Source organism: Crinia signifera, chromosome 7, assembly GCF_055691185.1.
Source record: "Crinia signifera chromosome 7, ASM5569118v1, whole genome shotgun sequence".
NCBI lineage: Eukaryota > Metazoa > Chordata > Amphibia > Anura > Myobatrachidae > Crinia > Crinia signifera.
The window spans coordinates 43,893,922-43,948,907 of NC_139223.1; the positions used below are offsets into that span (position 1 = coordinate 43,893,922).

The window sequence follows — 54,986 nt, forward strand, 5'->3', positions numbered from 1 at the left end:
CCCTTCTAAGTGGCTGTTAGAGATCTCTATATACCAGTGACTTAAAGCGGCTAGTGTGACCGTGCTGTTCCCCTTAAATGAACACAAGTCACTAACAAACTTATATCATCCACGATTATGATATGATCTTTAGATATAGGGCAGTATTCAATGTGAATACCGGCGACGTGCAGCGAATCCTGTTTAGGATTCGTTGCACATTCGCCACTGCTCGCTGCGCTCAGGAGCCTCGCCGGCTCCAGTATTCAACGAGTCAGGGGCTCGCTGCCCCTGACTGGCGAATTTGAGCTCCTGCGGCAGACGCTGCAGGGAGCCTGAGGACGGTGGCAGGCAGGGAGATGGAAGTCTCCCTGCCTGCCCCAGAACGTTTGTGGGGGGGGGGGGGGGGGGGGCTCCCCGGGTGCCAGGCAGTACAGGCTGCCCCCCGGGGGTGCCAGTAGGGGACCGGGTATATTCACTACACCCGATCATGCATATGTAATGATCGGGTGAAGTGAATATATGAATATCTAATGAGCGGCTCGGCTCCGGCCCCCTGCTGGCTGGTCTGTGTAAAAAAAAAAAAATATTCATATGCTTATAGCAGTGGTTCCCAAACTGTGTGCCGTGGCTCCCTGGGGTGCCTCGGGACACATGCAGGGGTGCCGCGGCTTGGTAGTCTAGGACCAACTCAAATTATTAATGGTTAATTATTTATGAGCAAAACCAGTGCTGGTGGCTGCCAATCATAGAATGTGTACAAACAGAAGCAAATACTGCCCTTTACCACATAACTGCCACTAAGAATCGCATATAAACCCAATCTAATAAAACAATTTGGGACCTAGGGGTGCCGTGAAAAAAAATTCTGATTCTCTAGGGTGCCGTGAATCAAAAAAGATTGGGAACCCCTGGCTTACAGCCCTCCTCAGAATAAAATTCCTGATTTTTTGACACCAATTGTAAAAAACAAAAACACTTTATTTTAAAAGTTCACATTCCACTTCACCATAAAAAGATAGCGATTGCTACTCGGTGAATCATGGCGAAAAAAACCTTGAAATGTATTCGCCATCTGGTCATTGAATAGGGTGATTCACCGTTTTAGTCAGAAATTCGCCTTACAGCACGAAATCGCCATAAAAACCTGGCGAATCAGCCTCATTGAATACATTAATAAAGTATCCATTAAATCTGATCCATTGTTGCATTCAAATATACCAGGCACATGTATAGTTCTGAGTATTCACTATATCAGTGCTTGTCCATTTCAGCTGTTTGTTAATTAGCGGCACTAACGGGACGGGCTGTGTATATCAGACAGCCTGTGGCTTTAGCTTATCACATTAGAAGTTACAAAAACGGACAATGTGATCACAAAATAATAAATGATCAGTATGGAATAGAGTCCTATTATAATCGTGCTGTTCACTTTAAATAGACACAGGTTACGAACAAACTTCTGTCATCCACAATTATTAATGTGGTCTTAGAATATAGTGGAACTATGTGTTTCTTAATATTTTCGCAGCCTTTTAAATAAAACAATAAAGGTTACATTTTATATTTCTTGGTGCACTGACATAGGACATTCTTTCTGTAATCTGTCTAAATTTGTTCTTGTCCAATGGTAGCACACCTCAGGAACTGATAATAATCAATTATTGCATAAGGATCAATAAGGGGGTCCACCACCTCCCATCCCATCTTGTGCAACTGGCAAACCCTCCTTGCAATGTCCGATTTTTTGGCAACCACTCCGTCGCTTACATTGATGAGGCAAAATCCACACTTTATATTGTGCAGGCCGACGGTGAAGCAGGTTATGACAGACCATCTGATGACACATCAACTGTCTTCAAACTACAAAGCGGAACCTGGAAATCCTAGCTGTATACTTCTTCCTCTCAGGCCTGGTAAACACAATCAATAAATAATAGTAACTTTAAAAAAAAATAATAATAATAGGGATGACTATCCAGATACAGATTTACTGTAGACTGGTCATTGCATGTGAAGATAATATTACTCCACCGATGCCTCCGAATAGCTCAGGCAGTAAAGTGGCTTACCTTGAACATTCCTCCAGGGGGTGCTGTGCGGTAGGTTCATACCACACCCAATGCACAGCCACTGCCAGTGTTCATTCCTGATTTCTCAATGTGAGAAGGATTTGGGCGGAGTTACCCTCAGGAATACAGACATCAGTAGAAGGTACCAGCGCACAGGTCCGGCCTCTGTGTATGCTGAAGGATGCAGATGCAAGACTCCAAGGCACAAGTATTGTTCCAGGCATTTTGGTAAATCAATCAACATTAATGCACCAGTAGTTTAAAAGAAAAAGCATCTAAGTATTTGCCCATTACTTATAGATCATCACTTTAATAGTTCAAATGTAGCTATCAATGAATGTTCATCTTCCAAGTTCTCATTGGTCTAGGAGAGACTTCACACTTCAGGTCCTGGGTCCATAGCGCCATCTAGTGTATGATGCCATAGAAGATTCTCTTGTTGGTCACAGCAGAGAAATTTACATTCCTGAAATTTCATCCGCATCAAATGTAGACACCTACACAATAATAGTCTGCACCTCTAACTCTCCATCGTGTGACGTTATAACAAATTCCCCAACCTGTTCCTCCATTTCTACATCCTCTGGTACCATCTCTTCCTCCACTATGGAGGTGCCCTTCGTTATAATGGTTCCATCTCCGATTGCAGAGGCCAGAGTCAGGGCAACCTGCTCAGTGAGGGATTCGGGTGTGGCTATGGTAATGGTGTCTGTAGTAGGGACTTCCTCTATGCAGGGTTCTATACTGTCATCCAGTGTCACATTCTGTACAATGATCTGCTGGCCTGGGCTGGCTGCACTCACAATCTGCCGTACTACCTTCAGAATATGGTTATCTACCTGAGGAGACATAAGCAAGAGTTTACATGTAGCAAAGACAATTTTCTACTTTTCCACTGTACTAAATCTGTGAGCTTGCAATTCCAGTAGAGCAGGAGTGGGCAAACCGGTCCACAAACTCTACTAATACCCCTTTCACACCAAAAATGCAGAGAACCTGGTAAAATGGTCCCTGGATCAACAAGGGACATTCCCGGGTTGGTTTCTTTCACACCACCCTTGTCCTTGCATTTTCTGGTGTTAGGGGGGGCAGCAGCATTCAGGCAGCGGGTGGCAGGGTCCAGACTGCGGGGATTCGGGCAGCGGTGGCTGAGCGCTTGTAGCACTATTTGCCGGGCAGCGGGGTGGGAACCGCTGGATTTGAAAACATATTGAAAAGACTGACCGGACACTGATTGGCTGAGAGCGTCCGGCCAGTCTTTTCAAATTCACCGGTGCTTCCTGCCCAGCTGCCTGGCAAATAGCGCTACAAGCACCCAGCTGTCGCTGCCCGCATCCCCGCAGTCTGGACCCCACCACCTGCACCCAGGTAAGTACCTTTCACACCAGCCAGTAACTTGGGCTGGTCACAGGGGCAGCACTGCTGGCTAGCAGGGTTGAAATCCTGGCAAATTTTACTGGGAATTTGGCCAAGGAACCTTGCACACCAGCGCTAGTCGCCAACCAAGGAATTTTGGCTGGTGTGAAAGGGGTATAACAGTTCATGTTTTCCAGATCTCCTCTGGAACTGTAAAATGGGTCGGTTAGGAATGAATGCAGCGCTTGAGTTTATAATGACTACCCCTGCGCAGCCACGTGAACGGTTGGTGGCTCTCGAGAACCGCTTTGGCCACCCCTGCAGTAGAGTATATTTCATATGAGAAATCAGCTCACCTCATGCGTCCTGGTACTGTGTAACAGCTCAGCAGCCTCATTGGTCTCTAGCTCTTCAGAAGCATCCTGTGTTCATTAGGTGATAAAAAGATATTTAGGAAAGTCCAAAAATTGTGCTTAAAGGATCATTAATTGTTACAATGTCAATGTATAGAACCTTGTAGGATCAGTGTTCCACTCCTACCAACATGACACATTCCAGTAGGGACAAAATGCTCTTCTCCTGCACATCCCTCTTAAGGTATGATTGCCGTCACCTGGAACACCTTTCTCATGCATTAACTAGACCAACACAGGTGACCGTAATCACACACTAAGAAGAAGGTCCAGGAACAAAGCAATCTATACCTCCCGGAATTGGTCATGTTGGGAAGGATGTTTTGGGTTCCACTTCAGCTCTTTGATAAAGGTATGGGTCATTGGTTCCACCAAATTTATGTTGACATGCATTGGGGTTGACACATGAAATAGGCTGACGTGGCTGAGATTGACAGGGTTGGAAGGTCAACACAAGCATTAGGTCGACAATGAGAAGATAAACGATTTTCATGTTTTTTTTACCTGAAGGTCGACACAGGTGACGTTTTCTGCGCTTGCCATGCTTCGGGCACACATCTTATTATCCCACCACGCCATAGTGGATGGTAGGGCATGAAATACCACCTGTCAGCACAAAAAAAAAAAACCAGAGAAAAACTCACGTCGATCTACCCATTGTCGACATATGCTTGTGTTGACCTTCTAGAGTCTAGACCTTCATTTATTGCCATGCATTTATTGCACTCTAAGTTTCCAGTTTCCCTCTTCACGCCTGCTGACATTTGCCTCACTTCTGACCTTCTCTGTTCCTTTCATCCTTTCACCCTCTCGCTTGTTAATTGGATTACTAAATCAACCTGTCTAATCCATTTACCCACTTGTCTCCTCTCTGACAGCTGTTCCTTGCCTGTTAGCTTGGGATTCTTTTCTCCTATTTCATATCCCAAGCTATCTCACTCTGTTATCCACCATATCCTCGCTATCTACTACAGACGCTGTCTATCTTCCCAAATCCCTGCTCTGTCTGCTTTCACTAATCTACCCTCTCACCTCTGGTCCTCATGGCTGTTAATATCTCAACTTCACTTTCTCCTACCGCTCCACCCCCCTCCCATCCCATACCTATCCTGACCCCTCGCCACCGCTCCCCCACCCTCCCAAGGACCCCCCCTCGCTTCTGAAATCCCAAAAACCTTATCCACATAAATACACAACCCACCCCCCCTCTTTCCTGTGCCCTATGGAATGCCAGATCCATCTGCAACAAACTCCCTGCCATCCATGACCTATTCATCTCTAGCGCATTCAACCTCCTTGCTATCACTGAGACCTGGCTCTCCACCTCTGATTCTGTCTCTCCAGCTGCTCTCTCCCATGGTGGCCTCTCTTTCTCTCACACCCCCAGACCTAATGGTCGCCAAGGTGGTGGTGTGGGCTTTCTCCTCTCAGCCTCCTACAGTGTCATTCACTCTGAACCCTCTCTCCTCTTCTCCTCGAGTCTCACTCCATCCGTGTCGCTGCAATCTACCGTCCCCCTGGCCCTATCTCCCAATTTCTTGACAAGTTCGCCGCCTGGCTTCCACACTTCCTCTCCTCTGACCTACCTTCTGTCATTCTTGGTGACTTTAATATCCCCTTGGATAACATTACTGATCCTGGCACCTCCAAACTCCTCTCTTCTCCCGCTCTTGTTCCCTTACCGACTACACTATCTCGGCTTTTCCTCTTTTTGACCATCACCTCATCTCCTTCTCCCTCACTGCTTCCCCCCCCCCCCCCCCTCCAAGCGCATTGTCTCACAGCATAACGTCAACACACTTGATATTGCTGCCTTCTCGGACACGCTCTGTCCTCTTCTAGCCCCAATCACCGCCATGTCCTGCCCGAACCTCGCCGCCTCCCTCTATAATGACACCCTATCTTCGGCATTGGACTCTGCATGCCCTCTCTTCTCTATCCCCCTTCAATGCTCCAAACCCAACCGTGGCACTCGCCTATCACCCGATTCCTTAAAAAGTGCTCTCGCACAGCTGAGCGCTTCTGGAAGAAATCACGCTCCCTCGCGGATTATCTCTATATTAAATTCATTCCTTCCTCCTTCAGCTCTGCCCTTGCTCTGGCAAAGGAATACTACTTTAAGTCCCTCATCCTTTCCCAATCATCCAACCCCCGCAGGCTCTTCGCCACCTTCAACTCCTTGCTCTCCCCCCCTCTCCCAGCTCTTCCGTCCTCCATCATAGCCGCTGATTTTGCTACCTACTTTTCTACCAAAATTTCCTCTCCGGTCTGCCATCACTGCTGCTATGACCTCACCCTCTCCGTCCTCCCCTCCAACATCTCCACTCCCCTCCTTCCAACCCCGTCCTCATTTTACCCCACCACTGCCGCCCATTCCATCCTTCAATCCGCTTCTCCCTCCACCTGCCCACTCGATCCTATCCCTCCAATATTATCCGTCGTCTCAGTCCGTCGGTCTGCTTTCACCTGGCTCACCTCTTTAATCTGTCCCTATCCTCTGGGATCTTCCCCTCCTCCTTCAAACACGCTCTTGTCTCCCCAATTCTCCAAAAAACAGATCTGGACCCCAACTCTCCATCCAACTACAGGCCCATCTCCCTCCTCCCTTTTGCCTCCAAGCTTCTAGAACGTCTGGCCTATAATCGTCTCCTAAGCCACCTTACTGCTAACTCCATTCTAGACCCCCTCCAATCCGGGTTCCGCCCTTTACATTCCACTGAAACTGCCCTGACCAAGGTCACTAACTATCTACTATCGGCTAAATCCAAAGGACTCTTCTCTATCCTTATCCAGCTTGATCTGTCGGCTGACTTTGACACTGTTGACCACCCTCTCCTGCTCAACACCCTCCACTCCTTTGGCATCACTGGCACTGTCTTCTCTTGGTTCACCTCATACCTCTCCAATCGCTCCTTCTCGGTCTCCACTCCGAGCCCCTCCTCTCCTACTACCCCTCAGCCAGTCAGTGTTCCCCAAGGGTCAGTCCTTGCCCCTCTCCTATTCTCCCTCTACACCACCTCTCTGGGCACCCTCATCAGCTCCTACGGCTTCCATTACCAGCTTTATGCTGATGATACCCTAATCCAGGGGTTCCCAAACTTTTTTGAATCATGGCGCCCTAGAGCATCAAAATATTTTTAAGGCACCCCTAGGCCAAATGCTTCTTCGAGAAATTCAGAAAAAAAAATATTGTGTTTATAGTGCATTGTGTTTATATGTCACAGTTATCTGGTGAGGGACAGGATTTGCTTCTGTTTGTCCACATATATTATGATTGGCAGCCACAAGCACTGGTTTTTCCTGTTACATTGACCATAAATAATATGAATTGATCCTGGTCCACCAATCCAAGGCACCCCTGCAAGTGTCCTGAGGCACCCCAGGGTGCCTAGGCACACAGTTTGGGAACCACTGCCCTAATCTATCTCTCCTCCCCCGAACTATCCCCATCACTCCTGTCCAAGGTCTCCCAATGCATCACGGCCATCTCAGCCTGGATGACCCAACGCTTCCTGAAACTAAACATGGCTAAAACTGAACTTCTAATCTTCCATCCCCCAAACATCCCCTCTTCTCCCAATATCTCCATCAGCATTGGTGAAACCGAGAAACCTCCTCGGACCAAAGGAGCTGCCCCGGTGTCATCATTGACTCCTCCCTCTCTTTCACCCCCCACATTAGTGCTCTCTCACAGTCTTGCCGCTTCCACCTACGCAACATCTCACGCATCAGACCATTCCTCTCCACTGACGCGACCAAAATTCTGATTCACTCTCTTGTCATCTACCGCCTTGAATCCTGCAACATCCTTCTCTCCGGGCTACCTCTCGCCTGCCTCAACCCTTTCCAATCCATTCTTAACTCCGCTGCTAGGCTCATCTTCCTCTCTCGCCGCTCTACCACCGCCTCCACCTCTGTCTATCTCTTCACTGGCTCCCCATTTCTTTCAGAGTTCTCTTTAAACTCCTCACCACCAATTACAAGGCTCTCTCCTCCTCCACCACTCCTTACCTCTCTTCACTGATCTCCATCCACACTCCCTCCCATCCTCTTGGCTCTGCCGCCGCCTGACCTCTCACCTAATCACCTCCTCCCACTCCCGTGTCCAAGACTTCTCTAGCGCTGTCCCCCTGCACTGGAACCACCTCCCGCCACCCATCAGGCTTTCTGATTGCCTTACCTCCTTCAACCGCTCCCTCAAAACTCACTTCTTCCGACTAGCCTATCCCTCCTCCTCCTATCCTGCCTACCCTACCCCTCCATCCGTTCCTACTTATCCTATTGTTATTCATTCGTCCACCCACCTCCTTTTCTTCTGTTAACTCTTATGAGTAGGGCCCTCCTTCCTCACCCTACCTCTTTACTTCACCAGCGCTCCTCCCCCGTTCTTTCCTTCCTCTACTTCATCTTCAGTCTCCTCCACAATTTCGACACCTACTTCAGAATTGATGCTGATTTTAGTTCTACCAGCTATACCCCTATTTATGCTGTATTTTATCAACACACCCTGTACGTTACCTTGTAATTTGTTTTTATTTTTGCTATGTACGGCGCTGTGGACACTTTGTGGCGCCTTATTTATAAACAAACTACTACTAGTATTACCTCCCTACTGCACTACAGAGGGCCCAAGCTCTTCCCATGCCTTCAGCACAGTGACTTGACATTTAGCGGTTCATTAAGTAACCACATAAGTTAGGCCAATCCTCTGTATATGCACAAACACAGTGCTGATATTTTCAGACCCTCTTAGCCCCAAATCACATTATCAATGGCAGATATGCCCATAGGCCAGTGATGGCTAACCTTGACACTCCAGATGTTGTTGAACTACACATCCCAACATTCCCTGCTACAGATTTGCTATTTGGCCATGGTAAAATTGATGCAGGGCATGCTGGGATGTGTAGTTCAGCAACAGCAAGGTTAGCCATCACTGCCATAGGCACTAGACTACTCCCCACAGCTACTGTACTACCAGGGGAGCATTAGAGAATATTATATGGATGCGATACAAAGATTATGGGACAGAGACAAATCATTGGTGCATCGATTCCAAACCAAAACCTTGAACCAACAACAAATGCTATTATCATATAAATATTGCTGTAGAGAAAGGTAGCATCTGTCACAATGATTAGTAACGTTCTTCTACATGAGTTTTTGTCCTGTATATCCTATATATTGGTTTGAATCCACTTAGCTGCATGGATCTAGTGGTGTGAGACATCACGGCAGCTTCCCCATAGGGCACCGAGAAATTTTGTGCTAATTCAGGCAGAAATTAGCTAGAGGATGAGATCTGGTGCGTTGAAATGCAGAGACAATGGAACTTAATTGGATTGACCTGTTTTATACATTACACAAATAATAAAAGGAACATAAAGCAAGGCTAGTCTCCCCTTTAACAGGAGACAATCTTCACAATAACTGATTATGTACAAACGTTTCTGGAATGTGTTTCCTTCTCATCATAACATCGTTACCTCTATAATGTACTCCTGAGTGTCGGCAACCACTGATGAGAACTCAACCAGCACCGTATGTGGTTCCTCAGTGACCAGAGTTGTAGTCATGGCTTCTGAGCTGTTGCTGTTTTCAGACATGATCTGCCCTATGGTTTGCTGAGGTCCCACACAACCACCTGGAGATTGTTAAAGAGACAGAATGTAACTGTATGTGGGGTAATAGATACAAAAGAAGCAGATCTCTAATTAAGTTGTGACTGATGCCTTAAGATGAGCCCACGCAGGCGTGCACCACCGTTAATGAAACTGGGCTCTCAACAAGTGCTAGGTCCAAGAGCAGAAGTCACTGAGCACACCAACATGTTCAGTGCAGGTAAGGATAAGTATTACTATTCTCACTATCACTCTGTAATGTTACAAGTGGAACAGAACAGCTACAATTACTGTATCTTTACCAAAACAACACTGCAGGTAAATACTGGCTCTACCTTTTGTTTTTAGGTGTCGGTTTAAAGTTCCATGTTCTGCAAATCCTCGTCCACATTTCTGGCAAACAAACGGTTTCTCGCCCGTGTGGTGCCTAATGTGCCGCACCAGTGAGCCCTTCTCCCTGAAGCTGTGAGGACAGAACTGACAGGCAAACGGCTTCTCTTCCAAGTGGGTGCGGAAATGGACCTGCTGGGCGTTCTGCAGAGAAACGTGAAGGAATAGTTAGGGATAGCAACACCTCCAGGAGGATTGTTCTATCAGGTAAAGTTAGAGATCCAGCAAATGCGATGCATACACACAGTGTACACAGCTGCAGTGTGCGGCTCTGCAGACCAGCGTTTCCATCCAGCTTTTACATCTACTTCAATGTCATGTGCAGATCTAGAATGGCGCAGACCTAGAATAGGGCTAAGTGCCTCTGCCATGTGTGATCACATAAAGCTTACTTGTGGTAGGCAAGAGAGCTTGGTTTGGTAACACAGGTCTACAGGCCTGTCACATCTGCCTTGGCTTATGGCATATAGTCAATTGAAAATAAAAATAACCACAAATATTTGGTGAGGTTATAATTTATATGAAACAAAACTTCAATTTACTAGTATGGACCCACTTGGCAAATACTGACTATTTATTTATAGGCAAAACCCAGCGATCTAGCAGGAAACCAGTACAAGCACTGTCTTTCCCTGCGTGTGATAGCAACAAGCATTGCTATTGGGTGTACACACGGAGTGATGGGTCTGAAATAGTGTTGGCAGGCAGCGAATATTGATTTTGGCTGGGAGGGAGGGCTCCGGGGCCATGCTCCAGTGAGCCGCATGGTACTCCTTACAATCTAGTAGAAATAGGCTCTGCTACACAATCTTTTTCTACTTGCGATGCGGACGCCTCTGTCCTCAGGACCCCACACAGTGCACGTTTTTCTGGTCACCCGGCAGGTGCACTCATTACTGACTGACACATTTTAAAAGATCCACAGGTGGAGCTAATTATTTCACTTGTGATTCTGTGAGGAGACCTGGAAAACATGCACTGTGTGCGGTCCTGAGGACTGAGTTTGAGAACCTGTACTGTAAGCAAACCCCCAATCTAACTGTAACTCCTAATAACCGCACCGTGTAAGGGCAGACTAGATGGGCCAAATGGTGTCATCAGCCATCAAATTTTCTGTTTCTATGTAACCCAAACCACTAAACCAGGCATGTCCAAACGATGGTCCTCCAGCTGTTGTGAAACTACACATCCCAGCATGCCTTGCCAGTTTTGCTATTAGGGAGTGTTCAAACTATGGCAAGGCATGCTGGGATGTGTAGTTTCACAACAGCTGGAGGCCCACAGTTTGGACATCCCTGCACTAAACCAACCATAATAACCATTTGATTAATACCCTAATGGGCAGACTGTATGAGCCGTGTTGTTCTTATCTGCAGTCAGAGTCTATGGTTTATATGTATGCAAGACCAGACCATGAAATCCTGCCCCTGGCAGTAGTAGGTTTCACGCCCCCTCCTGCAGCCAATAGATAACAGAATCCTAATTCTATACCAGAGACTCTGAATGTGTCAGAGCACCAGGAAAGCTAAGCACCTGTTGCACGGCTGGCAATCATAAAGATAAGCATGCCGGATTTATTTTTCCTGCATTGTTAAGTCCATCACGATGGTTTGCCAATGAGCAATACCCCAAGGGTGGCACAAGCAGCCCAATGGGGTTGCAGTGATCCGATGCTTGGCATCCTAGGATGCAGCTGGGAGCACTAGCCTACTTGTAATAGATGCCTCCTGCTGCAGTTACATACAGAGCTATTGCTGCTGCTACTCCAACCACATCTGAATTAGCCCCAGTGCATTACGGCTTCTGCAATACACTCATCAGCACAACGGCCCTCTCACCTTGGTTTTGTATCTTTTCCCACACTTCGAACAGGGATATGGCCTGTCCTCGGAGTGTACTCTCATGTGGCCCTTCACGTGGGCTACGGTTTTGTACAACTTCCCGCACTCGCCACACTTATATTTTCGGATATTGCCGTGGGATTCCTGGTGCTTCCGCAGCAAGTGAGCTTTCAGGAACTCCCGGCCACACTGATCGCAGCAGTACAGCTTGCAGCCTGCTGGGAGAACGGGCGTTACAGCAGCATCTCACCAATAGATCACAGTTTTGTCAGCATTGGTAGTCATTTTAAATCCAGATACATATGAGAACGATGTGCACCTGGCCGAGATGCTGTCAGAGGTCTTCCTCAATAAATCCCAGTCATGGTAAGTTGAGCATTGCACCGGCCCAATCTGCTATGGACCTCCGCTCATGGTGTTCAGTCCTACAATTTAAACGCTCCTGGACACCATAATACAGATTGGTGCCCCCAGCAATTGAACCATCAGACCTATGGCAGGAGCCGTTCCTCTGTCTTCTGCATGCAACTTGTTTGGGAATTCTGCCGCCTGTATGAAAACGCCTGCAACACTCCCCAGCACCGCCCATCATTTTTCCCCACCTTGCTGATGCACTCTGAATTGTTTGCTTATACTACTCGTCCACTAGGTGATAGATAGAATTTCTGTATGCATATGAGGTTCAGAGGCATTGATTGTAGCTGTGAGAATCATTACATTTATACATCTGATGAGAATGTACACCCATTAGTAATATGAATGGTGCATGGATGTTTATGAAGAGTAGATTTTACCTTCATGCCCTTTCAGGTGTACTTTCAAGGAGTTGCTACTCTTGCAAATGTCACCGCATTGAGGACACTTCAAATTCTCTGTGCCATGGTCCAGTATACCATCTGTCTATTAAGAAGAGAAGAGAACGTCAGGGAATATTACTGCAGAAGTTCAGCCTATTGCTCTAGTCTGGTGTTAGTCACTGTGCTTCTCCTCTCCTGTCTAGATTGCTTTCTGTTCTTCCTGCAGGTTGGATCTTGGACACAGCTCAGTAGCAGCAGCCCCAGGACAGAGGCACAACTGGCAGCTTTAAAATCTCCAGTCATCCCCGGTTACAAAGCAAAAGTTTGCACCTGGACATGGACTTCATGTAGTAGATTGCCCTGGTCATCGGTTACTATCCGGATCACCGGGGTACCATCGAAGTCATCCAACTGTGACGAGGTATCTGTAGAAACGAGATCTGGGGGAGAGAAAGCCAGGGAGAGAGTGAGCTACATCACAGCCCTTAACATACACTGAAAATCTACTATGCCTTAGATTGGGGTGCAGTTCTAATCCCGGCAGTTGTGATGATGGCTGCCGGAGTTCCGGCTGCCATCAAAACACCGGCGCCGCAGCTTCTCAAAGCATCCGGCACCCATAACAGAATCAGACAGCCAACAGCCTAAATGCTGGTATTGCTGGAGCTGGGGAGTGTTAGGCTACAGAAAGAAGGGATTAGATTTAGGCCCTTACAAGACAGGGAGGATAGGTTGTGAGTCAGCAGCTAGTGGGGAGGGTCAGGGTCATGCTGTGGGGTGTCAGGGGTAAGTTACATACAGGATGCCGGGGTCGGTCTTGACAGCTGGCGTCCCCACCACCAGGATTTGGTACGATATCGTATGTATACCCTGTATTACATACCCACAGATACAACATACAAATATAGGAATCTTCATCTCTAGTGTTCTCCTCATGCCATATTTATGTGGCACCCAGCCAGGTAAAATTCCCCTGCCACTGGAGGCAAGGACTGCAGCCTCACAGCCTGCCCTTCTCCTACCTGGCGCCCACTGAACAATAAGTGAGATGCCTGATGGGAGTGAGGTCTGCTTACCTGCTGTGACAGTGTAAGGTCTGTGCCCCCCCCCCCCACCCTGGCACGTGGTGCCTCCTAATGCCATCTGCCGAAAGGTGAAAACTCTGGGGAGAACACTGATCTACTACATGTATACATCCATCTATACAGACCTGATGAGTTCTCATCCCGATTGATCACTATGCCTTTCCCCATGTTGAGGCTGATCTTTTCTGTGCAGGGAGTAAGGGACCGCATATGCCTGGACAACGCCCCAGACTCACGGAAACTCTTCCCACACTTGGAGCAGACATACGGACGCTCGTCTATCAAGGATTAAAAAAATGAGAGGGAAAAATAAAATAATCACACAGAATAATTAGGAGGTGTATATAGCAATAACCCTCTCAAAACAGGAGTGTCACTATCGATTCATAAATGATCCTCAGACCCTCTATAGCTGCCAAGACATTACTATAATAACCAAGGGAGGAGACCGGCAGCACATAGCACCTTGGGGGTGATTCAGGTTGGTTTGCTAAAAGCAAACTCCTTCTATAACGGACAAATTCATGTGCACTGCAGGTGGGGTAGATGTAACATGTGCACAGAGAGTTAGATTTGGGTGGGGAGTGTTCAAACTGAAATCAGAATTGCAGTGTAAAAATAAAGCAGACAATATTTACTCTGCACAGAAACAAAATAACTCACCCAAATGTAACTCTCAGCACATGTTACATCTGCCCCACCTGCAGTGCAGCATGGTTTTGTCCAATAAAGAAGGAGTTTGCTTTCAAAAAAACATCCTGAATCAGGCCCCTTGTACAGTGTCAGCAGAGCTTGGTGTACCATTACATTCCCCATAGGGTTAAATTACTATATGACAATAAGGCATTACACATAGAACTCCTTTGTGAACGTTCTAACAAGGGGAGTTGTTTACACACACACACACACACACACACACACACACACACACACAAATCAATACTGTCCTTCAGCACAATAAAGTCAACCCATGTCGACTTACTTTAAGACTGTGGAAAAAAACAAACACAAAAAATTCAGGTCGACCTTCCCATTGTCAAGCTTGTGTTGACCTTCCGACCTTAGCCATGTCAAACTTTAGTGGTGACTTCATAGTGTCTACCCTATGACCCATACCCGTGACTTAATGACACCTGGCTGTTCTTGTAACCAGACGGCAGGAATAAAGCGACGTGCATGACTTCATAGGCAGGTCCCTTACCAGTATGCCTCCTGTTGTGCCGGATTAAGGAGCCCTTAGTCCTGAATGCGTTTCCGCACAGATTGCACTCAAAGTCTTTCTTGTTGCTGTGGGTGAGCATGTGAGCTTTCAGGATGTTGGACTAGGAGAAAGAGAGGAGGTCAATCTACTTGAAGACCCCCCAATCAGCATGGCGGCCATATAAGCGGAAGCACGTAATACATACAGTCTTAAAGGTCTTGTCACACAGCTGACAGATGTAGCGGACTTTATCGTCTACGACCACTTTCACTAACGCAGCCTCCTCGTTCGGTGTTAGCGTCGCAGGGCTCTCCTGCCATTCCACTTCTAATTCCTGTAACTCACTTCTTTGGTCGCCCACCATACTGTCCTCGCTGGCCAGCATGTCCTTCAGCTCCTCAGACACTGCTGGGGGGAAAACAAGGTGCTACAATGTTAGATGGGCTACAGATTCCGTAACTGCAGAATGTGAACACATTCACAGCAACGCCATATAGAAACATAGAATTTGACGGCAGATGAGAACCATTTGGCCCATCTAGTCTGCCCCTTTAACATAATAAACCCCTTTTTGATCCTTATTTCTTTGTAAGGATATTCATACAGTATGCCTATCCCAAGCATGTAACATAAAAGAAGAAGACTACTTGCTGAATAAAGTAGATAGCTTGACACTCCAGCTGTTGTTGAACTACACATCCCAGCATGCTCTGCTACAGTTTTGCTATTTGGCCATGCTAAAAATGATGTAGGGCATGCTGGGATGTGTAGTTCAACAACAGCTGGAGTGTCAAGGTTAGCCATCACTGTTCTAGACTAATCTTAGTGTCATAGCTACAGGTCCTCCCTGCTATGAACATAAGAGTTTTTATTTGTGAAAAATGTAATTGGCGTAGATTAAATATCGCATAGCATCGCATGCCAGTAAATGGGATACGATGCGATTTTTAATTGTACAAGCACCCATGCTATGCGATGGGTGCTTACAATGAGATGTAACCCCCAGTATCCACACCATCCCAAAGCGTGGCGAGGGGCAGTGGTACGCGTTCTCCGACCTTTTCATACCCCCACTATCCACGTCGGCGTGGAGTTGATTTTAGATAGTGTGGCGAGCGCAGCGAGCGAACACGGAATACGAGCCCGAAGCGCGGCGAGCCCCGTGAGGGGACACAGATAACTTTACATGTATTCCACTGCGCTCGCCACGCTTCGGGATGGCGTGGATACTGGGGGTTACATCTTATTGTAAGCACCCATCACATCTCATGGCATGGGTCCTTGTACAATTAAAAACCGAATTGCATGCTTCAATATTCCAGGAGGATGCGATGCAATGAGATTTTTAGGAGCGCATACGATGGATATAGTGGGCGCCGTTCTAGGAAACAAGTACCTTTTTTTAAATTCAGTTTCAGAATGAACTAATACATGGATTATACTGTATGTACAGTGAGGATCAAAAGTTTGGGCACCCCATGCAAAATTTCATTTAAATGTGCAAAAAGAAGCCAAGGAAAGATGGAAAAATCTCCAAAAGGCATCAAATTACAGATTAGACATTCTTATAACATGTCAAAAAAAAGTTTGACTTTTTTCCCATAATTTACACTTTCAAAATTACAGAAAACAAAAAATGGCGTCTGCAAAAGTTTGGGCACCCTGCAGAGTTTATAGCATGCATCACCCCCTTTGGACAGCTGAGACCCGGCAGTGTCATCTATTGTTCTCAATCATCGTTTGGAAAGACCCGGTGCTGTCAATCTCAAAGGTTTTAAAAGCCCAGACTCATCTGACCTTGCCCCAACAATCAGCACCATGGGTTCCTCTAAGCCAGGCATGTCCAAACTATGGCCCTCCAGCTGTTGCGAAACAAGTCCCATCATGCCGTGCCACAGTTTTGCTATTAGGGAATGCTAATACTATGGCAAGGCATGCTGGGATGCGTAGTTTCACAACAGCTGGAGGGCCACAGTTTGGACATGCCTGCTCTAAGCAGTTGTGTAGAACACTGAAACTGAGAATAGTGGACGCTCACAAAGCAGGAGAAGGCTATAAGAAGATAGCAAAGCGTTATCAAATGCCCATATCCTCTGTTTGGAATGTAATTAAGAAATGACAGTCATCAGGAACAGTAGAAGTTAAAACAAGATCTGGAAGACCAAGAAAAATATCAGACAGAACAGCTCGCAGGATTGTGAGAAAAGCAAGTCAAAATCCACGTTTGACTGCACAATCCCTCCAGGAAGATCTGGCAGACACTGGAGTTGTGCTACACTATTCCACTATAAAGAAATACTGGTACTTATGTAATATCTGGGCTCCTGTTTTTCTTATGAGACCGCGTGCGCTCGCCGCGCTTCGGGCACGGTGGCTCGCTGCGCTCGCCACACTATATAAAATCAACTCCATGCGTAGTTGGATAGTAGGGGTATGAAAAAATCGGCTGCATTTAACATGGGAGCCCAGATAATACATAAGTACCGAAATACTTGTACAAATATGGTCTTCATGGAACAGTCATCAGAAGAAAACCTCTTCTACGTCCTCACCACAAAAATCAGCGTTTGAAGTTTGCAAATGAACATATAGACAAGCCTGATGCATTTTGGAATCAAGTTCTGTGGACCGATGAGGTTAAAATATAACTTTTTGGCCAGAATGAGCAAAGGTACGTTTGGAGAAGGAAGGGCACAAAATTTTATGAAAAGAACCTCTGTCCAACTGTTAAGCATTGGGGTGGATCAATCATGCTTTGGGGTTGTATTGCAGCCAGTGGCTCAGGTAAATTTCACAAGAAATATGGATTCAATAAGATTCCAGTAAATTTTGGACGCTAACTTGATGCCATCTGTGAAAATGCTGAAGTTAAAGAGAGGCTGGCTTCTACAAATGGATAATGATCCTAAACACACCGAAAAAAACCACGGTGGATTACATCAAGAGGCGTAAACTGAAGGTTTTGCCATGGCCTTCACAATCTCCTGACCTCAACATAATTGAAAATCTATGGATAGACCTTAAAAGAGCAGTGCGTCAGACAGCCCAGGAATCTCAAAGAACTGGAAGACATTTGTTAGGAAAAATGGGCGAAGATACCTCAAACAAGAATTGAAAGACTCTTGGCTGGCTACAAAAAGCATTTACAAGCTGTGATACTTGCCAAAGGGGGCAGTACAAGGTATTAACTCTGCAGGGTGCCCAAACTTTTGCAGATGCCATTTTTTGTTTTCTGTTATTTTGAAAGTGTAAATGGGGGAGGGGGGGGGGGGGGGGGAGGGAATCAAACTTTATTGACATGTTATAACAATGTCTAATCCGTAATTTGATGCCTTTTGGAGGTTTTTCCAGCTTTCCTTGGCTTCTTTTTGCACATTAAAATGTATTTTTGCCTGGGGTGCCCAAACTTTCGATCCCCACTGTATATTAAGGCAGCCTTGTGTTCCGAAAAATTATGATTACTAAACCTTTTCCTGAATTTTGGCTAAAGCCCTGCCCTAATATCAGATGTTTTATATGCCTAGCGTGAAAAGGAAGACGGCCCCACACACTGTACTGTAAGCTCTGAGCAGATACATGAAGATGTATTAAATCATTTCCAGATAATTCAGTGATACACAACACAAGCTATGGGCCCCCATGCATCACCGTGACTTGGGCCGATTTCACCAGTTCCCGACTGAACGGGATGAGAAATCAGCCCAAATCGATTGTCCCCTCAGGTCCGATGTGCGGTCCCTTGCGCATCAGACCCTCCTCCTGGCGGCAGGGAACAGCGGTTGCATGTGATCCATCCCATGTGAAAGGACCGCATGCGACCCTGCTGCCCGGGAACACCACTTGCAGTGGACTAGAGACACCTGGATGAAACTTTAACCACTGCAATTGGTTTTAAAACACGCACAAAGTTGCAGATGAAGCAGTACAGAAGTTTGCGTAGGAAAAAAAATCTGCGGCCACTGCATCGCAGCACTTCTTATACAGATTGGGGCTCATTCATAGACATATGTACACACGTTGCACATTAAATTGATGAGTGTAGTCTAGCAAAGTAGTTTTACCATTGTTTTCTTTATGCAAATAAGAGGCATTGTGAGCGAGAAAGGAACTCTGTGTGTGGCTGAGTTGCCCGGGACGGTTCGGGTAGCCTAAGGTAACAATGTATGAGGACACATTGGTAGAAGTTCCAGCAGAGTCCTGTACCTAGGTCTTGGGTATTGCTGGTGTCCTCTGGTACGGAGGAAGTCTCCACGATGACATGGGAAATGTTCACAGGATCTTCTATACACGGGACCACCTGCTGTTACACACACGCACATATATGAGAAAAATACACTTTATAAACTGTATCACTTACAGTACCAAAATAATGCTTTGCTTTCTCAACATAAAAGATACAGGGCCAAATGTATTAAGCCGTAACAAGAGATACAGTGGAGATAACGGGTGATGAAGGATAAGCCAATCAGCCTAATTGTCATGCTAGGCCAGGGCTGGGCAACACCGACCCTCCAGATGTTAATGAACTACACATCCCAGGATGCTTTGCATTAGTTTTGCTATGTGGCCATGCTGAAACTGATGCAAGGCATGCTGGGTTGTGTAGTTCATCAACATCTGGAGGGCCGGTGTTGCCCAGCCCTGTGCTAGGCTATTATTGTAAAATGGCAGTTAGAAGCTGATTGGCTGGTCCTTTATCACTCTTTCACGCTCCACTTAATCTCATGTTAAGGCCTAATACACTTGGGCCTGCAGTTACAGTACTTTAGTTTTCTCCCTCAGAATGGGACCCATTGATACAAATTTCAAATAGGTTCATGTTCAGAGCCCTGAATGCAAAGGTTCCGGATTAAAAGGTCTACAGCGTCTGCCGCCCTTCCAATTAGAATGTAAGCGCTCTCAAACTTGGCCTTCCATAACACTGTCATGTCTGCATTTATTTGTCATCCTTGTATGCCCTGCCCCTCCACCGCAGCCAGGCCCTCTGGCCTGCCCCTCCCCCGCAGCCGGCCCTCCGGCCTGCCCCTCCCCCGCAGCCGGACCCTCCGGCCTGCCCCTGCCCGCAGCCAGGCCCTGTTGAGCTTCATAATTTTTCTCACTAACCTTGAAACGGCTTTTAATAAAGGAAGCGGCTCACATAGCACAGAGAACCTGACACAGTCCCCAAACCATAAACATTTACAGAAAATGTATGTTACCTCTTGGCTGCTCAGGACCGATATGGAAGACTCAGTGGTATGCTCCAGGGCTCTCTGGCAAGATTTTTGTATCTTGTGCTGGACAAACTCTTCCAAGCTTGTGAATTCAGCCTGACAGCGACCACATTTGTGCACATCGTCGTCATCTGAAACAAGCAAGGAAAACTTACTTTACCATACTTCTTTTGGAATAGGGAAATCCCTATTCATGGGAGAGAGGATTAAAGTCCAAATGATCATTATGTGTCTGTGGGGGATGCAGTTTAAATCCCGGCGGTCGGGATCCCGGCGTTCAAAATCCCGACGCCGGAATCCCGACACTTTCTCCCCCCGTGGGTGTCCACGACACCCTCGGAGGGAGAATAAATTAGTGGGCGTGGCGAGTGCAGCGGGCCCGCTGCGTGGCGAGTGCAGCGAGCCCACAAGGGGGGGCGATCCACGTCCCCCCCTTGTCGGGATTCCGGCGTCGGGATTTTGAACGCCGGGATCCCGACCGCCGGCTTTTCATGCCGAATCCGTCTGTGGAGTTTGCACCTGTATTGCTAAAGGAACCAATTTGTTTTTCAGGATTTCCTTTATAGAAACAGGGACAGGTATTTGACAATTACTAGCCCAGTACAATTACATTGACCTGTTTATGACTAAATAAATTATCAAAACTCAGAATTTTATTAACACCTACAGTGACAAAAATTTAACCTAATTACTCAAGGTCCAACCAGCCAGACAGCACCTGCTCTGTACTGAAACAACTTCCTTTCTGGTGCATTCCAGCCAGACAGCACCAGCTCCGCACTGGAGTAACTTCCTTTCTGGTGCGTTCCAGCCAGACAGCACCTGCTCCGCACTGGAGTAACTTCCTTTCTGGTGCTTTCCAGCCAGACAGCACCTGTTCTGCACTGGAGCAACTTCCATTCTGGGGCGTTCCAGCCAGACAGCACCTGCTCTGCACTGGAGCAACTTCCATTCTGGGGCGTTCCAGCCAGACAGCACCTGCTCTGCACTGGAGTAACTTCCTTTCTGGGGCGTTCCAGCCAGACAGCACCTGCTCTGCACGGGAGCAACTTCCTTTCTGGGGTGTTCCAGCCAGGCAGCATCTGCTCTGTACTGAAACAACTTCCTTTCTGGTGCGTTCCAGCCAGACAGCACCTGCTCCGCACTGGAGTAACTTCCTTTCTGGTGCTTTCCAGCCAGACAGCACCTGTTCTGCACTGGAGCAACTTCCATTCTGGGGCGTTCCAGCCAGACAGCACCTGTTCTGTACTGAAACAACTTCCATTCTGGGGTATTCCAGCCAGACAGCACCTGCTCTGCACTGGAGTAACTTCCTTTCTGGGGCGTTCCAGCCAGGCAGCACCTGTTCCGCACTGGAGTAACTTCCATTCTGGGGCGTTCCAGCCAGACAGCACCTGCTCCGCACTGGAGCAACTTCCATTCTGGGGCGTTCCAGCCAGACAGCACCTGCTCCGCACTGGAGCAACTTCCATTCTGGGGCGTTCCAGCCAGACAGCACCTGCTCCGCACTGGAGTAACTTCCTTTCTGGTGCGTTCCAGCCAGACAGCACCTGCTCCGCACTGGAGTAACTTCCTTTCTGGTGCGTTCCAGCCAGACAGCACCTGCTCCGCACTGGAGTAACTTCCTTTCTGGTGCGTTCCAGCCAGACAGCACCTGCTCCGCACTGGAGTAACTTCCTTTCTGGTGCGTTCCAGCCAGACAGCACCTGCTCCGCACTGGAGTAACTTCCTTTCTGGTGCTTTCCAGCCAGACAGCACCTGTTCTGCACTGGAGCAACTTCCATTCTGGGGCGTTCAAGCCAGACAGCACCTGCTCTGCACTGGAGCAACTTCCATTCTGGGGCGTTCCAGCCAGACAGCACCTGCTCTGCACTGGAGTAACTTCCTTTCTGGGGCGTTCCAGCCAGACAGCACCTGCTCTGCACGGGAGCAACTTCCTTTCTGGGGTGTTCCAGCCAGGCAGCATCTGCTCTGTACTGAAACAACTTCCTTTCTGGTGCGTTCCAGCCAGACAGCACCTGCTCCGCACTGGAGTAACTTCCTTTCTGGTGCTTTCCAGCCAGACAGCACCTGTTCTGCACTGGAGCAACTTCCATTCTGGGGCGTTCCAGCCAGACAGCACCTGTTCTGTACTGAAACAACTTCCTTTCTGGTGCGTTCCAGCCAGACAGCACCAGCTCCGCACTGGAGTAACTTCCTTTCTGGGGCGTTCCAGCCAGACAGCACCTGCTCCGCACTGGAGTAACTTCCTTTCTGGTGCTTTCCAGCCAGACAGCACCTGTTCTGCACTGGAGCAACTTCCATTCTGGGGCGTTCCAGCCAGATAGCACCTGCTCTGCACTGGAGCAACTTCCATTCTGGGGCATTCCAGCCAGACAGCACCTGCTCTGCACTGGAGTAACTTCCTTTCTGGGGCGTTCCAGCCAGGCAGCACCTGTTCTGCACTGGAGTAACTTCCATTCTGGGGCGTTCCAGCCAGACAGCACCTGCTCCGCACTGGAGCAACTTCCATTCTGGGGCGTTCCAGCCAGACAGCACCTGCTCTGCACTGGAGCAACTTCCATTCTGGGGCGTTCCAGCCAGACAGCACCTGCTCTGCACTGGAGTAACTTCCTTTCTGGTGTGTTCCAGCCAGACAGCACCTGCTCCGCACTGGAGTAACTTCCTTTCTGGGGCGTTCCAGCCAGACAGCACCTGCTCTGCACGGGAGCAACTTCCTTTCTGGGGCGTTCCAGCCAGACAGCACCTGCTCTGCACGGGAGCAACTTCCTTTCTGGGGCGTTCCAGCCAGACAGCACCTGCTCTGCACGGGAGCAACTTCCTTTCTGGGGTGTTCCAGCCAGGCAGCATCTGCTCTGTACTGAAACAACTTCCTTTCTGGTGCGTTCCAGCCAGACAGCACCAGCTCTGCACTGGAGTAACTTCTTTTCTGGGGCATTCCAGACAGACAGCACCTGCTCCGCACTGGAGTAAATTCCTTTCTGGGGGGTTCCAGCCAGACAGCACCTGCTCCGCACTAGAGCAACTTCCTTTCTGGTGCGTTCCAGCCAGACAGCCAGAGGTAGATGCTGCTGTGTTGAGGGGTGAGGGGGGTAGATGCTGCTATCTGGGTCCAGGAAAGAGGGGAATGGGGTCTTTATCATATTTAACTTGATCCCAGTTGCTGCTGCCTGTGATTGAGTTTTGTGCAATAAAATATATATATATATATATATATATATATATATATATATATATATATATATCGCATCATCCAAGTGCTGATGTGGTGTCTCTCACCTCCGGCCAGCTTCAGGTGGCATGCATGAGATCGCACTCACAGCTTTAGGCTGACTGCTATAGTGAATATGAAACGACACCAGTAGTAGTCAAAAGTTATATCTACAGGAGTCGGAATGATCAGTGCGACTGACTGTTCTTACATTACTCCCCTGCCTTGGCATGCTACGTTGAGTGTACAAGCACCGATAATGACAGGGACAGCTGCTACCTTGAGTGTACAAGCACCGATAATGACATGGACAGTGCACACCGCCACCGCAGTAACCTTTGATACCATGTCTCCTGACATTTCTTACATCTACCCCTTAAGTTAAGCACACATTATGCGGACAATATAATAAATGTTATCACCTGGTCCCCATCCACCCTGCTGAACATGCAGTCATTGACAATTTAGGCAGATTTGACTACATGTTCAGGCACAGGGGGCTCGTTAACAACGTTAATCAACGATATAGTGCGTACACACTAGACGAGGTGCATGTTAATATGATTATTGATATAACTATTCTGCATATCTTTAAAAATAAACACATATACCCAGTTTTAGTTCCTTCGAAGGGGCGGAGTATACATGACAGTGGGAGGAGTTTCACGCTAAAAGGGGCGTTGCTTGTTTTGTCCTGATTTTTAAATGACTGATGTCTGGGAGCTGAATTTAAGAACATTCCTTTATTAAAGTACAGGCGTGCTGATCCCGGGAGTGAGGGGCAGAAACACAGACCACAATATGACCCGACTTTTCATGCCACACATACATGACACCCGCACGTGTTGCGGTGCTGACACGCAAAGTACACGGGACGACCAGTGACAGGCGCTATGCCTCGGGTCAGGCCTCACCTTCCTCCCTGTAGTGTGTGATAAGCGGTGTCACAGGCAAACCCAGGCTGATCAGAGCGCTGGGAGCAGCAGCCACCTCCTCCTCTCCCTCCACCCCCGGCTCCGGCTCCGAGCTCATCCCAGAACCAGGTCTTCTCCTCCTCTGTCGTAACGACCGAGCAGCGCACGGCGGCTGTAACACAAGGCAAAATGGCGGCTTTACGACCGTGTCGTCATAACAACCGAGCGCGGACTTGTGGGAATGCGAAAGGACGACGCACGGCACGCAAGAGACGGTCGCAAGGGAGTGGATGCGCAGCCGCCATGTCTTCTGAGGGCAGCATTGCCAGATACACAGGGACCTCTCTAATGTGTTATGTATGTACAGGAAAGCGACCTACACCCTCCTGGGTGGCTATGTGAACTCAAGATGTTGGACGGAGTTAGAAAAAATAGTCAATGTACTGTTAAATAATAAACCCCAGCATTTTATTTACTTTATGTCAGCATTTCATTTGCAACAATTATTATGTTTCAACTGCCCCGTCCCAACCCTTGTGTTCCGTTATACTTATCCTGCCTATGCCATTGCCTAAGATGGGAGAGCACCAGATGGGGGTCTCTGCATCGATTCGATTATATAAAACTTCGATGGTCTCTCGTGACATGTCGGTGGCCATCGATGGACGCCCACCGTTCTATTGACGATCACAACCATCGATGGCGACCCCGCCGATGATAACCATCGATAGTAAGCTTCCTGGTGGGCTGGTGGCCATCCCTACTTGTGCCTGCCTGACAAGCAAGCCGTGGGAATTGAGATTTGAGATGAGAACCGCCCCCAGACCCTGCTACTCAGCAGAAAGAACACGAAGTCTTACCAATCAGGAGCTGTCTTTTTCTAACCAATGGGAATGAAAGGTGATGTCACAGCCCGTGTCTCTATATATTTGCACGCTGCTGCATGAAGGAAGCGCATTGACGTGTAAGTATAAGTAAGGGGCTTTAAAAAGCCTTCTCTTGTTGCCCCAGCAGCACCATGTTCCATGTCAGGTCGGCTTCTAATTCCCTAATCATCTCATGTACACAGCGCAGCTATACAGTGACCCACTGCTTTCTGTGTACTCCAGCAGGGTCTGGGGGTCAGGTGTTGTTGGCACTGTACAGTCAGCAATGATAGGCAGTAGTGTGCAGAAGAGGATTCAGTGTGTGAAACATTGTTCTTTTTATTTACTTGGTATTTGTAAGAGAAAAGCCTGTGGCTGTCATAACATAGAGGCAAATTTATTTAACGCACTCCCAGACCTGGTAGCACGCATTATCGATCATTTTGCTTCTACATATCGCATGATGGGACTCCTGTGTTTGATGGTTTAAAAAAAAACAAAAATCTCATGGCAAACCTTATTGCCCATACACTTGTCTGATTTGGGAAGAGGCTGAACGAAGTTAGCTTCTTATTCAATTTCCAGCTTATTATTCAGAATATTCAGTTTTACAAGGGTTAACGAGTCTTAGGCAAAAAAGTTGGCACCTGAATTAGACAGAGGGGGTCTCTATAAAGTAGCTGTCAACCACTAATTTTTCAAACGCATCCTGTAACATGGAAGTTACGAGCTGATTGGTACTTCTCCACTTCATCTCCATTTTAGACTTTTATGCCCCGTTCTCACTGCTAGGTAAATTCCCAGGTCAAGCATGTCCACCCGGTTATACCGTGTTCTCACTGCGAGTGAGAACTACACAGCTTTTACCCGGCATTAAAATGCCGTGGACTGCAGCGACGAGCCCCCGTTTTCACTGCTAGGCAAATTCCCGGGTGAAGAAGTTCTACCCAGTAATTTGCTTTTTAACACAGGGTTTTTTTTCAGTGTGAACGGGTCAACCTGTGTCGAAATTCCTGGGTTTCCAACCCTGCTTTTTATCAGGGTTTGAGACCCGGGTATGCAGACATGGGTTGACCTGTTCACACTGCAAAAAAAAACGTGTTAAAATGAAAGGGACTTATGTATTTGCATGGCGCCCACTAAGCAAATAGTTAAGTGGGCGATTATGCATAAGAAAATCGCATCGCATGCGATTTTATAGGGTGCGATGCCATTTAATTTAGTATACACTTGTATGACATTCAGTGGGATTTAGGCACCCCCCACTATCCACGCCACCCCGAGGCGTGGCGAGCGGTATCGGAACGGGTCCTCGACCTTTTCATACCCCCACTATCCACGTCAGCGTGAAGTTGATTTTAAATAGTGTGGCGAGCCACCGAGCCCGAAGCGTGGCGAGGGGGCGCGGATTACGTTACATGTATTCTGCTCGGTGGCTCACTGCGCTCGCCACACTATATAAACTCAACTCCAAGCCGACGTGTATAGTGGGGGTATGAAAAGGTCCGGGGGGGCGCGTTCCGCCGCCCCGCGTAGGGCTCGCTGTGCTCGCCACGTAAATAGTGTGGGGGGGGGGGTGCCTAAATCCCATTGTATGTCATACAAGTGTATAGTACATTAAATGGCATCGCACCGCCCAAGGACAGAGAGCAGTGAATAAATTACATAGGAAAATTGCATCGCATGCAAAAAAATCGCATGCGATGCGATTTCCCTATGGTGCCGTACATATGCTAATTGGGCTCCCTGCTAATACATAAGTACCAAAGGAAAATTACCGGGTCAACATGCTTCACTCTGGAATTTGCCTAAGCATTGAGAACAGGGTCCGGCGCTGCAGTGCAGTCCCCGTCATTAGAATGCCGGGTAAAAGCCGTGTTCACACTGGCATTGTGAACACGGCAATAGTGAATAGACCTCTTAATTGCTGTGATAAGCAGCCTTAGTTAATGGCTCAAAACCCCAATAATAAACTAAACACATTGTACTTGTGTGGTTACTAAATGGACAGTAATCTCTTCATATATCGTTCTGTGTGCCGCCCCCCCCCCCCCCCCCCCCCCACACACACACATCTTGCCCTTCCTCCTATCTCTCTCTTCATCCTATCTCTTGCCCTTCCTCTCTTCCATTGCTCGCTCACTTCCTCCAATCTCTAATGGTGCCTACACATGTAGCGATGTGTGTAGATGAGCATTCTGAGCGATACTACAGATCCGACCATCCACCATGCTGAGCACCTGGTAATTTGCCGATTTTATTTTTTTACATTTTTTTTTTAACAGTTTCAAAACAGTTACAGCTGCAGTGTGAAACCGCTAATATTTTGGATCCCACACCAGTCCCCCCCTCCCCTTTGCCAGTGCTCCCCTGGTACTTGCCAGCGCGCGGGGGGCCAGGCAGCGGGGTCCATCCATTGCTGGGGAAACAGCAAAATCCAGTTGGTGGATGGGCAGTGTGCGATGGGGTCCGTTCGGCGCATGTGAAGTCAGCGGCTGGGTCCCTGCATTGGATGGGAACTAGTAGCGCTACTGGTTTCCATCCACCGCAGGGACCCGCCGCTGACTTCACATTCACCGAACGGACCCCGCTGCCTCCCCAGCAATGCATGGACCCCGCTGCCCGGCCTCCACGCGTTGCCAAGTACCAGGGGAGGTTTTCTTTGTTGCCATTCACACTGTCCTTCATTATATTCCAAAATGCTTAATATAGTTACAAATTGCTTTAGTATTTTTGCAGGATTAAATAACTCAATGCAAAAGGTTATGAGTTTTAATATGGCAGTATATTGAAATGTGATATTTAATAAATGTATAAGCGGATTTGTTCTATATAGAGGAGTTCTATAATAAATGTGTATAAAAAAAAATATATATATATATATATATATATATATAATGTGGGACAGGCCATGATAGCGTGGGCTTTCTCTGGGATCAGTTTTGTTATGCACCTTCCTTACAAGGGCATACACCTTAATTACCTATATGAAAAATAGGGCGATGGGGTAGCGCCAATTCTATATGAAAAATAGGGGGATGGGGTAGCGCCAATTCTATCTGGCACAGGGCACCAAAAACATATCGCTCTGGATGTCACGCTATTGTCCATTTAATACAGGCCACCTGCGCACTACCTTATTTCTGTATGTCATATGTATTATAGGGGTAAATGTATGAAGCTGGAGAAGTCATATCTATCCCCATAAAGAATACTGGGGCAGATATATTATAGCAGCGCATAGCGCCCCGCTATATTACTTCATGCTTCGCCTCATTAACGAGGCGAAGCAGGAATCGACATCGACAAGGTGTATTAACATCTTGTCTGGCGAAGCGGGGGAGCGCAAACTCCCGACTCTGGCGATGTCCCCTCCTAGAGACTTCTCTCCCATATCGACTCATCATACATCTGCCCCATTATGTGCAAGGTGATAAGGCACCAGCCAATCAGCTCCAATATGTAAATTAACAGAAGCTGATTGGCTGGAGCATTATCACCTTGCACATAACAATCTTTATGGGGATAGATAACACTTCTCTAAGCTTCATACATTTACCTCATACTGTATAAATACATTATTAGTATAAAGTTTATTTTTGGACATTAATCTTTGTCTATCTCTTACACAGGTCTAGAATGCTGTGCACACACTTTAGATGTCATTTGGAAACGCTTTATACTTTGAAAATGGGCCAAGTTTGAACCGTGTAAAAACAATTGCAGTTCCCGACCTGCAAGGTTCCGCCTGATGATGCCACGCTTTCTGTGGTCACAGATTAGTTCTATCTTGCCCAGTAGTCTGGAAGAGTTCCCAACAGAGCTGGGCCCAGAGGTGGATCGATCTATAGCTCAGTGTGTGAAAGAGGCTGCTATGTATATTTACAATGGTGACTTTGGACAATGTGGGCAGCTGGGAGAGCTGATCATGGATTACAGCTGGGAGAAGCTGAATGGCTGTAACTGGAGAAATGTGTCCAGGGACTGGAGGACTGTGTACTCCTATGGCTGCCTATATAAGTTGGTGGGTGTGTGCGGAGCTGGAGGTACAGCATTCAAAGAGGAGGAGTCTCTGCGAATATGTGACATGGCGCTACTCCTGGGGGCCGAAATCATGAATAATGTGATCAGCAGAATAATTCCTATCCTGCGGACTACACACAGCTCGGAGAAATCTGCAGAGACCGCTCAATGTTTATCAGGTGTCTAGTCCTCAATGGGCTTGATTCAGCTCATCACGATGTTAATAGTGCTGGGATGGAGGTCCTGGGGCTAATCAATAGGTTGTGCTGTTACGTCCGACCAGAGGATTTCTTCTCGCACCCCTCCTGAGTTTAATGGTCGGATCGTACAATCGGTTCACGATCTGTTGAAGCACGTGATCTGCTCACAACCTGCACATGATCTGAATCCGATCCGATCTTGACCCGTACCCAGCTGAATGGTCGTTTCCAGATCCTACCTGCTGCAGGTAGGATCTGTTAAATGACCAAACGATCCGCTGGGCCGCGCATCGGATCTGAAATGGCCCAAGACATGCCCAATTTACATACAATCGGACAAATCGTTCTGGTGTGTATCCTACATAAGGCATGAAACTGGCATCTCCCAGCTAAGTGCAGGGTGCGATGTTGACAATTGAATAGCTCCTTCCCAGCGGTAACATAGCGTGACTAGAATACAACGCAGGGTTTCTCATATAGGAAAGAGGGTTTCTGGGGATATCTGCGCAACTTCTTTGGATAAAAACTGAAAGAACAGCCACAAAAAGCTACTAGGTTACTCCCCTAGTTACCAGTAATTACACAATAGTAAAGGAGTTTTTGTGGCACTTTCCAGTGTAAAAGGGAAAGGGTAGGAGAAAAACAGGCATAGTAACAATAACCGGCAATTAAATAGTCCACTGCAAAATAGCCAGTAAATTAAATGACCTTTATTAATCCACCATAATTCCTAACTACTTGTGTGTATAAGGTTCCTTATGTTTTCTAATTTAAGCATACCATAAAACGTACTCAGTGATTTATCAAAATCATATATAGAAAACAATGCACACACCAATAGCCCCAGACACAGACAAGTGTACCGTCAGATCACTCTAAAGTCATTGTCCTGGTTCCTCCATCTCAGTGCAATTCAGTGTGATCATTTGCAATTTTAGGCTTTACTGTTTGGACTATCCACCAGCCGCTGTGATCTTCACCAAATTCATGGAAGTTATGACAGCCTACCTCCGTTGCGGTGGGTTCAGAACCTTTCCAGAGCTTATCATGGATCACATGCAGCTAACGGTGCAGCTTCTGAAGTCCTACGGTTGGACAATCAATTGGCGCAGGTCTACGTAGAAGACTTCTCAGCAGATGTTGTGCTTGGGGCCTCTGCTGAGTTCCAGGGTTCAAATGGTCTTCCTTCTGGAAGACAAAATGTAGGCCTTGCAGTCCAAGGTCCGCTGATTCCTGGCTCTTCGCTAGGTGTGCGCTATATAAGAAACTTATAATAATAATAAGATATTTGGTACTTGTTTCCTAACAGGGTGCCCAGATTTCCTATGTACGGTAACGTAGTGAAATTGCATCGCATCGCAATTTTTTTATGTAATTTATTCACTGCTCTGTATGCCCCAGGGGATCGCATCACACCTCCTGCAAAACCGTATTCGTTCGCATGCGATTTTATAGGGTGTGCGATGTTATTACATTAGCTACACAGTAATATCATTGTATGCCATACAATGATGTTTTACGCACCCCCCCCCCCACTATCCACACCACCCTGAAGCGTGGCGAGCGGCGGCGGAACGCGTCCTCCGACCTTTTCATACCCCCACATCGGCGTGGAGTTGCTTTTATATAGTGTGGCGAGCGCACGCGGATTACTTTACATGTATTCTGCGTCCCCTCACGGGGCTCGCCGTGCTTCCGGCTTGCCACAATATATAATATCAACTCCACGCCAACATGGGTAGTGGGGGTATGAAAAGGTTGGAGGACGCGTTCCGCTGCCGCTCGCCACGCTTTGGGGTGACGTGGATGGTTGGAGGGTGCCTAAAACCTTTTTGTATGTCATACAATCATATTATTGTATAGCTAATGTAATGGCATCGCACACCCTATAAAATTGCATGCGATCGCATACGATTTTGCGGGCGATGCGATGAGATCCCCTGGGGCATACAGAGCAGTGAATAAATTACATTAAAAATAGTATCGCATCCCACGGCACTAAAATGGCCCATGCGATGCGATTTTCCTACGCAGAATAGCCCACTAAGCAAATTGCTTAGTGGGCGCCCTGCTAGGAAACAAGTACCTGATTTACCTTACAGGAATCCCAATACAAACATTCTCTGTAAAGAGCTGCGAATTATGTGTGCGCTCAGAGGGGGAACAGTATGCAAATGAGGTCCAGCACCTCTGATGGTGAGGTGGAACATTTTCACCTCCACATTGGCCCTGCACAGTTATTCTCACAGAAAAGCATTCTAGTTTGCAGGGGGATGCCAAAAACCCTACCACTGGACCTGTCTCTGCCTAATGGGCGGATGGGAGGGGGGGGTAATTAGGTGGCATAGAGAAAGGAGTACCCTCACCTCTGCATTACCACTTTAAGCCCTGTGTGCGCTATATAAACAACTGGCAAAAAATAAAACACTCTTTTTCTTTCCTATAGGCCCGACGTGCAATAAACAAAAAAGGCCGAGAGATTTTGACGGAAATGAGGTGGAGAGAGAGACAAAGGGTACAATCCCTGAGGTAGGCAATTAAGAGAATATATTATTTTATTTGTGTTTTTTTGTACTGAGACATTATTTTGTTAAGCAAATGAGTATTATTTTCTTATTATTCTGTACAGAAAATACATCGTCCACTTACCCCAGTGCTGCATTCCGAGAACACCATACCGACTGTGCACTGCCCTTCTCTGGAACACTTCAAACAGAATTACCTGGCTCCTCAGAGGCCAGTAATACTAGAAGGGGTCATTGATCACTGGCCGTGCATGAGCAAATGGAGGTAAAAGTTACATTTACCATAGAGACTTTACTGGCATGTGAGACCGATGCAGAAATGATGGCATCGCCCGTCAGAAAATTTACTTACATGACCTCTCTGTGCTACTTTCAGTTTAGATGCGATGCCTTTGACAGAGAACTTGTACAGTCTGCCCATAGAAGTTGCACCTGGATTCTGTCTGTCCTACTTAGGTAGATAGGAAAAGGATGAGCAGCGCTTAATACGGATTTATGAAAAAGTTTTAAAATACCTCTAATAGAGCAGTGGATGGTCTATAACACAATTTTAATAAAACAATAACATAAATAAAAATATATGATAATATAAAAAAATACACCCACAGTAATAAAATATTAATGTATCCTGGAGACTCCGTTCCTAGAAATACTCTGACGTAACTATCTTTAAGAAAGCTACCTGATGTAGCGAAACGCATCGGAGACTGCTGCACCACCAACCTGTTTTTACTACCACCTGGATTGAGTCCAAACCAACCCCTTGGGAGACACCATACGGATATCACCCATATACCACTCCCCAAGTCACCATTTTGCAATTGGATTACAAAGATCAATACAATTACCACTTACCCAATACCTCCAGCTGATTGTGGGTGATTCATCCCCATCTTGGGCTGACTGCATGGACCTTTGAGTGGATAGCGTATACTTTGCTTACCCTTACAGGGACGGTAACTATTCCACTATATATTTACCAAAATGTTGGGGTATTTCTAGGAACGGACTCTCCGGGTTACATTATTATTTTATTATATTATCATATATTATTATTTATGTTATTGTTTTCTTAAAATGTTACAACTTTTTCAGAAATCCTTTTTTTGCACTGCTTACCCTTTCCCTATATCCGTTTATTCAGTGCACAGGACTAACTATCCTGTTTCTCCTAGCAGCTGCTGGAGACACTACCCATACCAAGCGCCCTCGGATCACCCCCTTAAAAGGGTGGTCCACACATCTCTTTGAGAGGAGTGTATACAATAACACACCACAATTCAGAGGCAGGACTCTGGGAGGCAATGGAGTCATCTGCTGCCGGGCTCCTGCTCCCAAGGGGGCACCTCTCCTCCCCCTGGAAGTTTAAATTAGTCATAAAAAGCCAACGATTTTGATTCTGTTGCCGAGTTCTGAAATATTATTTCTATCTATATATATTTCTGAACAGAAGGTTATATAGGATTGTGTGTTTGCGTGTGTGTGTGTGGGGGGGGGGGGGAGGGGGGCAGGAGCACCAATATATATATCTTTCCTCCTGGCAACTGGAGCGAACTTACGCCACTGCCATAATAGATAGGACGGAATGTAATGCTGCCCGAGTTCAGCGGCAGGGCAGGATGCTGGCTGGACTTGGACTTTTTTTTTTTAAAGGTGCAATAATTACATTCCGTACATAGGGGGACATTTAATCCCAGTTGCTATTTACGACAGCATTGAAGGCGGATCTCGACAAAACAGATCCGACTTTAAAACCAGTCGGATCTGTTTTGTCTTACATTGTCGAATTCACGGCCGTTTCTCGACATTCCTCGGTCGTTCTCACCAGCGTGCCCTCTTTCCGACCCTTGGCGGGCGGAACATTAAATTCCCCCTGTAGAGTCTGTGTCGAGCTGGGCGAAAATGGGCCAGGATTCCGACTGTCGGAAAGTTCCCACAGTTGGAAACCAAGATTGAATACCCTCAATAGACTTTGTTTGTACAAAAAGATGTTCTGCTAAGAATACAACCTTAAAATCAGGGGCGGATGGTAATGGAAAACCAGTCCAGGAAATTTCTGTAAGTAGCCCTGTTGGTGGGGTCTGTTGAAATGGTGGTATCCTTCCTCATAGGGCCTGATTGTGGGTTGGACACAGATGCAGCTGTCCTTGTGGGTTGGACACAGATGCAGCTGTCCTTGTGGGTTGGACACAGATGCAGCTGTCCTTGTGGGTTGGACACAGATGCAGCTGTCCTTGTGGGTTGGACACAGATGCAGCTGTCCTTGTGGTTTGGACACAGATGCAGCTGTCCTTGTGGTTTGGACACAGATGCAGCTGTCCTTGTGGTTTGGACACAGATGCAGCTGTCCTTGTGGTTTGGACACAGATGCAGCTGTCCTTGTGGTTTGGACACAGATGCAGCTGTCCCTGTGTCCTAATATATTGAGTAAAAGATAACAGCAATATAAACTATAGATATATGCAGTACAATGTATACTTAAAAAGAAACAGTGTTACAAAGAGAACAAATGCAGGTACAACTAACATAACAACAACTAGCACATATAAGGAATAACAATAACCGTCAAAAGGAAGCAGAGACCACGATCGGATAAGAATCCCTAACACTCCAACATGCCACTCTCTCTCCCCTAACACAGCCACACCACCAGTCTGTCACCCGCTGTCCTCTACCGGCCACAGGCTGCCACTAGGAGCCTGGCTTATTGTTACTGTGCTTCTACCCAAACAGCGTGGAGTACATACAGAAGGTGGCCGGATGCCGGACGGTGCCCGTGGAGCTCGGGTCCAGATACACCGACGCAGAATGGTCTCAAAGCTTAATGACTATAAATGAGTTTATTAATAAATACATACTAGATTCGGTAAGTAACAGACCTTTATCAGAAAGGGCCCCTGATATATTCCTAGAGGATGGAGTTCATTACACAAAGTAAAAAATACAAGAGCAGTAAAGATAAAATATTTCATCTAACTGCTGTCTCAATAACTGCGCCCCCCGTCCATGCTGCTGTAACCTATAGAGATGCACATACAGAACAACTTGGATGCTGTGTGTGTTCCACTCCTCAGCAGGTACAGGGCCGGATGCACTAAGCTTCAAAAGTGATAAAATGGAGAGTCATAAACAGCCAGCCAATCAGCTGCTGCCTGACATTTTTCAAACACAGTCTGTGACATGGCAGGTAGGAGCTGATTGGCTGGCTGTTTATCACTCTCCATTTTATCACTTTGAAGCTTAGTGCCTCTGGCCCACAATGCTTAAAGCGCAAGGTCCGTTCACAAAGGGATAAAAACTGGCTTAGGTGGACACATGATATAGATCAACAGCGTTGGAAGGTCGACACAAGCATTAGGTTGACAATGGGAAGGTCGAAATGAGTTTTTCGCATTTTTTGCCCTAGTGTTGACATAGTTTACATGAACACCGTCAAAGTGGACCGCGTCCCCTCAAATGCTTCGGGCACACTGTTTTATTCTTCCACCACGCCCTAGCGGATGGTAGGCATGCAGGCACATGTCAGCTCAAAAAAAAATGTAAAAAACCCATGTCGACCCTTTAACTGTCAACAATTGAAAGGTCAACATACGTTTTTCATGGTATTTTTTGCCCTGGATGTCGACATAGTTGACATGGATATAGTCGACCTAATGCTTGTGTCGATGTTCCGACAACCCTGTCTACCTAAGCCATGTCGACCTCCTGTAGTCGACCCAATTCATGTTGACCTAACTGAGCGTATCCCGTTTAAACGCCATAAGTCCATTTCTGAAGAGACCATGACTTAACAGTAATTATAATAAATGTTTTCTGCCCAATGTAGATGTGACATTCTGTTGTAATTGTAGTAATAATCTACCTTGTTATCTGTTTAAGTCACCGCATCGCAGGGGTTACCTCGCTCAGCATCAGCTGTTTGAACAGGTAAATCATTAATGAACAGAATAATAACAAGTTATATAATAGATCCTGCAGGGAGAGCTGCTTGTAATGGTTCTGAGCACGAGTATACACTAGAGGGCAAGATCTTGCTGCAGACACTGGGGCTCGCCATCTGTGTGTGGTGTACGTCAGTTAAATAAGAATATTTTACAGTGAATGAACCATTGCTTAAATAAAGAGCAGAAATCAGCAGATTTGAACTTTTTCTATATAATTGATTTTTATTGTTGAAATTGTGAACCTACTGTGATGCCCATTTATCATTCAATATTTGCAGCTAAATCCCCCAAAACACAGTTTTCTGGGGCTAGCCACAAATATTAAGTATCACCCCATGGTATGTAGGAGGGGCCGCAGCAGGAATCTCCGATCCCTACTTTACCGCCCCCGGGCGCTTCCCCCATGGGTTTTTATGGGGGATGCAAAGCTGCCCAGTGTATCAACATCGGGAAGCAGCGCATCGCATCCCCGGGCTACATTCTGAGATGGCGATAGCCCATTGTAGGCTATGGGCTACACACCGCACTACTGCCGGGTGCAGTGCAGTCAGCGGGGTCGGCGGGGGTTAGCGCTAACCACACATGTGCAGAACGCCCCCCCCCCCTGTAATATTCTGCCCAGATCGCATTGTTAATGCACTGTATGTCTCTCTTTCTCTTGTACTAGCAGTGAGGAAGAAATGGTTGGAACCATGGTGTATTGTACAGATGTGTCCACGTACATCTAGCATCCTTCAGCATTACCAACCCTGCTAGTCGCGTCGTGCAATGGCGCAGGCATTTTTCTTTGCAACGTTCGCTCTTGAATTTGATCTTATTTGCAGAAGAGAGCAAATTGGACGCACAAGCAGCTTCTGCTGAATAAAATTATTTGAGGTATACCCATATTGTGTGTGTGACTGCGGCTGTATCTGTCTACGAAATGCTATGTTACAGTGTTTTCCAGGAAGACACTACAATCCACTTCTTATGCAGATACAGCGGCAAGCACACATACCATATAGGTATGCTGCTTGTCATTTTATTCAGCAGAATCTGCTTGTGCGTCATATTCGCTTCAATTTGCAAATAAGAGGCATTTTAACAGAAAGTCACAAAGAACATGTTCTTTTTAACGTGTATGGCATGAAGGATAGGTGTATGTGGGCACATCCGTTAATGGTTTTTAATATGAAATAGTTTACATATTTTGAATATCAATCTGCCTGTGCTGGGCATGTACAACATACTGGGGACTCCTGAACCTTGCTCTGTATGGTGATTTCCATTTTAATAAGTATTTGATGCCATTATAGAATTTGGAATAAGGTTAATTAGGACTAGCCGGAGCAGTAATTGGTGTCTCCCATAATAATATTGTATTCTCTGCTGTCTTGGCTTTGGGTGATGGGACAGATACATGAACTGAAAGAGGATATTGGTGTCCCGGATTATTGCTGCCTTGGCGAAGGGAACGAGGATGACATTACTATTAATGCCTGGTTTGGGCCATCAGGAACGGTGTCTCCTCTTCATCAGGACCCTCAGCAGAACTTCTTGGCACAGGTTAGTACCTTATGTCTAGATTTGACCTTTTACAGCGTATGTCCCCTTGGTATCGCCACCGTCACTTGATTACATGTAAGTGCACTGGTATTGTATAAATATATGGCTTGGTACATTCGTTCAATGTGAGGCATTAACACGCACGTTCAGTACGTGGATGGCGTGTAGACGTACGACACGCTGTTGGGATGAGTCTTATTTTGAGTTACAAATACATCACTACAAGACATCAGTTTTCCATCCGAGCAGGGTCGGACTGGACACTGCGGGGTAGATTTATTATAGTGGCGTTTATCGCACCGCTATAACACTTCCTGCTTCATCTCATTAACGAGGCGAGGCAGGAGGGGAGACCGACAACATGTACTAACATCTTGTCTGCCAAAGCGGGGGAGCATAAACTTCCCCCTCCGGCGATGCCCCCCTCCTGCTTGACAGCACATCGGTTAACACTGACACGCTGTCTCCTTGCCCCCGGCCAGACTGGGCATGTGCGGGATCTTGCTACTCACGTGAGATCTCCAGCACAGCCCAGATCCAACAGCAGGGACAGGCTGTCCCTGCTGTGGGGATAGGGCATTGCCACCTGCAGCTGCCGAAGTTGATAGCTGCAGGGGACGGAACGGTCAGCCATTAGTTAGGAGTAAGGCGCTCTATTTAAAATATGGCAGCTGCGCTATGCTATCTCCCCCCGTAGCGCCACTGATATAGTACCCACATTGCGGGTGTCCTAGATCAGGAGAAGCGCTATCCCCTGCCATAATGCACATGGCTAGCGCGTATTTCCCTGAATGTTCATAAGTCTACCCTTGCATCTGACATTGCACCTATGTTGAGATGATCGTCCCTAAATTCTGCACCATTACATAGCAGTAAATCCGGCCTAATATGTGCACATTCCTGTAATCGGATATTTTAGGCACAGGAAAGGACAATGGCTCCTGTCTAATACAAATACACTTGTATCATTTCCATTTTAGATTGTGGGGAGAAAGTTCATCCGTTTGTACTCTGTGTCGGAGACGGAACACCTGTACCCATACGATTCTTCCCTTCTTCACAACACCAGTCAGGTGCGTATCCACATTACACTGATGTCCTTTGCCCTTTTTATTAGAGATGTGCAGACTCTGATTTACTCTGATTTCAAAGCAGGATCTTATTGGCTATCAACTGTCAACAACTGTCATGTGATTTGGGATAGCCAATAAGATCCTGCTTTGAAATCAGAGTAAATCAGAGCCTGCACGTCTCTACTTTTTATGTTCTACCTCCAGTTTAACAAGAGCTCTGTCACTGTGTTTTTCATTTATTTTAGGTTGATATTGAAAATCCTGACACCGAGAAGTTCCCTAACTTTGTACGAGCAGCTTACCAAGAGTGCGTCCTGCGGCCCGGGCAGGTCCTGTTTATCCCAGTGAGATGGTGGCATTATGTGCGAGCCCTGGATATCAGCTTTTCTGTCAGCTTTTGGTGGTGTTGATTGGATGCTTTATAAAAACTGCAGATTCAATAAGGGGTCTGTTGACTGTATGGTCGTTGCATACTGCACACACATTAATTACCTCATCGACAGTCAATAGGCTGACCGCTATTGGTCAAGACATGCATTGGGTCTACATGGTAAAAAGTCCACATGAGTTTTTCAGGGTCTTTTTGGTGTCTGTCGACATCAGGAAAATCTCATGTCAACCTTTTTCCATGATGACCTTTTGCTTGTATCAGCCTTTTGACCATTTGTCCACCTAATGCATGTCATCCTTTTTCACGTGTTGACTTGTCTGTCCACCAATAATGGTTGACCAATTGATGACTGTTGACCTAATGACCACATACCCTAAGCCACACCTGCTTTTGTCCGTTAGCAAACCAAATGTGCTTTGCGAGCCAATCCTGAACCACCCCCTAAAAGTGTAAGGAAGGGGAACAACATCCACACCCCAGCACAACTATGCTGATTTCTGCGAGTCCAGAGACCAGTTACAGAAAAGGGGGCACTAAACAGTGCGGAACCCATTGACTCTGGGCAACAGTGGCGGCTGTGCCTCTGGGATCTATTACTGGGTGGGACTTGATAACACTGTGGATCTTTTTCAAATGGAGGGGCTATTTTTGATGGGGGGCTGGGTATATTTATTTTTAAGCAAAATACTGAAATATATTACAAATACTTTTTCATTTTTATGAAATATAAAAAACTATTTTGGAGTGGGTTTTTTTGGGGGGTGGTGGGGGGGGTGTCAATATGTAACCCTTTGAGTGCCCACATCTCTGTGAGAGATGTTAAAAATATCTGCTAAAAATGCCGGCGTCGCTCACATTTGTTGTATAAATTTATTTTATTTATCAAACATTGCTAAGCTACGGTATTTAGGGTAGGCGATTTCCCTGTGTCCAGATCTCCCATGGGGAGCACATACACATGCAGAGATTTGTGCTAAGCAATTTTGCTTAAGCAAAAACAGGCCGGGTAGTGGTTCAGAATGAGATATTGCGATCAGTAGCTCTCATTCTGTACACACAGAGAGATTTGCAGTCACTTGCTAAGCAATCTGACTAGATTTTGACTGCATGCACTGATTTAGTTAGCAGGAGATATTTAATCTCTCGGGGCATACACACGGAGAGATCTGTGCTTACTTTCTTTTTTTTAACATCAATATTTTATTGAAATTTTTGATGAGGGGTTATAGAATAAAGTAGAACAAGGAGGGGGAACGGGGGGGGGGGGACAAAGGGGTGGGGGGAGGGTACATAGACTCTGTACATAAGTAGGCAGGTAAGAAATATCGTCATACGGTACACAATGGGAATTCAGTAAACCTAAACAGAAACATCAGGTAAAGTATTTAACCATAATAGTAATATAAGCTATATATATATTAGCCAAATACATCTAGCAGTAAAATAATTAGATAAACATTCAGAACGTAACGCAACCACGCAAGCAGGTTATAGAGTGGAGAATTAAGGGATCAAGGAGAGTCTGTAGATTCTGCTTGTCTCTCATTAAGGCTGAATTGGAGGGGGTCGCATTGGGGTGATTTGGGAATGTGCGATGTACCTGCTCCACTAGTAGCATATTCATGCCAAAGCAACTGTGCTTACTTTCTAAGCAATCTAGTCAGATTGCTTAGAAAATAGCAAACATTTGCTCGGTGTGTACACCCCTTAACACTGACATCTGCTGGCTAGAGCTCATATTGCATCAACATTAATTCTCAGACGCAAACCAATAAAAATGCATGGCATTGGTCACATGCTGAATGTTGGGCATCTGAATCGCTAAGTTCATGAAATCATCTATTTGAGTATTAAATTGAAGCAGGTAAGTGTAGATTGGATAGTACAGCTAAATCCCTTTTAGTAGTACGTTTATTTATAAGGCGCCACAAAGTGTCCGCAGCGCCGTACATAGCAAACAAAAAACAAATTACAAGGTAACGTACAGGGTGTGTTGAAAAATACAGTATAAATAGGGGTATAGCTGGTAGAACTAAAATCAGCATCCGTTCAGAAGTAGGTGTCAAAATTGTCGAGGAGACTGAAGATGAAGTAGAGGAAGGGAAGAACAGGACAGGTGAGGTAATGAGGTAGGGTGAGTACGTGAGGAAGGAGGGCCCTGCTCATAAGAGTTAACATACTAAAAATAGGTGGGTGGACGAACGAAATACAATAGGATAAGTAGGAACGGAGGGGAACGGAGGCAGGATAGGAGGATCAAAAGAGGTTAGGAGGAGGGATAGGCTAGTCGAAAAAAGTGGGTTTTGAGGGAGCGTTTGAAGGAGGTAAGGGAATCAGAAAGCCTGATGGGTGGCGGGAGGTTGTTCCAGTGCAGGGGGGCAGCGCAAGAGAAGTCTTGGACACGGGAGTGGGAGGAGGTGATTAGGTGAGAGGTCAGTCGGCGGTCAGCGATGGAGCGAAGAGGACGGGAGGGAGTGTGGATAGAGATCAGTGAAGAGAGGTAAGGAGCGGTGGAGGAGGAGAGAGCCTTGTAGGTGGTGGTGAGGAGTTTAAAGAGAACTCGGAAAGGAATGGGGAGCCAGTGAAGAGATAGACAGAGGGGGGAGGCGGAGGTAGAGCGGCGGGAGAGGAAGATGAGCCTAGCAGCAGCGTTAAGAATGGTTTGGAGAGGTGCGAGGCGGGTGAGAGGTAGCCCAGAGAGAAGGATGTTGCAGTAGTCAAGGCGGGAGATGACAAGAGAGTGAATGAGAATTTTGGTCGCGTCAGTGGAGAGGAATGGTCTGATGCGTGAGATGTTGCGTAGGTGAAAGCGGCAAGACTGTGAGAGAGCACGAATGTGGGGGGTGAAAGAGAGGGAGGAGTCAATGATGACACCGAGGCAGCGCGTTTGGTCGGTGGAGGTGATCTCGGTTTCACCAATGCTGATGGAGATAGTGGGAGAAGAGGGGATGTTCGGGGGATGGAAGATTAGAAGTTCAGTTTTAGCCATGTTTAGTTTCAGGAAGCGTTGGGTCATCCAGGCTGAGATGGCCGTGAGGCATTCGGAGACCTTGGACAGGAGTGATGGGGATAGGTCGGGGGAGGAGAGATAGATTAGGGTATCATCAGCATAAAGGTGGTAATGAAAACCATAGGAGCTGATGAGGGTGCCCAGAGAGGTGGTGTAGAGGGAGAAGAGGAGAGGGCCAAGGACTGACCCTTGGGGAACACCGACTGGCTGCGGGGTAGTAGGAGAGGAGGAGCTCGGAGTGGAGACGGAGAAGGAGCGATCGGAGAGGTATGAGGTGACACAGGAGAAGTCCGTGCCAGTGATGCCAAAGGAGCGGAGGGTGTTGAGCAGGAGAGGGTGGTCAACAGTGTCAAAGGCTGCCGACAGATCAAGCTGTAGTCAGTAAGGGAACAAGAGCGAGAGAAGACGAGATCGAGGGAGTGTCCTTGGATGTGGGTGGGAGAGGTAGTCCACTGAGATAGGCCAAGAGAGGAGCAGAGAGAGAGGAGTTTGGAGGTGCCAGGATCAGCGGGGTTATCCAAGGGGATGTTAAAGTCACCAAGAATGACAGATGGCAGGTCAGAGGAGAGGAAGTGTGGAAGCCAGGCGGCGAAGTTGTCAAGAAATTGGGAGGTAGGGCCAGGGGGGCGGTAGATTGCAGCGACACGGAGGTGGTAGGGGTAGTATAGACGGATAGAGTGAGATTCAAAGGAGGAGAAAAGGAGAGAGGGTTCAGGGTGAATGACACTGTAGGTGCATGAGGCTGAGAGGAGAAAACCCACGCCGCCACCTTGGCGACAGTCAGGCCTGGGAGTGTGAGAGAAAGAGAGGCCACCGTTGGAGAGAGCAGCTGGAGAGACAGAATCAGAGGTGGAGAGCCAGGTCTCGGTGATAGCAAGGAGGTGGAATGCTCTAGAGATGAATAGGTCATGGTCACTTTTACATATTTTATGTCAGTTTGTTATTCTTAGTGCTGGTATATTAGGATGATACCAGGTAGTGTTTGCCATCTGGACTGAAGAAAGCCCTATGGTGGATTGTCTGGGCTTGATATGTTCACCTGTTCTTCCCGCATCCTTTGCTTTCTTACGTATATGTCCTTGTATATACATGAATCCAGTAGTGGAGCTTGTTGATTATGGGCCAAGGTACAAAACTATCATTTAGGCCCCGTCTTCCACCCCAACACAAATTCGCAATATGAAACACGGCAGTGGGTGACAGGGAGAGGAAGTCAGTGGCTGCATGTTTAGCGGGGTTCCCGGTGATGTCACTCAACTATATCATTGACAATATCGTTCGGTGTTTAACTCGATACTGTACTTTTATTGCAAATGAACACCTGCAATCACAATTACACCCAGTTTCTCTGATTTCACACCCGTTCCAGCCATAGTGTCAGATCCTGAAAGGTCATGCAAGCGCAGTGCCCAATAATTGCAATTTGAGACTAAAAAAGTTCTCAAATTGCATTTATTTAACAGTTTATGTTCTACAAACCTCTGTGTATCCCTGGATTTAGTCCTAGATACCATAAGACTGCTACACCTAGAAACTTTTATTACTTGGGAAGATTTTGGATTGGACAAGAACAATTTCATTCCTTGCTACATTCTGTACAGCTTTATGATTGAGTCTAATCATTTTGTGTTCTGTGAGAACTGTTCCATCAATGACTTCCAAACAGTGGTGGCTCTTACCTCTGTGGAGGAGATGGAGGCTGCCATGATGCCGCCCCCTCCCCGCACTGCTACTAGTCCCCGCTACTGGTCCCGACCCCTATTGTGGGAGTGGTGCATGCACAGTTTTTCGGTACTGAGCATGCTCTGTGGGCTGCTTCGGCAGCAGTTCATAGAAACATAGTCACAGTCCCGGGTCTGGCTCATGTGCTGTATCATCCTCAGTGCTGCATATGCGCAGAACCCGTTTTAATAGGCTGACCCCGCAGAAGCCCTTACAGGCATCCCGGAGGGAGGGAACACCTCCCAATGAGACTGCCTTGGCAGGGGCGAATTTAGGGTTCAGGCCGCCCCTAGGCACAACACTTTGCCGCTGCCCCCCCCCCCCCCCCCCATTTTGACATATTCATTGCTCAGGCTGAAGTTTGATTTTATATATATATATATATATATATATATATATATATATAATCAAACTTCAGCCACAGCTGTGTACTAACCTTTTTTTTTTAATCTGTAGTGCAGTGGACTGGACTCGGGAGGGAGAGAGGGAGAGCGGGAGCCTGGAGCTGAGGCACACACACACTATGACGCCCACCCTGCACGCCCATTGACACAGCAGCCAATAGCGGCAGGGGGTCAGTGGCTCAGCTCAGCACCAGCACGCTGAGCTGAATCTCATGTACCGGACCAGATAGGGACCATCGCCGCGGCTGTACAGCACAACAATCACACAAGTGCAGCTGCAGCATGCCGTCTCCAAGCGGGCAGTGGTGAGTGACAAACGGCGGCGCCGCCGATCATGACGTCACTCGCCGATGCCCACTCCGCTCGGCTATGCTGCTGCACTGCCAGCTCGGCCACCCAATGTTGCCCACTGCCGCCCATAAAATGTGCCGCCCCTAGGCCCGTGCCTCACGGGCCTAGTGGGAAATCCGGGCCTGTGCCTTGGGTGATTGGCAGGTCAGACTTCCAATAGAAAATCACTGCCTGTGCAGTCTCACAGACTGCATCTTGATTCTCACAGTGGCGGATTTTATCTGGGGGGGGGGGGGGGGGCTGCAGCCTTGCAGCCCATAGGTAAAAACCGCCACCGCTTCCAAACCTCCTGGCTTGGGTTCGGTTTATTTATGTATTTATTTTTATCCTAGACCATTTGCCCTGTCACTTGTCTGCTTTTGCCCATAAATAATCATCTAACAATTAAGGACTCGTTATTTTCCAATACTGTTCCTGCCTTAACTGCCACCTTCAAGCCAATTATTTATAAAATAGAAAATATTGTTCCCTCTGGTTTCTGTTTGTGTGATTTTACTGGAAAGATGCAGGGAAAATGAAATATTGAGCTCTCTTTTCAGTGACTAATTTTCTGATCAATACTCTGACTGCTCGGGGCATGAGAACGCCATTGTTTAGTAGTTTATGTAGTGACCTACATAAATATAGTGTAACTACTGTATCAATGTAGGTCATTGGAATAGTGCACAGACTCCACATCATAGTTTCTGCAGTCAGGAGACCACCAAATTCATTTTGGACGACGACGGTTATATGCTGGGCCCATTTATCATTTTTTCGGTACTTATGTAATATCTGGGCTCCCGGTTTTCTTATGAGACCGTGTCCCCTCGCGGGGCTCGCCACGCTTCGGGCACGGTGGCTCGCTGCGCTCGCCACACTATATAAAATCAACTCCATGCGTAGTTGGATAGTAGGGGTATGAAAAAATGGGGTGCATTTAACATGGGAGTCCAGATAATACATAAGTACCATTTTTTTCTATTTTATTTATTATTTTTTAAAACACTTACATACATTTTAGATATTCTTGCATACACGTGTATGTCGTATATCTCACATATATTACACTTATATTCGTTTACATACTTACATATATACATTTAACATTTAACAATTACAGGTCCATATTAATTTCTCTTCTAAATTCATCTAAATTCTATTATTATCTCCTTGGGTCCCCCCCAGTGGTGTTTCTTGTTTTTCAATATATTTTCCCCACACTTGCCATTTTTTGGTTAGGTTGCTCTCTTGCATATCTAGTGTTTCCATCTTATATGCATAGTTTATTTTGCTTATTACTAAGTTTAGGCTTGGTGCTAAGTTCTGTTTCCAGTTCTGTGCTATTGCAGTTTTAACTGCGATATATATCTGGTTTATTACATATTTATTTTTGACCTTCACTTCTTTGTTATATATGTGTAGTAGCACCATTTGGGGGGTCAGGTTTATTTTTACTCCCGTTACTTGCCAGATTAGATGTTCTACACCAAGCCATACATTTTTTAGTCTGCTGCATGCCCAAAAGACGTGTTGCAGATCTCCCCTTTCCTCCATACATCTCCAGCATATATTGGGTTGTTCAGGGTAGAATTTATTCATCTTTTCAGGTGTTAAGTATACCCCATAAAACAATCTCATAAATTTTTCAATATGGGAGCTAGATTTAGTCATTGGGCGGTATTCAATGACCTGAATCGTTGGTCACAGCGATTCAGATTTTACATTCGCCAGCCATTCACCGTTTTTTTTACGTCGATTCGCCACGCGTAGGGATTCGTCGGGAGTCGCCGGGACTAGCTGTGTCACCCTATTCAACGTGGCTGAGAATCGCCGCCCCCAACGGCGATTCTCAGCCAATCCGGCGTTTCCCTAAACAGCTTCAGTACTGTAAGAAATTGCAGTGAAATGCAAGAAAAATGCAAATTACCCTGAAAAAACGATTCCAATACAGCAGACTGCAAAAGCTGTGTAATCTCCGCAAACGCCAAACTAAGGAGTGAGGTGGGGAGGAGAATCATGGGTAAGTGAGGTGCACCATGGGTAAGAACAGTGCTTTGTGGGAGAAAAAAAAAATACCAGAAAAAATTAAATATATATTTGTATAGCACTTCTACGACCATCACATCACACAAGGGCAGCAAATAATAATACATTACACTTGCAGAGTTAAATTGAACACTTAAAACCAATTATTTCACAGGTTCCTATAAAAGTTCACCATAAAAAGATGACGAGGGACACTCGGTGAAGAACGGCGATATGAAACAAGAAATAAGAATCGCCAACCTCTCATTGAATACACTTTTGGCGATTCATGGTGATTCCCGTCGACTACCGGCGAATCCCCATGAAAATTCCTATAGACAAAAACCGGCGATTTGTAGAGAATAACATTTGGCGATTGGTGCTTCATTCACCGGTCGTCATCGGCGAATAGAGGTCGTTGAATAGGGTGATTCGCTTTTTCAGCTCCAAAAATCGCCGGCACACACGAAAAAAACACAGAATCGCCATAAAACTTGGCGATTCTGCCTCATTGAATACCGCCCATTGTGTGAATTGCATTAAATAAGTTCGCCCAGTCCCCTTCATCCAAGACCACCTTCAGGTCTTGCTCCCATCTAACTTGTGGTTTGATTTTCTCCTCCAGTTTGTTATTCAAAATATATCCATACCAAAATGTAACTCCCCCTCTATAGTTTTTGTTTTTTAATTTATTAAGTAAGATATTGGGGAGATTTACCAGCGTGTCTGCGGATGTTGGGGACTCAGCCAACCAGCTCCTTATTTGGAGATATTTATAAAAATCTGTCACCCGAATATTATACTTTAACTGTAACTGTGTAAATGATAGTAGACCCTCTCCTGAGTATATATCTTGGAGGTTTTTTATCCCTTTATTTATCCATTCCTTTAAGTTTAAATCTGGGATGCATTTTGCTATGGTTCTTATTTCCGTTTGTCTTAGTGGGGCTGTGAATTTGGTCTTAGTGTTTAATATGGTATCCCAAACTTTCAGGGTCTCTTTTATTGCTTTGGGGGTTGCACTCGTTAGGTTCCTAATTTTTGGTGGTATCCAAAGTAATTCTTCTGTATCTACTGTAAGTGTCCTGTTAAATCATCCTCTAGTTTCACCCATGATTTTTTTTTCCTTTCCTACCCATCCTGCTATTTGATTAATTATACATGCTTGTTGATATGTTTCTAGGTCTGGTAGTGCTACCCCTCCTTTTCTTTTTTGGTCTCACCAAGTATTTTTTTGCTATTTTTATTTTTCTGTTCTTCCATATGTATTTGTTTAGGACTGCATTGAACTTGTTTAACCAATATTTTGGTAATATTCGTGGTATTGCCCTGAACAAATACATAATTTTTGGTAAGAGGAACATTTTGAAGGATGCTACCCTTCCTATCCAGTTGATCTCATGATTTAGCCAGTCTTTGGTTTTCTTTTTTATTTGTTCCAGCATTGGCGTGTAGTTATATTCTATTAGATTTTCCTCCTTCTCTACTAAATTTATTCCTAGGTATCTTATGGTTTTTGTTTTCCAATTAAAGCTATATTTGCTTTTCAAATTCAATAGTTTTCCCTCTTCTATGTTTATTGGTAAAGCTTCTGTCTTTTTTTTATTTAATTTATAGTATGATGCTCTAGCATATTCTTCAATAATCCCCATTACTGTCTCTATGGATTTTTCTGGTTCCGTCAACATTAGGAGCACATCGTCTGCAAATAAAAGTATTTTATATTGATCTTTGTTAACTATTGGCCCCTTTATCGTTTGGTTTATTCTTATACTTTCTGCAAAAGGCTCTATCGAGAGGACGAAGATAATTGGCGATAGCGGGCAACCCTGCCTCGTCCCATTTGTAATGGGAAATCTATAGGAAGATCTGTTATTTATATATACATGTGCTGTTGGGTTTGAATATAGGGCTAAGATTGCTTTGAGGAATGCTCCCTCTATTCCAAATTTTCTCAGGACTTCCTCCATATATTCCCAGTTGAGACGGTCGAAGGCTTTTTGTGCGTCAAGCGACAGCACCGTAAGTGGTAGTTCTTTTTTTTGAGAAGTGTTCCATTATATTTATTGCTTTCCTAATATTTTCAGTTCCTTGCCTATTTCTTACGAATCCGACCTGTTCGTCTTTTATCAACTGTGGGAGATATTGACTAAGGCGATTTGCCATTATTTTAATATCTGTGTTCAACAGTGCTATCGGCCTGTAATTTTGAACACATCTCAAGTCTTTACCCTCCTTAGGGATCGTCACCAGACGTGCCTCCAACATCTCAACCGGGAATTTTTCGTTCTTTATTATTGCTTCAAAAGTGTCCTGGAGAATTGGAGCTATTTTTCCTTGAAAATATATATAGAATTCATTGATATAGCCGTCTGGTCCGGCTGATTTATGTAATTTCAATGATTTAATAGTTTCCTCTATTTCCTGCACCGTTATGGTTTTATTTAAGTTTTCTATTTGATCTTTCTTTAGTTTTGGGAGATTTTGTTTGTTTAAAAATTTTTCTATTGTGTTTTTTGTTGGTTGAAATGTGTCTTTATCTTCTTTTAAATTATACAGGTTCTTATAATAATCGGCGAAAATATCTGCTATTTCGATTGGATTAGCTATTTTATTTCCATTTTTGTTATATATTTCTCTTATTTCTCTTCGTGTTTGTTTACCCTTAATTTTCCTAGCTAATAGCCTTGTGGCCTTGTTACCTTCCGTGTAAAGTTTCTGTTGGAATTGTACCATATTTTTCCTTATTTGTTTAATATTTTTATTTTCCACCTGGTCTCTTAATTTGTTTAGATCTTCCAGTATTTTATTGTTTGTTGGGCTTTTTTTGTGTTCTCTTTTTAGTATTGTTATATTTTTCTGTAGTTCTACCTGTATTTTTTTCCTCTTCTTTTTTTATTCTTGAGCAGATCTGGATTATATTTCCTCTGAGTACTGCCTTTAGAGCACACCAATAGTTAATTTGGTTGGTTTCTTCAGGATTGTTATTTCTACCATATTCCTCTATCAAATTCACTATTTGGGTTCTTGTTTCTATTTTTTTAAGTAGATGTTAGGAAAAGTCCATGTTCTCTGTTTATATACGGGTGCTGTATTCTCCCATATGGTCACTATCGGGGCGTGGTCTGACATTGTTATTGGCAGTATTTCTACTTTTTTTATTTGTTGAAGGGTTGTTCTATCTGTTAAAGTGAGGTCTATTCTTGAGTATGTTTTGTGGGCGTTCGAGAAGAATGTGTAATCTCGTATAGTGGGGTTTTTAATCCTCCAACTATCATATAATCCTGCCTCTGCGAGCATTTCCGTAATTCTCCTCGAGAGCTCACAAATTGCTCGAGTTGTTTTTAATTTCCCTACACTCGTTTTGTCTATTTGGGGATCCAATGTAACATTAAAATCTCCCAAGGTTATTACTGTTTCTCCTCCTACTTCTTGTATTTCTTTTAATACTTTCCTGACAAATTTCTCCTGTGCACTGTTGGGTGCATATACCGTTGCTAGTGTTATTGATTGACCTTCTAGTAGCCCTTTCAGTATCAAATATTTCCCCTCTTTATCTACTACATGCGATTGGGTTACCCAGTTTAAGTTTTTCTTTATCAATATTGCAACTCCCCGTTTTTTACACAATGCACTGGAGAAATATGCCCTTGTGTAATTATGGTCCTGTAATTTGGGTGTATTTATTCTTGAGAAATGTGTCTCTTGAATGGCCGCTATATCTATTTTCTGATGATTTAAATACTAGAGGAGGCATCTCCTCTTCTGTGGGATGTTCAATCCCTTTATATTCAAAGATAGGAGTTTTATCATTTATCTGGTGGTTTGGGGGGTAGTTTTTCCTCGGTTATTTGCTTCTTTCTTACACATTGTCTTAACTGAAATGGACCTGGGACATCTAACAATACAACAGTTACATTTATCACACATTGTCTTAACTGAAATAGACCTGGGACATCTAACAATACAACAATTACATTTATCACATACATTACTTATACATACACATTTACACACACAAATTTTCCTTGGTCTTTAATAAGAGCACAATTGGTCTCGATTCCTTGAGACTACCTTTAATCCTATTGGGGTAGTGCGTGTTTTACCCCATCACCTTATCCCTAAACCCATTATTTATCTGTTTCTCTTAGTTTTCCCTGTCTTATCTTATCCCCTTCTCTTGTTTTTGTTTGCTTGGATATGTATCTATGTGAAAGGGGTGTCTTACATCTTCCCTGAAACTGGAAGGACGAAGGGATAGAGCGAAGGGAGTGAGGGAGAAGAAGGAGAGAAAAGAAAGGAAGAAAAAAAAAAAAAAAAAGGAAAAGGGGGGTGGGGGGTGGGGGGGTGAAGCGAAGGGGCCTTAACCCATGGGGGAGGAAACCTCCGTCTGAAGGGGCTTCCTTTTTCTCCTATCTCTCTCCCTCCCCTCCTCCCTCCTCCATCTATTGTGGTTTCCAGGTTACCTCTCTCTCTTGGTTTCTTCCTTACAATTACTATTTTAATAAACTTTATATTAATGTGGTATTTGTGAACTCTATTACTTTATCTATTCAGTATTTATTTACCTATACTCTTAGTTTATTTAAAACATTACATGGTGTAATTTTAGTGCACTTCTTCACACCTTATTCCTTTTATAACATATTCTTCTTATTCCAGTGTTTGTTTTCTTTAGTGTTTTTACTCTTTCGTGCATTTTATCAGTTATATCTACCATATATCAAACCTTACTTATGTCTTTTATTGTTGCTCATTCTTCGTGTTAAATCGGCCTATTTCTTATAGTGCTTGTTTGTGGGTTCTATTACTCGTGTTTTAGTGTCTATCCGTGTTAAAATTCTAGTACATCTTTACCTTCTATTTCTTACATTTCTCCTAATTCCCTATTAATAATCTTTACTACATTTACCATTACACCGCTACATATCCCTTCTAAGACAGATATATATATATATACACTAAACCCCGAAAAAAAAAAAAAAGGGGGGAGTAGGGGGGGCTCTCTGCCCAGATGTTATATCGGGCATCTGTCCATTATATTTTGTGTTAGTCCACTTTAGACCACTCCGGTTGTAGCTGTTGGGGTGCTGATGTTGTTTCCTCGACGTATGGAATTTTCCATTCTCGTAGGAGTATACATCCCTCCTCTTCTGTTACCGCTGTCTTGATCTCCCCTTGGTACTTAATTATTAGTTTAACTGGGAAGCCCCATTTATATGGGACATAAGCTTGCCTCAGGGCACTTGTAATTCTTGCCAGTGATTTTCTTTTCATCAAGGTCTGGACTGATAAGTCATTGTATATTTGTAGTGGACCAAGAGTATTTAGACCAGCTGTGTCCCTAGTGGCTTTTAAGATTTCATCTTTCGTTTGCGGGTAATGAAGTTTCAGGATTACATCCCTTGGGGCGTCTTCTGGGGCTCTTCTTGCTTTGGGTAATCTGTGAATTCTATCTATCAGCAGTTGTGTTTTTGGAGTTTCTGGAAGCAATTTCTGGAAAGTGTCCAGGGCAAATTGTTCTAGATTTATTATCTGAACCGTTTCTGGTATACCTCTTATTTTAAGGTTATTCCTTCGTGCCCGGTCTTCCAGGCTAATTGTTTTTACTTTTAAGGTAGCTAGCTCCTGTTGCGTATTCTGGTATGCTGTCACCAAATCGTTATGTGCCTTCGTCATCTCTGTAAGCTTTGTTTCTATCTGGTCCGTTCTATTACCCAAATCTGTTATTTCTTTAGTTAGGTCTTGTACTGTACTTCGGACTTCTGTAGATATGTCATTTTTTAGTTCTGCTAATAATTGTAACATTTTCCGTAGGGTTATTGGTTCATCCATTCTTCCCTCTACTTCCGGTGAGGAAGGGTTAGATTCTGGGGCTAAAGCGCTGCTCGTTTGGCTTGACGTTGATAGTCTGTCTTTTTGTTTGTCTTTGGGCTTTGTACTTGAGGCTTTGAAGAAATTTGTTGAAGTGTTTAATTGTGTTTTATCCCTTTTTGGGGCCATCCTACTTGTTTACTGCTTCAATTCCTTTTCTTCTCTTGGGTTTTTCCCCCTTTAAATGATGAATAAACTTATTAGGTCGCTTTATTTTTATAAGCTTTTTCCTCCTCTTCTCCCTCCTCTCTCCGCTCCCCCTCTCGCTCCCCTCTCCCCCTCTCTTCCCCTCTGTTATCCCCTCATCTCAGTCATTTTGTTTTGGGCTAACATTTTATGGAGGATCCAGTGGGTGATGGGGGGGACGTCACTCATTTTTTTATTTTTCCCATTCTTCCCCTTGCCTCAGTCTTGTTGGTGATTTTATCTTGCGTTTATGCAATGAATACTATCCACTTATATTTACTCCCCGCCTTATCTTCCCCCCCTCTGGCCACCCATACAGGTACCTTCTCTGTTGTTATTACCTGTTCTTGTCTTCTCTCTCACCTTCGGGTGGGCAGAGGGGGAAGGTTCTGCAGGTCTTCTTCCAGTTCTCCCGGTTTCCAGGCTGGCACGATATAGCGTCTCTGTTTATCCTTGCCAGGGGTTCAGCTGAAAGTGGTAAGGTATATGGTATTCTTCACTTGTTTCCTTCTTTATAAGCCTTCTTAAAAACAGTAGGTGATAAGCAGAGAGAAAGGATCTCTTTTCTCTATTGTGGGCGCTGTAGCTGTCTATAGCTTTTCTCCCATCTGCTGATATATCTCAACCTCCCTGTGTTGCAAGGGGATCTCCCTGAATGGGCCTTCTCTGTCGGCGCTGGGTCTGCCGCTGCATACGGATTTACGTTTAATTTTTAATGTACCGCTGGTTGGAGAGGGAGGCACAGGCTGGGGGTACTTACCCTAATATTACCTCCCCCCTGCGGTGGCCACTCTCCGCTCTTCCCTATGATATTATTAGGGGACCAGGGTTTTACACTTTGTCATCCACCCCGTCAGCTTCTATTGTTCTTAAATGTGGTATATAGTACCACTGACCCCGTTAAACTTGGGCCAGGCCGGTGAGGTAGGGACTGGCTAGGAGGGCCTAGGCTTCTTCCTCCTCTTATATTCCCCAGCAGGCGTTTTTTTACCTCCTTTGGGATGGCGTCTTTCCAGGCTCACCTCCAATGCCTGGTGCCATCTCCCGGTTGCTTGCTAGCGGGGGGCTTCCTGCGGCGTCCTGTACGCTTGTTTTCACCGGCGTGGCTTGCAGAGTGTCCGCGTCTCGGTGCCTGAATGCACCTTCGGCTTCTCTGCTTGGTGCGTCAGGGTCCCTCGCTGTGTGTTCAGTTCTCCGTAGTTCGGAGCGTTTCCTCTCTCTCGCCTGCAGCAGCGTCTCTCAGCGTCTCACACATCTGACGTCTGACGTGCTGGTGCCATCCAACGCACGCCCCGGGCCCATTTATCATTGATCGCATTCACATTGCGAAGTGGGCGGAATATTACTGCCCAGGATCACATTGCAGGGGGGATCGCAGCAGGGATTCCCATTTTTATATAAATGTATGTGTGTATATATAAATTCCTGGAAGTTCCGCACCTATCACAGACAAGTCACCACGGTGGTGCTCACTCCAAGGATGAGATATCCAAACAATAAAGAGCAAAAAAAGAGGGCACTCACCAATCGCTGAATGAATTTGAAGAAAAAACGATTTATTAATGCTTACATGACAGGGCTAACGTTTCGGTCTTACACAGACCTTTGTCAAAGCCAAGCAATATAGAGAGCAGGTCCTTCCACCATGAACACCCAATTCATACTGGCCACCATAGCAGTATATATATATACCTGTTACACATCACATGGTATATCATACAGCCAATCACAGTCACATGGTATCAAACTAACATTATAGCAAACCTACATGGCTAATAAACATATTATATGGCAAGTTGGCATAGCGTTATATCCATCAGGGTCACTCAATAAGAAAAAACAGGACTAAGGGCTGAAAACAGGGTAAATCTAAGTAAAACCCCGCGAAACCGGAAGTAGCGTGCGTTCCACGCTGTTGGAACGCACGCCAGATCCCGGGAGTGTCTATTTCACAGTGTCTGCGCGTCAGTGATAACCTCCCAGAGCTGGAGGAAAAAAGGCTGGATACTACATCCGGATCAAGTAGCGCAAACAACGCCATATATGGCAAGTTGGCATAGCATTATATCAATCAGGGTCACTTAATAAGAAAAAACGGGACAAAGGGCTGAAAAACAGGGTAAATCTAAATACAACCCCGCGAAACCGGAAGTAGCGTGCGTTCCACGCTGTTGGAACGCACGCCAGATCCCTGAAGTGCCTATTTCATAGTGTCTGCGCATCAGTGATAACCTCCCAGAGCACTCACTGCAGAAGCACTAACAATGGGCAATAAACTCTAGTATTAATAAAGAATTAATACATGCGTCCCTCTGATGACCACACGCTGCCAAGTCACCATGACAACCAATGAAGACAAAAGTAATATGATATAGAAAGGTTTAAGACTGCTATATAGGTGGTCAGGTAAACCTCACAGTATGCAAAAACAGATTATACAAACATATAACATATATATAGATAAAAAAGGCAGATGTCGACAGTGTCGACCACAGCCCTCCACTCAAAAAGAATGGGTAAAATGAAACATAGGATGCCTTATTAGCATCCTATCTGACTCTACCAAAATCAGCTAGGGTTCACAAAAATACATTCAAGGAATTGTACTCATTAAGTCCCTTCGGGGTAACCGTCCCCAACGTCGCAATCCATTTTGCCTCTCGCTGTTTTAATTTCTCTACCGTCCAATGGGATACTGGGTTGTATACTATGGGGGTAGAGATCCTCCGCAGGAGAGACAGGCACATTAAAGCTTTTAGTGTGGGTGCACTG

General features: G+C 45.6%; 2 protein-coding genes across 8 annotated transcripts; one reads left to right on the forward strand and one right to left on the reverse strand.

The window, feature by feature from the left end:
- Window positions 1-393: 393 nt before the first annotated feature.
- E4F1 (E4F transcription factor 1) lies at window positions 394-24,477 on the reverse strand. Of its 7 annotated transcripts, XR_014450722.1 has the most exons (14): window positions 24,094-24,410; window positions 19,954-20,099; window positions 18,959-19,055; window positions 14,961-15,163; window positions 14,756-14,876; window positions 13,680-13,832; window positions 12,800-12,909; window positions 12,467-12,572; window positions 11,670-11,890; window positions 9,777-9,975; window positions 9,307-9,464; window positions 3,764-3,829; window positions 2,052-2,890; window positions 395-1,892 (listed from the first exon to the last, which is right to left on the reverse strand). XR_014450722.1 is itself a non-coding variant. In XM_083152953.1 (13 exons), the coding sequence occupies exons 1-13, from the start codon at window positions 24,209-24,211 to the stop codon at window positions 2,549-2,551; spliced, it is 2,034 nt and encodes a 677-aa protein (XP_083009079.1). In that variant the 5' UTR covers window positions 24,212-24,477; the 3' UTR covers window positions 394-2,548. The 7 variants fall into 7 exon arrangements, 6 of the variants coding, with proteins under 6 accessions (XP_083009079.1, XP_083009078.1, XP_083009077.1 ...); XM_083152953.1 differs by having other exon boundaries at window positions 394-2,890; window positions 14,961-15,160; window positions 18,959-19,052; window positions 24,094-24,477; XM_083152952.1 differs by having other exon boundaries at window positions 395-2,890; window positions 18,959-19,052; window positions 24,094-24,475.
- A 349-nt stretch (window positions 24,478-24,826) lies between these two features.
- On the forward strand, window positions 24,827-38,712 carry KDM8 (lysine demethylase 8). Its single transcript, XM_083152955.1, has 9 exons — window positions 24,827-25,057; window positions 28,592-29,161; window positions 31,629-31,711; window positions 31,812-31,972; window positions 34,441-34,573; window positions 35,587-35,634; window positions 37,047-37,196; window positions 38,177-38,269; window positions 38,515-38,712. The coding sequence occupies exons 2-9, from the start codon at window positions 28,711-28,713 to the stop codon at window positions 38,677-38,679; spliced, it is 1,284 nt and encodes a 427-aa protein (XP_083009081.1). The 5' UTR covers window positions 24,827-25,057; window positions 28,592-28,710; the 3' UTR covers window positions 38,680-38,712.
- Window positions 38,713-54,986: the final 16,274 nt, after the last annotated feature.

Coding starts and splice junctions, on each gene's coding strand:
- KDM8 (XM_083152955.1), top strand. CDS start 28,711: ATGATGCCACGCTTTCTGTGGTCACAGATTAGTTCTATCTTGCCCAGT. Junction 29,162..31,628: donor GACCGCTCAATGTTTATCAG/GTGTCTAGTCCT, acceptor TCTTTCCTATAG/GCCCGACGTGCAATAAACAA. Junction 37,197..38,176: donor AGCAGAACTTCTTGGCACAG/GTTAGTACCTTA, acceptor TTTCCATTTTAG/ATTGTGGGGAGAAAGTTCAT.
- E4F1 (XM_083152948.1), bottom strand. CDS start 24,211: ATGAGCTCGGAGCCGGAGCCGGGGGTGGAGGGAGAGGAGGAGGTGGCT. Junction 9,976..11,669: donor GGAAAAGATACAAAACCAAG/GTGAGAGGGCCG, acceptor GTTTCTCTGCAG/AACGCCCAGCAGGTCCATTT. Junction 3,830..9,306: donor CTCAGGAGTACATTATAGAG/GTAACGATGTTA, acceptor TAATGAACACAG/GATGCTTCTGAAGAGCTAGA.